The sequence below is a fragment of the Elaeis guineensis genome, chromosome 12 (assembly GCF_000442705.2).
Source record: "Elaeis guineensis isolate ETL-2024a chromosome 12, EG11, whole genome shotgun sequence".
Classification (NCBI taxonomy): domain Eukaryota; kingdom Viridiplantae; phylum Streptophyta; class Magnoliopsida; order Arecales; family Arecaceae; genus Elaeis; species Elaeis guineensis.
The window spans coordinates 465,049-526,890 of NC_026004.2; the positions used below are offsets into that span (position 1 = coordinate 465,049).

Consider the following 61,842-nt stretch of genomic DNA (forward strand, 5'->3'; position numbering starts at 1 on the left):
GTAAAAAGAAAACGAAGCTGGAATGCATGGAAGCAGTTATTCATGTTATCCTGAAAATGCAAAAATAAAAAGGGATATCTATTGGTTTTTTGGTTGTGTTAGAAAGACCACATGGTACAGTGATTTAATTTATAACAAAAGGATTAGAATATCATTTATAAGAAGGAATACTGGTACGAGCTTAACATGATTGCTGTCATTCTGTGGCAGCAGGACATGCTTCACTTGAACCTCGCACTCCTAGATTGCATAAGGACTGTGATGGTTTATTGTTTAGATTGTTAGGCAATATGGAGGGTTTAACCAAACCAGGTGAATGTAGTAAAAAGGAGAATGTTGAAATGAATGTTCAGTGATAGTATGAATAGTAAAGCAAGGAATTAGCATAAAGAGGAGGTGCAAGTGTTAGTTCAATTGAGGGCATGGTGAAGGAGAACAAATTTAGAGGGTATAGTATGTGCATTGAAAATCTGTAGAGGGTTTAGTGAGAACAGGTGCTTGAATTTATATTTAAAAGGTGGAGATCATTTATTTAGCATGGACCAAAGTTGTGACTGAGAAATAATGTGAACTCACACTAACAATGGCATTAGTCTTTAATAGGAATAACTGGTGAAGCAAGATTGGGAAGACCAGCTTCAAGTACTAGGGATAAAGCTTGTTTGTATGGTTATAGTTACTGAAAGATGTTTGATATGAGCTTAGAATCATTAGGAACTAGATTTTAAATATAAATGCCGAACTCCATACTGATTTTCCTTCTGAATAGTATGGTATTGGTCCAGTACTGGTTTCAATTATACGCATTGAAATTGAAGGCATTCAAATGATTGAAAATCCATGGTACTGTCCACTACAGTCCGTACGTATCATTGGTATGCATCGGCATGGCCAGTACATTACCAATACAGATGATCTCAGCATCCTGACAGTACTGCACCGGTTTTGTGTCAGAATGGTATGGTAGAAATGTTACCATAGCAATCCATGGGTTTTTTGAATCCATGATTAGGAACAAATGTTGAATGAGAGATTAGAGTAGGTGCATCACCCAAGATAAATATTTTGGCTACTTTGTGTGTGATGCACTTTGACGTGAACACTGCCATGTTATTCTTCACCATAGTTGCAACTTTGTTATATAGGGATTCTTCAACAGAGTGGGATGATTCTGTATCAGTGAAAATGTAGAAACTGCCGTAAGAAATCCAGTAGCATTAAAAATAAAAAAGAACTAGATAAATAATCTAAAATATTGGTATATTCCTTTATACTTGCATCATGAACAAGTATTATGGAGAAGAGGAAGAAAAGCAGCAATGATAGCTAAAAATAGCATCAACTGTCATAGAATCCAAGAGCTTTACTACTTGAATGGTCCTGACATTTGAAATGTTTCAAGGTATATGCTGACCAAAGAATAATCTTTTGATCAATTGGTGCTTCTTTTAATAACTCAGAGAATGTCAGCAGATTGGATTCTTTATTTCCAAAATTTAGGCCTCATATGCTTCAATTTTCTTCTTCTTCTTCTGTTATTTTTGGTTTGGGAATTTGTACTTTAATGTATATGACTATACCATTGAGAGTCTAGACTGATAAACTTAATTTGTTTCTGTCTAGCAAACCAAATTGCAGGCTGATGGTTACTCATGATGACTATAGTTTGATGTCCAAACTGCCCAAGGACAGAACCTCAGTGGTAACAATTCTAAGAAGTCCAATTGATCGTGTATTTAGTACATACGAATTCTCTGTGGAAGTTGCAGCAAGGTTTCTTGTGCATCCAAATTTAACTTCAGCAACACAAATGTCTGGACGATTACGCCCTAAAACTCGTGGTGTAAGCACGTTGGATATATGGCCTTGGAAGTACTTGGTTCCTTGGATGAGGGAGGACTTATTTATCCGGGTATGTCTATATTTTATATTGGATTTTTTCCCCATTGCTGGTAACATTCTCATGGAGGGTGAGTCTGCTTGCTTGATTTTGATAATGTGCGAAATGGTGCTTAGGAAATGTCTCTGACCAAAAATTCAATTATTCTTTTGTTTGTGTGGTGATCTCATCTGTTCTTCCAATTCCCTATTTTCTTCTTCATCTTCTCTTATCTTGCTAATCGTTCAGGTCTTCTCATCTTCGTATTTTTCCTTTTAATCTTTTTTAAATATATTTAGAAGATATCTGATCAATATTACACACAACTTGGTTGAAAATCTGGTTCCAGTAATTTGATATAACTTGATTTCTCTTGTTCTGCTAATCCATAGATTTTGTGGAATTTAGTATTGGGCCACACTTGTGCCAAATTACGTGGTAACTACAGCTGGACTACCTGAAGAAATTGGATTTGCATAATTAATATATGAAATATAATTGTTATAGCCATCATTTTTCTGATCCCAAAATAGATGTCATGAGGTTTTTAGTTTCTCTTTTACTATCAACTAATTTTTTTTTTAAATAACCTAGAGGGATGCTAGGAAACTTGTGAAGCATAGAGAGCTTAGTGAAACCCATGATCCGTACAATATGGAAGACATGGTTATGCCTTTGCACAAGTTCATCAATGATCCTGTAGCTCATGAGATCATTCACAATGGAGCCACCTTCCAGGTATGATAGCTTTGCATATGTTAAGAGTTTTCCAATAATTAGCTGCTCTTTTTTGTTTAATGTCGTGCCTTCTTATAGAGTCTACACCTGTATCTCATGTGAAATTGAAATTTTCATAAATTATCCTATCATATTAGTCCCAATTGGGTGTGGTGCCTTTTTCCCCTCCACACGCACACACGCATGTATTTGTGCACTTTTTATACCAATGAAGTACTCATGTGATCATACTAGCTTTACTTATTGCTTCGTTCATTAGTAGCATTTCACATTCACGTTATTGTCTAAAAAAGGTGTTTTTTTCAATAGTGATGAAATGCCCGAGGAGTGAATGTTGATCAAGTCAGATCAATTTCTAAGTCCCTGTTCTGTCACACCTCTGTTTTTGCATTATGCATTCTACACTTGGAAATACTTCCAGCCTTTTTTCACTTATGAGATTGTATTTTGCAAAATACAAACAGAATAAGTTAGATGGTGATGGGAATATTCACATGAGATGGTGATAAGAATAATCACACTGAACACTAGAATTTTAATATGATTTAGCTTCTGCAGTGCTGCTGTTGGTCTCTTAAGTTTCGGCCTTAGAACACAGTATGTTCATGAAGTATAAGTTGGTGCATAAATGGTTAAAATCCTTAACGTTCCTATAAGCCCTGACTTCAATGAAGGCACAAAACTAAATTTATATGATTCATCTTGTTGTTCTTAGAGGTGAATTGATGGCTTGTATCCTGAAGTTTACAAACTTTGTTGGTTGAGACCTTTATTTGTTCTTCTTTTTCCTTTTCCCAACTTGTTTGCTGGTTATATTAATGTTATTTTTATCGATATATTTTCTATTTATCTAAATACATACTCCATTCTGTGTGATGACTCTTTTTTGACTCAAAAGCTTTCTAATATAGTTTATTAGTATCATATGACTTTAAATGTTGCTACTATTTGTTCTCGAAGATGGTATGTGTCTTTCAATAATCATCCAGGCTAAATGCATAGGAAATCACAATGCCCCAGTGAATGTAGGACCTTGTCTCATATTTTATTTGTTAGTTTTACAAATTTTGTCTTTCAAAAGAAACACCACTACGTTTCATAAATGTATGTTTTGTTTGCTGTATATACTTTTTCCTTTACATCAACAGGTAGCAGGGCTGACAAACAACTCTTGTTTAGTGGAATCACATGAGGTGCGTCATTGTGTGAGGAAGCACCCAGTACTGGGCCATTTTGTACTTGAGGTTGCTAAGGTACATAAAAATAAACAATGCTTTACATAGTACACTCCAATCTCTGTTGATCAAGGAGCAAGTTACCATCTTATGAATCCAACAGAGTAGATTGGATCATATGTTGTATATTGGCCTTACTGAAGATCACAAGAAATCTGCTACAATGTTTGCCAAAATGGTTGGTGCTCAAGTGCTTTCCCAATCAGAAGCCTTAAACTCTAACATGGAGTCGGAGGTGTCCAATACTACTGGTATGTTTGCTTCCAGAGTTACATTGCTAGTTCTTTCTTCATGCCTGCATTATAATTGTATATAGATTTACATATGACATGCAACAATTATAAAAGCAGTAACAATGGTATCTATGCTATTCTCTCTCTCTCTCTCTCTCTCTCTCTCTCTCTCTCTCTCACGCGTGTGCGCGATGCAAATATTTCAGACATGCATTCACATGCACAGCTGCAAGTTAAAAGTGATCGCTGGATTTTATTTTATTTTCAATCTTGTAAGGCTTTGATGTTAGTTTTATGTTGTGGTTTTCTGTTCAGGGTGTTCTTTTATCATAAAGCTGGAATTGGGTGACCTACTTTTAATTTTGGGGGTCTAGATTAATTTTAGGATGGCAAGTTAAAAGTGGCATCTTAGCATTCTTTTCACTTGGGGTCTCATTGCTGAGCTGGATAATAGAGCATAGGGAAGAACGTGAGAGAATGGCAGATGGATGCTTAAGCCCCTCATGTGTCTGCTCCCTCATTCTCACTGTCCTCTCTTCTTATCCCCTAGTTGCTTCGAGGTTGGTCACTCACGGAGGCACTCTAAGTTTTTTTTTTTTCCTTATATTTTGTTAGTTTATATTTATATGCTGTCCAAGATTGGGGGTAAAAAAGTGGCGTAATTTGGAGAATAAAAGAATACTATTTGTCCTCTTGGAGCAACATTTGTGCAGATTTACCTCGTCTGCTAAATCTTCTTATTTCTCGGTGTGTTCCTTCATTTTCTAACTATTTCATTTCTTTGAGAATTTGCTGTAATTACTTCTGTAAATTAATCTCAGACCAACTTTGAAATAGATTCAGCAATGGAACAATTTAAATAATCTCATTCGCACCGGGCTACATCAATATCTTTTGGTTCGATATTTACCTAGTATCCTTTCAATTTATGAACTCAAAAGGACATGTAGGAATATCTTTAGTTTAGACAGGGGCCTGTATATATGGATCAGAGACAGGTGGATCTTGAACCTAGAAGTCTTTTGGTGATGGTTGAATGGTTCAATGACTCCATTCTAGGAGATGGATATGGGTGTGCAATGATCATTTTATTTAGTGAATAAGCATGCAATATTCTGTACATTAGCATTGAAGCAAAGAATTGAAAGGTAAACATAATTTTTACTTTATATGCGTGTTTTTTTCTTTGCAGAATTGAGCTCTGCCTTTCCAGATCCTGATACTGATGGATCAAATCAGGTTCAGGTAATCCTAGATGGATTCATTTTGTTCAATAACATGATCATGCCATGGAGTAATTCTCAATAATTGTTTCTCACACCCTTTGTTTTCATGATAGCATAGCACCAACAGCCAACAAGCAGGCAAGGTTCCTTCTCCATCGGATGTTGAACCTGCAAAAGAAAATGTAATAGAAGTTTTGGTGTTCATTTTATATGATCGTAGTAGGGACCTGATATCTATTGATATTTCTTTAATTAAAAGAACAACCTTATTGTTTTTTCTCATCTTTATTTATGTGTAGTCTCTTTCCTCTTTAGCTGATATTTGAATCTGATCTACATCAGATGACAGTTGGAAAGCTGATGGAAGCTTATGAAGCATGCACTTCTACTTTGCGAAAATCTCAAGCAAATCGGCGTACTATGTCTTTGAAAAGAATTGCTCCTGCGAATTTTTCAAAGGAGGTAAGGTGCTGAAGGCAGTCCGTAGGAGATTTGGGACTTGGAATTATATACATGTAGTTTATTTTGGTTCTTCTTTTTAGACAATACATTACATTAGTGTGCATTGGTGTGAAGTAATGGTAATTTGCAAGCTCTCTGAAAACCACTCCCCCAAACATGACAGAAATGTTCTGTTTTACATGTTTTATTTGATCAGCAAATTGGGGTATAGTCCACTGGTTGCACCACTCCATACAGGTGGAGGTTCTGGGCTTGAATCTCAGTGGTGCTCAATTCCAAGTGGTTGACACACACATGCACACACGGGGAGGGAGGGGGGGAGGGTGGTGGGTTCTGCTGGAAACCCCCCCTAATGGTATCCTGATGACTTATTTTGTCATTCTGACTGCAATATGTTCACAACATATTCTGGAATTGCCATTGATGTGAGCGTGCTAAATATTGGAGATGCCTTGCACAATGGGAACTTTTTCAGATGGTATTACATGCACATCAAGACTTAATTTTTCTACCATTCATATGCATAGATAAATGCTTGGGTGCATGCATTTGTGCCCATGCTACTCTTTCTTTATGCAACATTATTTCAAATAAGAGCATGTTGTGCCTGTGGTCTAATGGTCAGCATATTGGCATTTGTATAAACTTGATTGTTAAATTTGGAGGTAAACGGGCGATTGCTTTTACAATTATTAATGCAGATTGCTCTAAGGCAATTTTAATAGGAATTGGCATTTTATTGCTATATTTTGCAAGGAGTCTGATATTTGTTCACTTGGTTTAGAAATGGTTGCATTTTTTGTGCAATTCAATGTGGAAATTGGATTTTGCAGGCACGTCTCCTTGTTCCTGGAACAGTTCTTCAGCAGATTTTATCACTCAACAGTCTCGATGTGGAACTCTATAAGCATGCCCAGGAGATCTTCATGCAGCAGCAGAAACATCTGACACAAAATGCTCAAGACAATTTCATGCAGCATCAAGGACAGCTGATGGCTGAAGGGGTCAGTCCTACTTCATACTAGAATTCATATTTATGCCTTGTTCCTTTTATATTAGCTCACTCAGAATTTTATAGAAGCAGCCTCAAGTTTGCTAAACAAACTGGGGCAGTATTCATTGGCTCGGTTCTCTCTTATTTTGCAGTAGATGTGCTATCTTGTAATTTAGAAAAGCTGCTGAACTGTAGAAGTAACCTTGATTTCCAATGTGTGTTGGATAGTCTTCTGAAATATGCTGTAGTGTCTATAAAGAAAAAGGATTAAGTCAAAAATTTACACAAGAAGAAGCTTGCTGTAATGCTTCTATGTTTTGTGTAATACGGATCGATTTAAGGTAGTAGAATTAGTAGTTGTGATACCCATTGTAATTGAATTTGCCAACTATTCATCAGCTGTTTAAACGATTCTCAATATATCCCAAGTAAATTATTTTTCAGATTTTTACAAACTTTCAGCTACATGAATTTATATTTACTACTTTTTTGTGTTTTTTACTTAGTATTTTAATTTTTGTTTTTCTCATTGTTGATCCTCTTTCCTGCATTTGTTTTCTGCATGTACCGCTTTGGCACCAATGCAAGAAATAGTAATACTCTGAATACACTTAGAACTTCTATTTTTTCAATTGTTCCTTGTTCTTCCTGAACTGTTGGTGAATTCTGCTTTTTCTGAACATGACTTCTATTGTTTTGATTCTCCTCAGTTCTTCCTGTATTATTGATTAACTATATGTTTTCTGATTCTTCAATTTTTGAGCAACAGTAATCCCAAAGGTTACATATCGTATTATGACATAACTGTGTTGACAATTTTCTGATGGATCTAGTATGTTAGTTTTACCTGTCACATTGTTCAAGGACTTGGTCTATAAAGAGAAGCCTAGAACAAAATGAGAAATTCAACAATCCTCATGCTCAATATTCTTTTGTGTGCGTTCTCTCTCCTTTTTCTCCACGTTGTTGCAGGAACAGCAGAAGAATATGCATGGCATTTTATATGGATGTTCGCCCTGGAAGATCGTTTTGTTAGCTGTAGCAGTCCTCTTAGTCCTCGTTCTTGTTTTACTGGTTGTATCTACAGGAAGAAGGACGTCTAAACTGAAGGTATGAAAAATGATATATCGACTTTTCTGGGGGAAAAAAAAAGGAGAATGACATTTTGACAGCTGCCAGGGGTAAATTTTGTTGTATATGAAATAGACGTTGAGGCAAATGGGAAGCTTTACCTCTTGGTTCTCGGACAGCCGTTTATTTTGTTGGCAGACAAGCATAGAGTTGCGATCTGGGTGTCGGAATCATTGTCATATCTTGGGTTTTATTCTGTTAATCCTTTTTTTATACTATACAGAGGAGAAAAAAAAAAAAGGAAAATCCTGCAATCATTTGCTATGATCTGTCGACTTAGGTTTTCTCTGGATGCCGGAACATATTTGACTTCCGACAAGATGTGCTCGCATCATATACTCACGAAACGAGGCCGCTGGGCTATTCTGATGCTGGAATCAGATACCGATGGTTTGTGAATTTTACTATTGAGGGAAGGGGGCGGGGGTTGTTGAGAGAGGGAGTTGTGATTCGGAAAGTTTCAACTTCAGATTTGTTTGGATAAGTTGAATCACCTTTTAACTAGTTTATCTATAAAATCCAGGATTAGCATTTACTCTATTGCTTGACAAACCCATTTTCCATACGATGATCTGACCTCCCCTTAATCCAAACATCTCCATTGTAGCCCTTGTAATCTTAATTGGTAACAGCAAACATTCGGATCACCAATGGTCGGAACCTGGTGGCAAGTTTTTCTTGCGGCAGGAGGGGGAACATTATTAGATCACTCCAGAAGGAAACTTCGTGCGAGCATTCTCTCTCAAACTCAAATGAGGCAAAGTAAAAGTTAGCTTGAGTTTAGAACTTGAAAGCGTATTTTCGGCAGTTTGATCAACTGACATGAGCGAACATGTTGTACCACAAACAATGTGTTGGCGTCTAAAATGACGATCTTTTTATATAGCTTCTGACCTTCAGAGACACTGGGGAAACACCATCTGGCTTTCAGAGACAAACATATGTAACTTTTTGAAAGCATCAATGTTGTTTTCCAATCTTGCTGACCTTAGTCTAGTTTCTTCGCAATAATTTTGGGAGAGACAGGAGTGGGAAAGAATATGATATCAAGTATTAATTTCTAAACTAATCCATTAAAGGACCTATTAAGCTTTAGCTTGACCCATCAAGCCACCCACTTGGTTTTATGATAATTGCAAGTGAAAATTAGAGATACATCTCTTCAAGTTTGAGACATCTACATTTAGATGCAAATGATTCAAAAAGTATCAAAACTTTAAATTTATTATAATAGTCTAATCGTCTATTTTCGTTATAAAATATTTTTACATGATGATCATATAAAAATTAATTTTTTTTGTAAAATTATGGAATTATCCTTCCTACTAACTTACAAGAGGCTCTTGTTTTGGCTTGAATTGAATTAGTGTTGAGATATATGCAAGCTGATGGGGGACAAGATTGAGTGCTCCAAGATCTATGCAGGCAAATGGGTGATTCAAAATGGATTGCTTTTGAGATCTACACAGATGAGAGAATGTAAAGGATAGAGTGCTTTGAAATTTGTGTAGATGGATAAACGAAAAGGAATGAAGTGTTTTTAAATTTATGCAAATGGATAGATAATAGATGATAGTGTTTAAAAATCTATGCAAGTGGATGAACGGCAGAGGATTGAGTGCTTTAGATGGATAAATGACGAAGGATAGAATGCTTTATGATTTATACAAATAAATGAATGTCAAATAATTGAGCACTTGGAGATCTACACAAGGGGATGGATGATAGAGGATGGAGCCATGGAGTACTTTTAGACATGCATAGATGGATGGATGATAATGATTGGAGTATTGTGAGATTAGTGTAGATAGATAGATGATAGAGGATGGAGTATCTTGAAATATGTATAAATGAATGAATAATAGAAGATAGAGTATTTTGATATCTTTAAATGGATGAATGAAAGAGCATTGCAAGCCAATGAATAATGGAGGATAAAGTACTTTAAGATCTATGCAAATAGATAAATGATAGAGAATTGAGTATTTTGAGATCTACGCATATGAATGGACAACGGAGTACTTTAAGATATATATAGATAGATAAATAATAAAAAATTACGTACTTTGAGATCTGTACAGATAAATAATAGATTGCTTTAAAATCTATATAATTGAAGAGAGGATAAAAAATGAAATACTTTAAGATATATATAATGGATGAATAACAGAGCATTCAGAGCTTTGAAATCATGTAAAAGTCACGACCTGTCCTCCTTGAATCAAGGATATACATTTTTTTTCTCATTCCATTAACTGCATTAAGATTGGACAAGGAATTTAAAATTTTCATGGCTAATTAATATTTGTAAATTTTTATGATCTAAAAATAAATGTTCCAAATCTGGAGGGATGTTTTTATAATTCTTTTAAATTGCAATTCCGAAGAGTCTCTTGATGAAATAATTAATTTGTTCCCATGGGTGAAAGTTTGATGCCGTGGCATTGGGGCAAGTGGCTTAATGTACATATAGGGCCAAACCCATTTGATGCGACGTGCGGAGGAGGAATAAATTCAGCAATCAGCAAATGGCCAGCGGCCTCCCAGCGATGGTGGAACAACGAAAACCAGGACCGCATGGCTGACCACAAAAAGTTTTTAACGATCATCGGCGGCAGCCATAGAAAAATCTGAATGCCATCAAAGTATCCCCGATTCTTCTTGATTTTAATCAAGGGTGCCCGTTTTTTGTGCATTTATGTTTCTAAGCTCACAGCAGTCCATAGTGAAGTGTTAATTTCTACCTGCAACAATGTTTCCCCCAATCCGGTTCTTAAATTTTGGTTATTGCTGATCTCAGAAGATAAGAGATAACTCATTCATTTGAGATCGGGGGATTTCATATGAATATTACCCAAATAATAGGAATACAAGATTAATATATGATCACAGTAAAATCAGCTACACCATGTCACCATAATGACAAACATCCGAAGTAATGATTATTTATAGGAAACGATATCATTTGACAAACATGATAAGTTGCTGATATCTATGAGAAAAGATTAACTATATCTCAGATCTTCAAATGAGAGGAAAGATTAAGAACAGTGTTTTCACAAAGTAACACTGCTCATATTTTTTGAGAAACAGTCCAAAATTGTTACACTTATCATAATTATCCTACAAAAGCCTTGCAAGCCACTGATAGGTAATTCTTCAAAACCTCAGTAAAATGTTACAAAGGTTGAGAGTCTGATGTTTTTCTAATCGAACAACTGCTCTGAAAAGCTATAAGATGACACTTCTATCTTCTGAGATTAGAATTATGATTTTCTAATTGATAGATCAATGTGCAAGTAAACAATGCAAGCAATGAAAAACAGGAAAACTGCAGATACCAACATCAAGGGCTCAGCAAGCATGAATATTGGACTGAAGTCATAGTAGACCTGCAGCGAAACAAAAACATAAACAGAATATAATAAAATGAAGGCAAATAGAATGAAGCAAAGAGAGCACCAATATGTTGTCTAAAAATGAGAATTAGTTTCCAGTGGTGGAGTTGGCTATCTCACCCGTCAAGCCAACTAAAAGATAAGTGATTGAGTTATTGATGATGAAAACAATCTAAAAGGATATTCAGGAATTCAAATGATAAAGAACAGGGCACCATTAATACAAATCATGCACAAGAAACAGCCAGCTATATGTAACAATGACAGAAGGTATGAAAAGAACATTTTGCTGTCAAATTGAGTCATCCGTGTAAAACATATGCATGGATTCCCCCACAGTTCTTTCTTTAATACTCTATTTTTGGAGGGGTGAGGCGGAGGTTGAAGGGGTTTAGAATTTGAGCATTTCATGGCATTGTGCATTAGTGGACAAAATAAAATCAACCATTTTGAACTATAAGGAATCAAACTTCAGCTTTAGCACTTGCCCAAATACTCAAAATTTTTTTTTTCATATATGAATAAATGGACTTTCCCATTGGCTTCATCAAGCTGGGGCAAAAAAAAAAAAGAAAGAAGAAAAAGACAGAAATGGTTGTCCTTAACCAAATAGAATCTATAAATCTCAGTTTACATGAAATGTGCTGGAGAATTACCTGGAAAGGGATATTGTGCTCTGGTACTAAATTTCTCTTTTTGAGAACCACTGTAGTTCTCCCAACAACATCAAGATATGCATAAGTTGTCTGCAATAGTTACACAAATAATGAAATCTGTCTGATCAGGAGAAAGGTGCAGCTTGGAAAGCATGCAATACTGACAATGTTGTAAAGAAACAACAACTATGAAAAATATGTAACAAAGAAATTTTATTAATGTTTTCTGGTTTCAGATATCTAAATTTTCTATACGATGCTAGTATTTGGCACAGATGCAACAACATGAGACAAATTCAAGAGAAAGGAGAACTAAATATTTGTGATTGCATGTTTGTGCATGAGTTATTTTCTAAACAAGCAAAAATTATTTGCAATGGAGTATAAAATTAATTCTGGATAGAAGGTAGAGAAATTTTTTGATTGATGATTGTGGTCACATCCACTGAAATGCATGTCACTAATTCAAGTGGAAGGAGTATCTAATGAGTTGCTGTAATTTCATCACTGAAAGAAATGTTCTTGATAAGTTTATTTTCTCCATAAGATAATAATTTATGTGGAAAAAACCAACTTGAATGGCGATATTGAAAAAATGATCCGTCTTTAAAGCCACTGTTAAAGTGGCCACATTGTTGTGACTGCAAAGTCAGTCTGAGATCAGAGGTGGCAATTTTAGCCGACCCATTAGATGTCCAACCCGACTTGACCTGAATGGGGCAGATTTTACCAAACCCATTTAAATTTAGGGGCGGATATGGATTTTAGATGAAAAATCCAAAATGGATTCGGATCGGATATAGGTAACAGTATGCTCTGCCCCAAACCCGATTAGATATATAAAATAAAACCTCCACCCCACCCCCACACCTCCTCCCCTCTTTGCCCTAGATGCATCCTCCGCTCCTCCCCATCTCCCATCCATCCGATGCTGCGATGCCCCCATCCCTCTCCGGTCACTCCACACCTCCCACCCGATTGAGACTTGAGGATGGAAAAAGCAGAGGAAAAATCAGGGGAAAACATAGGAAAAATCGGAGAGAACATAGGAAAAATCAAAGAAAACAAAGGAAAGATGGAAAAAAATAAAAGGTAAGACCTTTTCCCACTTAGATTGATCCTTTTTTTTTTTTTGTTTCTAGATCTGTGGGGAAGGAGAGCACTTAAGGGAGATGGAGGGTTTTCTTGGGTTTTGGTTTGATTATTTTCTCAAGCATATGGGACTCCTAACGATGGAATAAACAGAGCAAGAATAGGGGAAAACATAGGAAAAAATCAAAAGAAACAATGGAAAAATTAAGAGGTAAGACCTTTTCCCACTTAGATTGATTCTTTTTTTTTTATTATTTTCACTTCTCTTTTTTGGAGATCTGTGCGGAAGGAGAGGAGATGGAGAGGTATCTTGGGTTCCAATTTGGTTTTTTTCTCAAGCAAATGGGATTTTGTGCGAGTTGTGGTGCGAGTTGTCCCTTGAGGCTTTGAGAGCTTAATCTTGATAGAAGCATAATATTTTGTGAGTTTTGGGAAATTTTCAATTTATGGAGTTTTGTTCTCATATGAATATGAGATACCAAATCCATGGTGTGAGATCCATTCTCACTTTATTCAACTTCATTTCATTCTCTCTTTCAAAGATCTGTGGAGAAGGAGAGCATCTGAGGGAGATCTATGAGACCTGACCCGACATGATCCAATCTAAACCTAGACAAGGCAGGTATTCCCGACCCGATGTAACCCACATCCTCTATTTTATCCGACCCAAGACGGATACAGGGTGAGTATGGGTATGAATTTTTTCATGAGAGGGGGGTATAGGTATTGGTTGACCGACCCATACTCGACCCGTTGTCATCTCTATCCGAGACCAAGAGCGAATGCAATCACGTTGCCACTAATTAAGAATCACCAAAATATTCAACTAGTACTTATAGAAGGGAAAAATAGACACAGATCAATGAAAAATAAATCAGTAACTGTATTTCTCTTTATCAATTAATGGTGACATTTTCAATCAAGAGCCCCTGCTTGTATGATAGCCCCAAAAATCAAGCATTAGCATCCTGAAAGAACCTTTTCATTGCTCGGTTGTGTGTGATTCTTTCAATCTCCAGCTCGTAATCATTGTCAAAGAACAATACAGACATCTCAACTCAGCTATTAATTTGGAAATAAATTACATGCAATTACCTCAAGCTGTTGATTTACTGGAAACGGAACCACAGATGATGGATTTTTGGATCCCTCGGGAAGCACCACCTGAAGCAACAATCTTACAGTCAATAGTTTCAGAAGGCAGTCCAGTCAACTATGTACACATGCATCACTAACAATCACCAATTTGTTCCTTTACACACCTGCTGATCACTAGTCTACTTTGAAATTCTTTTCATTATAAATGGCCCTGTCCATGTGGACCCAAGACTTTTTGAGACATTTTCCCCCTTCTCTCATTTCATAAGAACTCTTCCTAAATGTTGCATTATTGCATTTCTCGCTCAAGCAACAATTAAAAACTAGGAAATTTCTGGATATTGGTCATAGTATATGGAACAATACACCACTAAGAAAGTGAGTATTTATTGGAAAAGGCTCCAAATAATAACATGTGCTCAGCATAGAGATATACAAGAATGAAAAGTACAAGATTCTACAGATAAGAACAAGACTCTAATTCATTTTTTTGCCAATATCTGGCATTGATCTCCAGCTTCATCATCAGGACTAATGGTATATAAAGGACAAAATTGTTTCAGGAACTGCTAAAATAAAAACTTTATTATATAGCTTTTTAATCCTTGAAGAAATAGATGGTTATCTCACCTGTAGTGGCTATTTGTGAATTTGGATAATAATATTTCGAGTTCAACTCATCCCTATGAAATAATTTCCATCTCTAGTGTTTTTTAATAAACCGTCTCTCATAATCAGGGGAGACATTGGAAGAAAAGTTTTTAACCACTAGTTTTAATAGAGGATGCAATCCTTAAGCAACAGAGAGAATGATCCTGTAAAAACAGTTAGTATAAAGTAGTGTGTGGTTGAGGTTACGCTTCCATGACAGAAATTTATTACATTTTTTAGTCAAAAGATAACACAATCAATCTTTTGAGAGCTATATTATTGCCACAATTACACATCCAACAAACCATAAATGTTACGAATCTTCATAATAGAAAACTATGGAGAACCAGAGCATGATAATACATCCCTGAGCTTAAACAGTTAAACCTGTGGAACTTACTTTTATGGTTAGCTCATCAACCACAGTCTCAAGAAGAGGGCATCCGAAACTGAAGTTCAGGTAATGCTTGCCATCAGGTGATTCAAAAAGGAAATCTTGCAATGGTAGCCCATAACCAATGACAAAAGTGGCCTTCCAACCTCCAAATAATGGATATCGGGGTTCTATTTCCAGTTCTGACTGCAAATCAACACATGATGAGAAAATAATTTATTGGCACCACAGTATTAAAAACTTGTCAGTTGTCACAAAAGCACATTCATAGAAACTTCCGTACTCTTTACAGCACCAAGTGCATTCTCAAAATACTTTATAGATCGATTTTTCCCGTATACATATAAATAAATAAATATATGTACATATATTACATGGTACACATATATGTATGCTCATACATACATATATTTAGATATGTATGTATATACGTATCCAAACAGTTCTTAGGGAAATATAATAACTGTAAATAAGCGTATGCATGTGTGAGAGAGAGATTACATAAACAGTCTTGCGATAAGTTACACAAACAGTCTTGCGATAAGTTACATAAAGCAGACATTTAATTTTCTGTACCTTCTGAGAACCAATACGCAAATGCGATGATGAGATATTACCAATCTCATCACGATAATAAACTGAGTGAACTCGAGGGGGAAGCCTTGCAAGGAGATGTTTAAATGAAGAGACACCACTAATAGATGGCCTTGATTGATATTCAACCCTGCCAATGATGTTAAGCACATAAATGATAAGATAGCTACATGTGCAGTAACTACATGAATAAACCTCCAGACAACATGCATGCTTAAGATGCCACCCTATCAGATATACATAGGCATGGATTTGATTAGTTGCATAAGATCCATTTCTAATTGAAATAAACAATGATTCTCATTTAAATCATATGGGTTGATGCAACATCAAGCAACATGTCAAACAGCAATAAAAGTTCTTGTCATATTGATTTAAATATAAGTCACTAAACAAAGGCAATGAATTATATCTAATGCAGAGGAACAATCCTATCAAGCAATATTGCTTAACTCAGAAAGTCCATGGGAAAATAAACCTCGTATCTTTCAAAGTAGTTGAACTTAGGTTGGTTGGGAATCTAATTTCAGTCAATGTTTAGGGAGTTTGATCAATACTAAGTTGGTGGGCAGTCCTCAAATTTGCATTTGTTTTGGATATTTCAGAATCTTGGATAATTGTAGTTTGGCTAAATTATGTTGAATTCATTAGGTAAATGCAGTAAAACATCTGTTCCTTGCAGTAAAGTCCATGTTTCCTTTAGTTACCTTATTTGTGTTTATTTTCACAGACTGGGTTCACAAATCACTAGCTTTCAGAAAAAAACAGATATGAAAACAATGAATGCAAGAAATGAAAGTTTCATGACAAGGTGACACTGATAAAAACCACATCAATAAAGATAGCAATGTTGTCATGTTTTCTTGACCGATCTGCTTCCCAGAACTTTGACATTATCTGCAGAAGATGAGGATCTAGAGACCTACTTCACGGAAAGAACACCCCATGTGTGTGAGTCAGAACAGTGATGAACCTTCCAGAAGTGAAAGTACAGCACCACCTCTTGCTTGTGCTTAAAAATAATCAGTTTGATCCTATGATTTATGTCTCTACGTCTCAACTGTATAATAAAAGGGGTCTTGGTTTCCTTTACCAACCATGAGGCATGGGAGTTAAATATCCAACAAATTAAACTAACAAATGTATCATAATGCTTCAGTAGAAAGATTGTATTCCATGATCTTTCTAGACTGGAAATTGGAACTATACTGGGGAAATTCGGTTTTATCAATCAAATTGGGCCAAAAAAATTCTTAATCTTGGAAGACCCTGGATTAGTTTCTCTGTCTCTCCATGCATCCTAAAAGAAAACAACTTTATATACCGTCATGCCACACTTGGATAATGTGGCAGTGCAGCAATATCATACCGGAAGGCAAAATAATATGACTTCATCTGTTCAATTTACAAGAATTGATTGCTAGAAGCAGGGTGTTCTCAAGAATATCATATTAGGTTAAGAAAAGGTCAGTGTCATGGTGCAGGTTTATATATTTCACTGGATACATGACATGTCTGAATCCAGCTCATTCAATATCACTAGCTTTGTGACTTAAGTTAGTCTTTATCTTGGACACGATGAATAATGCTTGGTTGGTGCCAACCTGAACAAATGCTGACATTTGTTGCTAACAGTTAATGTCAAAAGTCAGCACCTACGGTGCATTTTGTACCAGCCTGGATCATTTGTGCTTCTGAACCTTAAATGGCCTTCCTAGGAAGATATTGAGCAACATAAGAAGATTGTCAGGTAACCATAGGCTAACAGTTACAAGTGTAACAGGAACACGAACAGAAGAGATGGATCAACAAGATCCTTACAAACAAAGCAGTGGAAGTTAAGAGAAATGAATGTAATAATAGTGGATGGACTTGGGAAGCCAAGAACCCAACCAACTAGCACCTGGCATCAGAGAAATAATTTTGGATCAAGATCACTTACGTTGGTCAATCACTGGGCAAACCTAGACTCGCATAATTTTATGATGACATTGCATATGTTTCCCGAACTAACCTTGAAAAGATGCCTTTGTGCCGTGCACCAGCATGCTTGAGTTTGTAATGATCCCTGACCTGAAGATTTCCCCAATGAGAAATTTCCACCTCACGCACGAGTTCTTCAACAACTGCAAATGGATTGTTGTTCTCGAAATGTACAATTATCGGAGAATATGAATATGGTGGAAGATCATGATAGAGGCCATATCTTAACTCTGTCCCAGCACGGTTAGTAGGATCTACCCTTGTGTAAGATTCCACCTTGTTATTTGGTGTTTTGATATATGTAATCTGCTCCATAACATGATAAGGTGATAGGAGTGTTGCACTGTCATGATAGTAAACAAACTGAGTCTCTGACTGGCTGATCTCCACCGGGAATGGCTCTAGACAGTGTGTTACTATGTAGAGCACCTCCAACACTGCTGCCTCACCAGTCTTTAATGGATTACGCAGAGATATAGAGAACAGATGAGCGCCATTTGGTGTATCAGGTAACTCAGTTGGATTCACAGAAAGAGGTACATATATTTTCTTTTTGCGTTTTCCTTCAGTTGTGGATGCTTTTACCATTGCCAGGTGTTCAGCTTCAGTAGGTGGGAAAGCAAGGAGAACATCTGAAGCTTGAGATGCCCCGGTATTTTCCACCTGAGTGAGTTTCATGAAAACCAGATGTAAATACTAAACAGGAGAAAAGCAATCAAGGGTGACAGCAGAAAATAGGTTCGAGATATGTATAGCCTACTCCAAACTAAGAACTATAATCAGTGCCCCCCCATTTTTGATAAAATTTGAGGAGACCTCCATCTATCTATGCCGAATGCTGTAAAGAAGATTTGATATGCAAAATTTTTTTGCTCCATTTAATATCATTTCAAGAGGTACAAAATAATAGATGCTTCTTCACCAAAATAAAACTTTATGCAGATTCTGATAAACAAGTGCATAAGTTCCTATTATCAGTTCAATGCAAAGAATTAAGCAGCACTTAGCAGGTGTGTTTGAAAATGTACCTTCAGAGTCAGAAAAACCCTTACAATGGACGAAGTCAGATCAATCTGCATCAGCATCAAATGCAAGATTAGTTGAAGTCATTAAATTAGGAATTGGGCATCTTCTCATTACCCTTGCAATGGACGAAGTCATTTTGCCTAACAATCCCCCCACCCCACCACCACACACACACACACACACACCAAAAATGGAGGAGGAAGAAGAAGAAGAGAGACTCACAGACACAAAAGGCGAAAAAAAGAAAAAAGAAAAAAAAGAGAGAAAAAAACATATCAGTATCCATACTTGCCAACACAACAGTCCTGCAGCGAAGTCAACGCTTCATGTAATTTGAAGAAAATGGCTGTGCACAAACATAAAACTTCTAAAGTTTTTTTTTTAAAAAAAAAATTGGATCGATAAAAGGGGCTTCACTTCCATCCCAATAAAAGATACGTTCCATCGATATTGCTATTTAAAGAGGAAGAAGTTTAGAATGTGGGATGCCTTGGTCACTGTTGGACCTATAAAAAAAGGTCTCCAAGAATTGATTAGCCAAATGCTATAAACCAAATGGGAAAGGAGAAAAACTGAAAAAAAGAAACCTCTTTCCAAGAGAATATATTGCCTGGAAAAAGCAGCGGGATGTTAAAGACCTGTAAAACCTCTTTCCAAGGGCTAACAAGAGAAGGTACCATCACTCAGGAAACGACTGATGAAGCACAAAATCCGACCAAAGAAAAGCGCCGCAACGTTTCAAAAGCAAAACAAAGAGGATCGAAAACGAGGAAAGAAACAAATGAAAAAGCTGAAGATATTTAGATTCATCCGCGCATATCATACGATTCTGAATCAAACGAGTGTAATACTGAAACAAGAAAACAGATCTGATAAACCATGCCTCGGAATATCACAGGCGCAAGCCATAATTCGAATACGTGGCTGTTTTAAGGGGGAAGAAAATCCGGGGGGACATGGGAGGGATTGGGGAGCTTACCCGTCTCTCTGCGGAGAGAACTCGAATGTCCGGCGTGGAGGAAGAGGATGAACCCAAGGAGGAGGAGGAGACGAGGAGAAGAAAGAGGAGGACTAGGGTTCGGCGATCCATGTTCCTTCCCCACGATCACAAAGACAGAGAAGCAGCTCCGCCCGACCCAGACAGAGTCAATGCCGTTTCTGTTCTTCCCCCGTGGCGTATCCAAGCAGGGCCTAAGACGAGCCGCGTTGGTGTTGCATCAGGGTTCAGCCGCACGCCGTTTTGCAACGCCCTCTTGATTCGTCAGAATAAGGTTGGCTGGCATGAATAGAGGTGGTAATTTTTGACACGGTCCGTAAACCCGCACGACCTCTACGTGCAATTAAATGATTTCGATCGGATCGGAAATGGATCGATCTGATTACAATCCGCACAATTTCATATCATTCGTGGGTCGACCCACGAGCTTAAATACGATCCATATAATTCATTTAATATTTTTATAAATTTATTAAAAAATAAAATTATTTTTTTTTTAAAATTCATAATAATTTTAAACCCTAACAACACCTATCTAATCTCAATCTAATCCCCCGCCTCAGAAACTCGCAGCCGCAACCCACTCTCTGCCTCTTCTGTTCTCAATTTTTCTTTGTAGTCTCTCTCCCTTTCATGCCATCTTTTCTTAGTGACAGTCAGTTCTCACGTGATTCCTCTCTCTCAGTTCTCATCAGGTTCCTCTTTAGCCTTTCTCCTCAATTTCTCTCACGCCATCTCTGTTGTTGCTGATTTTGGGCTGTTAACTTGTTATCTTTCCTTTTTAATTTTATCTGTCTCATATATTGAAGGCCCAAAAGGGACTATCTACGTCAAAGGGATCTTTCACATCCGGATTCAAATACCTGGAAGGTCTCCCCCATTGACTCACAGCTCCTACGTTACATTCTTTGTGTTTGTGTTCTTTTTTTCGGTGTTTTTGGCTCTTGTAGTGATTTTTTGGATGGGGTTTCTTTAATTGTTATATTAGGTACCCACTTCAGCCTCCAAGTGGATCAAGTGTGCCAATTGCCACTCCCATTTACCATCCTAACATCAACAACGGATGTAAAAAAAAACTATAATTAATAATAATAGCTATAAATTTAAGATCCTGCACACCTATGCAAATAACTATTATGAGCTTACTCTTCGAGCAATTTTTTTTTAATTTGTTGCTATTTTTTTAAAACCATTGCCATTTAATATTTATTATATTTATACTTAATACAATGTAAAAATCATCTTTGTTTATAGGCGTTTGTGTAGGATGTGTTCCATTGCTAGATTGATGGAAAACTTTTTTTGACTACAATATCATTTTTTTTTTGTTTCTCATATTTTGGATTAGAAGAGTTTAATCTCCATTTAGTTTTTCTATCACTGCTGCATATAGAACATATATATATATATATATATAATCCTTTGTATTCAAGTCTTTCAATTGAACTCTCCTAGTTCTTATAAAATAAAATCCATATATTGTTAAGGAGATATTGTTAAAAAAAAGTAGATTTGATTTTGAAAATCTAACTAGGATTTTACATTTTTTTTGTTTTGTAAACAAAAATAAAACTATATTTTTTTCTTCTAATTATTTGGGTCTTACTTGTCTTGTAAATCAAATTAAATAGGAATTGCTTACAATATTTAGATTGTAAATCTAACCTAGATGTTGTCTAACGTAGATGGCTGAAAGAGTAGGAGAGTCTTTAAATATCATTGAGAGAAATGAAAGCATTATGGGAGAAGAGGACCACATTGAGACTAAAGATGAGAAAGAAGAAGATATTGTTCAACTGGCAGAATCAATTAAAATAAAAGATAAAAAAACTGCAAAAAGGAGGTAAAAGCAAACTTCGGATGTGTGAATGCTCTTTGACGTGTTGCCAATTACAGAAGATGGAATCAAAAGAAGCAAGTACAATATTGTGGTGTTGTTTATAAATGCAGCAGCAGCTATGGAGCAGGTAATATGAAACGACACATTTCAAATTATATTAGGAGAGATACAAGAGATGTTGGGCAATTATTGATTTCTCATAGTAGTGCTGCTAACTTAGTTAATGCTTCCTCTAAAATCAATCCGGAAAAGTTGAGAGAGTTGTTGGTATCTTGTATGGTTATCCATGATTTGCCATTTTCATTTGTTGAGTGGGATGGGCTTAGAGTTGTTTTTTAATACTTAAGGCCAGAGTTGAAGATGATAAGTAGGAACACTTGCAAAGCTAATTGCATTAAAATGTTCAAGAGAAAGAGGATTAAGATAGAAAATATACTAACTTCTGTATCTGATAGAGTGAGTTTGACATTAGACTCGTAGACTTCAATAACCACTGATTGATATATTTGCTTAACAGCTCATTTCATTGATGAGGATTGGCATTTGCAAAAATGAATACTTAACTTTCCTTTTATGCCTCCTCCTCATAATGGAATATCATTGGCGGAGAAGGCTCACACTTTTTTAAGTAATTAGGGCATTGATACCAAAGTGTTTTCAATTACTTTAGATAATGCATCATCAAATGATGTTTCGGTTGATATGTTAAGAACTCAGTTGAACTTGAGAGAAGGGTTGGTATGTGATGGAGAATTTCTTCATCTTCATTGTTGTGCTCACATTCTTAATTTGATTGTTCAAGATGAATTAAAAGAGATTGATGAATCTATCTAAAAGATTCATCAGAGCATCAAGTATCTTAAAGGTTTTCAAATTAGGAAACAAAAATTTTTGGAGTATGTTTCTCATAGTTCTCTTAATTCTAAGTGAGGTTTGAGGTAAGATATGCCAACTAAATGGAACTTTACATTCATTATGCTTGATAGTGCACTCTACTTTTCTTGAGACGGATGATATTTTGAAGGTATATTAATGTACTTACTTCTAATTTATATCTTAGTAGCTTTTATTAATTTAGTTTCTATGAGTTATGGATTTCTTTTAGGTAGTGATTGTGAGTTGTCTATGCATGCATTACTTATATTTTATACTTGCTAGTTGCTATTCGTATTGGTTTTTGTAGGAGTTTGATGATTTTGAGAACCATGAATTCGGTCCACAAAAAAATCAGCTTGAGCTTTACTTAGATGAACCCAAGGTGAGTAGAAATGCCAAGCTAGATATGTTTGCTTATTAGAAAGCAAATCAATTCCGATATCTTGAAATAGTTGTAATGGCAAGAGACATTCTTACCATTCCTGTTTCAACCGTTGCTTCAGAGAGTGCATTTAGTATTGGTGGAAGAGTACTTGGTCAATTTTGAAATGCCTTGAAACCTGAGAATGTAGAAGCAATTGTATGTCTTAGAGATTGGTTGTATGGAGAGAGATATAATAAATTAACAATTGTGAATTTGTTATTTAATGCAATTGTCTTTTTTTCATTTTATGAGTTTCTTCATATTTCTTAAATTTTTGTTTTTTATGATTTTTGTAGATAATGCATTGGTGACACATGAAGAGATGACAAATGATTTATTGAGCATGAAAATTGAGGATGATGATAAAAAGGAGGAAGATGTTCTTGAGTGCACAAATTCTATGAAGACTTAATGTTTATTATGTATGAACTATGGATTATGAAGCGTATTTTGAAGTGAGTCTTGATAGTTTTAACTTTTAAGAAAGAGACTTAGCTTGCGAACTTTTATTATATTGTGTTGGAACTTGGATGGCTATATTATTATGTATTTTGTAGATTATTGGTTGTTATTTGGTGTTAAAATTTTGTTGATTTGTGGAATTTAAATATGGATATGTTTGTGGTATAATTTAATTACTTTTACATTGAAATAGGTTTTCATTCATGATTGATGCTAGTCTTTATATATATTTTTAGTAGGTTTGTTGTATCACCACTATTATGGGTTTTTATTGGGTTTTGTTTGATTTTTTTATGGATTTTATTTTTTTTCAAAATTTATATATTAATTTATTAATTGTGTCATAAATAGGTTACATGGGTAGTCCGTTTAAAAAGTTATCCATGTATGGATTGTGAATCTCAACTTATTTAATAAATGTGCCAGGTTAGAATTTATGTTATATGGGTTGGGTCGTAAATGGATTAACCCGTGTTTATGGCCCATCAACCTATTTTGCCACCCATAGATGATGTGTGCGGCGTGGACAGCAACGAAATGGGGCCGCAGTGGGTGCCTCACAAGGAGAGAGGGAGGTGACCATGGCGACAGGCGAAATGAGCTTGGAGCTCGAGAGGGACTATGCGGAGGAGCGGCAGCCAAATGGAGGTGCCGCAGGTGGTGCGGCAGAGGGGGGTGGGTGTGGGTTAGCCGTAGATAGAGGAAGATAGAGGATCGACGGGGGGGGGAGGAGAGGGGAGGTGGGAGGAAGGGAAGGGAGAAACGAAAATAAAAAATAAAAAATAAAAAAATTAATAATAAATTATTATTATTTGATTAATAATAAATTATTATTATTTGAGTAATAATAAAATATTATTTTAAAATATATTTATCACTAAAAATTAATAAATATATTTCACTAAAAATCAATAAATATATTTATCACTAAAATAAAAATTTATATAATAATAAAATATATATTATTTTTAAAATAATTATATAATAAATAAAAATATTATTTTAAAATATAAGAGAATGGAGAATAAAAATTTTATTTGAATCAAAAATTTTATTTGAAGATAAAAAATGTAAGAAAACTACCTTTTGTACATCAGGGGTGGATCCATGAATCTTAGGGGGCAACCCCTGGATCGTCTTCTTTTGAAAAAAAAGACATTGGCATGCCTTTTTGGACTGACATGCAAAAAAGAATGATCCACAGGATGACCCTTGTGTCAGGAGATGACACATGGGTCAACCCCTTTTGCACTGCCAGCCAAAGCAGAGAGATCATTATATTCCAATAAAATTTCTATTTTCTATAGCCACCCCCCTCCGGCATCATCTATAGCTCCTCCACCTATTCGTCGCTACTCAATGCCCCCTTCGATGCTGTATTGTATTATTATTATTATTACTAGCATATTATTACTCACACGATGCATGGGATTCTTTTTTGTTGAGTAAATATATCATTTTAAAATAATATTTTTATTTATTATATAATTATTTTAAAAATAATATATATATTTTATTATTTTATAAAGTTTTTATTTTAGTGATAAATATATTTATTACTTTTTAATGAAACATATTTATTGATTTTTAGTGATAAATATATTTTAAAATAATATTATTAATCAAATAATAATAATAATATATTATTAATCAAATAATAATAATTTATTATTAATCAAATAATAATAATTTATTATTATTTAAATAATAATATTTTATTATTCATCAAATAATAATTTGTTATTATTAATCAAAAAATAATATTTTATTATTAATCTTTTTTTTTCTTTTTCTTTCTTTTTTTTCTCGTTTCTCCCTTCCCTTCCTTCTCCCATCCTCTGCCTTCCTCTACCGGCAGCTGATCCACACCCTCCCCCTCCAGTGCGCCACATGCGGTACTTTTGCCCGATCACCACTCCTCTGTGCCATCTCCTTGAGCCCCATGCCCGTTCCTCCCTGCTGCCATGGCCGTCTCCCTCTCTCCTCGTGAGGCTTAGGCTGTGGCCTTCTACGCTGCACCCGTTGTGGCTCCATCTTGCCACCGTTTGCGCCATCCACCCTGTGCTCCATGCGACCACCATCCCACCCTCTCTCCCCGTTGGGCCCTAGTGAACCTGCACGCCGCGCGGCCACCAACCCCTTCTCCCCCCCTCTCGAGCTTCGACGAACCCACGCCCCATGCGACCACCATCCTCCTTCCCCCTAGCCCGTGCCCCCTCCATTCTCTGTTCGTGCCTCCTCCGTCCTCCGTCTGCACCCCTCTGTGCAAGAAAGCGAAAAGAAATCGAAAGAGAAAAAAAAAATAAAAAGAGAAATCACATGTTGAAAATATGATTTCATCGTAAACTTATATTTTTAATATGCGGTTTTATTTTTTTAATTTATATTTCAAAATATAGATCGTGGGGTGCCATCTCAGTTTGAAATCGCACGTTGAATAGGTAACAAAATAAGGTAGAAAGAAGGGTAGATTTGAAAATAAATATTAAAAAAAAAAAATTTAAAAAAAAAATCCCACGCAAGGCAACAGTGAAGAGTGGAAGAGGAGGTTAGGTAGCGAGCACGGAATGACGACTCGAGCGCGAAAGTTTGATGCCTCCCGGAATAATATATATAACCGACGTCGATTCATATTGCTTATATCTTCTTCAAGCCGATAGTCACGGAGTATCGTTCCAAAGAAAGGATTAAGCATAACATAATTTTTCTGCTCAACACGAGCACGGTTATGACATCGTGGTGTCACCTCAAACTAATGCTCATTTTTTTGCAGGAACATGTACGTGCCTAGAGTCATGGATTTATGCGGCTTCACAGGAGGATCTACATCTATGGCTCAAGAACAAGCAAAAAAAAGGAACAGCTTGCTTGAGGGACATTGTGAACATGTGACTAAATGGTTCTCTTCTGCATATCGGGCAGTTACTAATTCTATCTTTAAATTGAGCCTGGGTATGGTTTTAAGCCGACTGAGGTCGCATTTCCTACTGTGTTCAAATGTCAAGAATCAAATCATCATATCATCACATATGCAATCACTCTTTTTGGATGCCACTATGAGGTTCACTCTGAAAGGTTTCAACACATTATCTCTATGGGAAGATAATTGCTGTATTAAAGATCTGATGGCTTATCCTTATATGCTTTATCCATATGTCATCATCTGGTTTCAAGATTCAAGGGATCAAATCTTATTGCAGGCTTTGTCCATACTTCTTCTGGGTTTCAATTGGAAGGCAGGACTAATTCTTATACTGTATATGCCTACAGCATGTATGAAAAACACCTGTACTACAGTGAACCAGAATACAAATATGTGTAAAGAAAGGTTCAGTCAACTGAAGAGGTTGAAAAACAAAACAACAAAAAAAGAAGAAGAAAAAAGAAAAGGAAGAAAGAAAAAAGGAAAGAGAAGAAGAAAAAAGAAAAATAAGAAAAAAGGGATAGGAGGAAAAAAAAAAGGAAAAGACATCAAAAAACAGAAAGAGCATGGAAGGTTTTATCCTAACATTCTTTGCATTCGTTTTTGCAGGCTTCAATAGTGTTATGAACAGGAGCAATCTATTGGTACAATTTGGATCATCATGTATCTTATGTTGTCTTCAATGGAAGGTTGTAGAGCAGCTCAAATGTGCATACATGGTTATATTAGGACGATGTTATCGTTCTAATCAACAAGAATTGCAACATCTACCATACTGTTGGGTTAATAAAGGATCTTATTAAATTCTTACATCCAAGAAGATCCCAGATCCAATGGTACATTGCTTCCATCAACGTTGGGGATTACCTATTGTACAACTATACGGTTGGTGGAGTTATGCTACACATAGTTCGACCCAGAGGATAAATTATAGAATTTGCTACCTCGGGTTTAAAGGACATACTTTATTCACACTTATATTGTTTCTCGGCAACATTTGTATTGCAGACATTTTTGTACAGCTGCTAAATATGGCTTGGCTAACAGGTCTTTATGATACTCCATCTAACAAACATTTGCAAAAAAAGAAAAAGGCAAAAGAGAATACAAAAAAAGTATATAGAAAAAAAAAAAGAAAGAAAAGGAAAAAAAGAAAAAAGGAAAAAAAAATGAAGAAAAAAGAAAAGAAGAGAGGAAAAAAGAAGAAGGAAAAGAAGTTCAGGATAATAGAAATGATTATTACTAACTATGGTTTGTTTTGGTTGCAGGTCTCTCTGTCAAGTCAACTGGGCATACATTTCTTATTGTACAAACTTCCTATTGATGTCTCAAATTGCATCAAGGAATGCAATGTGATGGCCTGTTGGAATTCCTGGAAGGCTCGTGGGAAAAAGTTTTTTGGATCCAATTGTGGTCTTATGTCTATATATGTTGCCGGGTTTGTCACAAAGTTATTTTGCTGGATGGTGTGCAGTTGCAGGAGTAAAAACGCACAGCATTTAAAGAGGCAGTCTTTGCTGATGTATCATAAGTATGGAGTACTTGGGACGGAGCTACAAGGTATAATATTTGGCTACCACATATCTTACCTCTTCTGTTTGGTTGTAGTGGCTGAGATCTATTTGCATGCGGGCTGGTTCTGGGCCTCCTTACGGAGGATTCATTTCTTGTTAACTGATAGTTCACGTTCTCAGAAGAAGTTTTTAATGATTATCTTCAATTGGAACTGCATCAAGGCTGTTGCGGCCAATCCCCTCGTCGCCTGATCGCCGGAAACGAGCGCCTGCAAAAAAGAAAGTCCACACTAACCGGAGGCGGCTCCGGCGGGGACCCTCCGACGGTCAAGTCAGAGAGGTGACGGGACAACAGTGAAATGAAGACAGAGAGCTCAATCAAGGGAGAGAGAGAGAGAGGTGCGAGCCTGTGTTTTTGGAGTCGAGAAGTGGGGGGAGCGGATCCCTTGTACTGTTGCCTTCCCCGATTTATATAGTAGAGCACGGTATGGCGCCGTCATTAATGGCGCAGACAAGTGAGGAATTGTCAACTCACTGTAGACTGTCAGAGTCGCCGTGAAAGTGTCATGTCACCGTGGGGCTGTCAAATCGCTAGGGTTGACAATGCCCTCGGCGGGACAATGTCCCTAGATGACCGTGCCGCATGCGGCTGTCAGGACTGACAAGCTCTGGCGGCTGTACGGCGATCGGAAGAGTCGACCGACCCTAGGTCGGTGGCCAGCTGAGTGGCGTCGGGGCCCTCCGTTGGTCGGGAAAGGTACGCCCGACATATCGTCAGTCGGTGATGGGCCGCTAATTGGCCGGTGATGACGTCTGTCAGTCGGTTGGTCGGTCCCTCCGGCCGTCAGTCGGTCGGTCGGAAGGTCGGTCCGGCCGTCGGTCGGTCGGTCGGAAGGTCCCTCCGGCCGTCAGTCGGTCGGTCGGTCCCTCCGGCCGTCCGTCGGTCGGTCGGTGGGTATTCCCCAATAGTTGCCCCCCTCCACTCCTGAGTCGGATGGTGAGCTGGCCGATGCTTTTATTTGGGCAGCAACCCTGGGCGATCAGGAGTGGATTCGTCGTATGCCAGATTCCGACCGTACCGCGGGTTGATCCGATGTCAGGCGTCTCATGAATGCCAAGCGATTCGCTGGCGTCAGACGTCTAGTCGGTGTCAGATGTCACGTCGGCGTCAGATGTCAGACGTCGCATCTTGTCATCGTCAGACGTCACATCGGTGTCAGCAGGTCGGGTGCCGGACGATGCGGTGTCAGATGACCGGATATCCGACGCCGATTCTGGGAGCGCGGGGCTCCGTCAGGCGTCCCGTCGGGAACGCGAATCGGCGCGGGCGCATTAATGCAGAACCGCGGCCCCGTTTGCCGCGTGTCGAAGGTGGTTGGCCGGCGCCCCCCGCATTTAATATGGGCGGTGCGGCCGTCCTGGGATGGGGCGCGCCGAATCCTCAGGCCACCCGGAAGCCGCCACGTGTCGCACATCCGTGAGGCTTCGGTCGGCGCGGAGACATCTCGGCCGTCGGACGGCCCTATATATATAGGACCACCTGGACCCAAGACCTCACTATCGCCATTTTGCTGCCGAAACTCTGTCCGGGTGATTTCTCGGTCGTCGCGGGCAGAGCTTTTCTGCTTCCAGAAGGGTTTCTTCCGGTTCGTGGTCTTCCTTTCCTCCTCCTCTTCTTCTTCTTCGCTTCTTCTTCTTTCCCTTCGCTTCTTCTTCTTCTCGTTCGGTTCCGGTGTAATGGCCGAAAATCCGACTCGGGGAGCTCGGTCGGAAAATCCGACTGACGACTCCCGGTCGACTCCGGAAGTTGAGGTTTCCTCGCTTTCGGGGCCGAATGTTGATCGGCTTCGGGAGCAGTATTGCATCCCGGAGCAGTTTCAACTCTCTGCCCCAGGGGCCGGCGGTCGGGTTAACAGCCCTCCGCCCGGCCATCTGGCGTTGTATGTCGAAGACCTTCGCACAGATCTTCGGCTCCCGATTCCGGAGTTCGTCCGGAATTTGTTGAACTATTACGGACTCTGTCCGACGCAACTAGCGCCGAACTCCGTCCGTCTCATCATTACTTTTGCGCTGTTGTGTCAGCTCTTGCCGACCAACCCTCGTATTTCGCTCTTCCGGGCTTTCTTTGTGCTCCGACCCCACCCTAAAGCCCGAAGGTGGTGGCTCTTCAACCTCCGGAAGGGCCTTTCCTTCATCACCGATCTTCCATCGTCTATCCATAGGTGGAAGAACCAGTTTTTCTTTGTTTCTTCTCCATCTTCTTGGGGCTTTCCTTCCCACTGGGGCGTGCCCCGAATTGAAGCCAATGACAACAGCCGGGTGGAGGCGGACGACCGGGAGGACTTCCACCGACTAAAAGATATGTCGGTTCCGAAGCAGAGGGAGCTTGTTACCGAACAAGCTCTCTATGACGCCGGCTTAAGCTTGGTCCTCCGACTAGGTATCGGCCGATCCCCCGGTCCTCTTTTTCATTCGGCCCTTGGTCCGGTTCTTTGATTAACACCTTTGTCGGTATCGCAGGGACACCTCCGAGAATGCGGCCGACAGACGCCGAGATTCGGCAATTTGCGACAAGGAAGAGGCCAGCGTCGGGGGCCGGACCTTCGCGCCCTCCGAAGAGGCCCGCTCCAGCGGCGCCGATCGTCGAAGCATCGGTGACCGACCAATCGGAGCCCGTCATAGCGCTCGCGGCTCCGGCAGCGTGTGCGGAGGAGAGGCCGGTGGAAGAAGCGATCGAAGGAACATCGGCTGCCTCGCCGGCAGCGGTGGAGCCGGATGACGTTCGGGAAACCGAACATCATCCGGCGGCGTCTGTGGCCGCAACGGGGGGTGCTGGTTCTACTTCGAGCATCCCCTCGCTGCCGGTTCCGTCGGTCGGGGCGGCCGATCGAGGGAAAGCCCTGATGGACCCCGCGGACGAAACAAGGTCGGGGAGCCGCTCTGTGCCGCCCAGCGCACAGTTCCCCGAAGGGGCGTCGGCATTGGCCGACCACAACCTGGCGAGGAGGTTGTGCCAGGGGATCCTCCTCCCGGCCGACGTGGAGTCGTTGAGGTCTCGGCAAGTGACCGAGATGCTGTCCAAGTTCTACCCGACCATGGTCGAGGTAAGCTTTGTTTCGCCTTCTTTCTCCTTAGAATTTTTCTCACCATGTGTTCCTGACGAAGCGCTTGCATCGACAGCTGATCTACACGATGTCGGAGCTCGAAGCCGGATACCGGAGGTTCGGGAACGTCCGGGCGGCTTGGAAGGAGAGGTCGGCGGCGGCCGAAGCCGAGAAGGCAATGCTGGTTGACCACTTAAAGCAGTCGGCCGACCGGGAGGCTAAGTTGGTAGACGAAGTCTCCCGGCTCGGGTCTGAGCTAAGGTCGGCCAAGAAGGAGGCCAGACATAAGGGTCGGGCCGTGCGTCGTCTGCGGCACGAGCGGGATGGCGTTGCCGCCGAACTCCAAAGCGAGCGCGAATAGCTTCGGGTCAGCTTGGAGAAGCTTGCCAAAGCTGAGGAGGACTTGTCGGTCGCCCAGGCCGACGCCGACATAGCGATGGCGGAGGCAGAGTCGGCGAAGGACGCGCTCGGTCGGGCGGAGGAGGAAGCAAGGTCGGCGAAGGAGTCGGCCAGTCGAGCGGTGGAGGACTTCCGGGCCTCCGACCAGTATCGGGAGGAGATGCTCGAGTCGGGCTTCGCCTCGTATTGGGTGGGGTACGAGGACGGTCGGGATACGGTCCGGGCCTTGTACCCGGAGCTGGACCTCAGCAGCATCGTCCCACCGGGGGCCGAGGAGGAAGCCACCGAAGAGATGGCCGACCAGCCATCGGGAGGCGTCGTCGTGGTGGAGGAAGCCGTCCCGGAGCAGGTGGCACCGACTGCCAGTCCCCCACCGACCGAAGGTCCAGCTTCAGCCGTCGACCCAGTGCCGACCGTGGCCGACACACCGATCATCCCCGATCTTCCGTCGGTCGAGGAGATCGACTCAGAAGGATGATCGGGCCTTGCCGACCTTCTTTTGTCTTTTCTGTTTTTTGGAACACTTGTAATCGGGCTTTGACCCGACTTTGTAAATCTTACCTTTAACTTTGAATGAAAACTTCTTTCACTTTTTCTTTCGTCTCTTTCTTTCACGTGTATTGCTGAATGTCTTCGTGAGTCGCTAACTTATATAAGTCTCTAACCCGTATAGGTCGGTTAGGACGTTCGGCAACTCGTGCCGCCACGAAGGTAGAGTAGGTCCCGACTTTGGATCGGCCTTCGATAGTCAAGGTCGTCAGTCGGGCGCGTCTGTTGAGTCGGGACCCGACCGAACGGTGGCAAAGGTTCGGTAGTCGGGTCTCCACTGACGCGTTCAGTCGAATGTCGTTCGGCGCATTCAGTCGGAGAGACGACGACAAGTCGGATCCCGATGCCCTTGCGTCGGGTATTCATGCTGCGCCTTTTGATATACGGTGGTAAGCCGAATATCGTCCGGCCGGTCGTGGCTCGGTCGGTAAGTCGTGGATGCGACTAAGGTCGCGTTGTGCGATAGACGGTGGTAAGCCGAATATCCTTCGACCGGCCGTAGCATGGTCGGGAGTCGCGACGTCGGTCGCGTAGGCATTTCGCCTCTCTTTGGTCGGGGCCCGATCGGCTTGTTAGCCGATGGTTTGGCCCGAAAGTTCGACCATAGAAGGAGTGTCAACTCCCGTTCATATGGGTGCACCGGTCCTTGTAAGGGTCCGATGTACCGTCGACCGTCGAAGGAGTGTCAACTCCCGTTCATATGGGTGCACCGGTCCTTGTAAGGGTCCGATGCATTACCGACGATAAGGCCGTCGGTTTCAGGCAGATACCAAGTCCAAGTCGGTATGTCGGGGCTTGGACTTGGTGAGCTCCGTTCGTTAGTCGAAGAGCTAAAACTCCGAGATTTCAAACCAAGCTCGTATTCCGATCGAACAATTACAAAGTTCATTGGTAATACAACTTCAAGTTGTCGGCGTTCCAAGTTCGGGGAATGGGTTTCCCTTCAAGGATCTCCAGTCGGTAGGCTCTCGGACCATAAGTGTCTGCTACCTTGTAGGGCCCTTCCCAATTTGGAGCCAACTTCCCTTGATCCAGAGGCTTTGAGACCTCAGCCTTCCTCAGGACTAAGTCACCAGGCCTGAAAAGCTTTGGTCTGACCTTGGCGTTGTAATACCGAGCGACCTTCTGTCGGTACGAAGCCATGCGAATTTGAGCCTCGTCTCGTAGCTCGGGGAGGAGGTCTAGGTCGGCCCTCCGACACTCGGAGTTGTCCGGCTCTTGATACCGCTCGACTCTTGAAGATGGCAATCCAATCTCGAGCGGGATCATTGCTTCCGTCCCGTAGGCCAAGCTGAAAGGCGACTCTCCGGTCGGAACGCGGGGGGTCGTTCGGTAAGCCCACAGAACGGAGCCTAGCTCGTCGACCCAGAGGCCTTTGGCTTCGTTTAATCGGGTCTTGAGTTCATGGAGCAAGGTCCGATTGGTCACCTCGACTTCGCCGTTGGACTGGGGGTGCCCGACTGAAGTCAGTCGGTGCGTGATCTGGAACCTGGCGCAGAAGTCCTTGAAGTCTTGGTTGTCGAATTGCCGTCCATTGTCGGTGATGATCGTATGCGGCAACCCGAACCTGAAGATGATGGACTTTTGGATGAAGTCCTCCATCTTTCGCTCGGTGATCTGCGCCAGGGGCTCGGCCTCCACCCATTTGGTGAAGTAGTCGATGGCGACGACTATGAACCTTCTTTGACCCGACGCTGGGGGAAAAGGGCCGAGAATATCGACCCCCCACTGAGCGAAGGGCCATGGAGCGACAATGGGAGCAATTTGACTGGCCGGTTGGTGTTGAATGTTGGCGTACTTTTGACAAGGTTCGCACCTTCGGACCAACTCGACCGCGTCCTTCCTCATGGTAGGCCAGTAGTAGCCCTGTCGCAGGACTTTGTAGGCCAGGGACTTGCCCCCCAAGTGATTCCCGCAAATTCCTTCGTGATCCTCTCGGAGAGCGTAGTCGGCCGGTCCCAAGCACCTAAGCAAGGGGAGGGAGAACGACCTCTTGTAGAGTCGGCCGTCCATGATTACATATTGTGAGGCCGACCATCGGAGTCGCTTGGCCTCCGCGGGATCCTCGGGGCCGATCCCGTCAGTCAGATATCGAACGATCGGGTCCATCCAGCTTGGTTCGGCCGTCAGCTGCTGTACTTCTTCGACCCGATCGATGCTCGGCTGCTCGAGGGTCTCCACGAACGTCCGACCCAAAGAATCGGAGGCCGAAGTCGCCAGTCTGGAGAGTGCATCGGCACGGGCGTTCTCCGATCTAGGGATGTGGGAAATTTCAAAATACCTGAGGTGTGCCACGAGGACCTTTACTTTCTGAAGGTATTTGACCATGGTCGGATCTCGCGCCTTGAATTTGCCCTTGACCTGCCCCACGATCAGCTGAGAGTCGGAGAATGCCCGGAGGCTGTCGACGTCCAGTTCCCTCGCCATCCTCAAGCAAGCGAGGAGTGCCTCGTACTCGGCTTGGTTGTTGGAGGCCTTGAAGTTGAATCGGAGGGCGTACTCGGTGACCACCCCATTCGAATTCGTGAGCAGGAGCCCAGCCCCGCTCCCCTGAGCGTTTGAAGCTCCGTCGATGTGCAGTACCCAGGTGGAGATCGGGTCTGGCTCGGAGATCGCATCTCGTCCCGGGTCTTCAGCTCCCGACCCTTGGTCGGTTGTCGGGCACTCGGCGAGGAAGTCGGCCAAGACCTGAGCCTTCAAGGCAGGCCGCGGTCGGTACTGAATGTCGAACTTGCTGAGCTTCATCGCCCACTTTGCCAGTCGTCCAGATGTGTTCGGTCGGCGCAATATCGCCCTCAGGGGTTGGTCGGTGAGCACCACTATGGCATGAGTCTGGAAGTATGGACGGAGTCGTTGTGCGGAGACGGTCAGGGTGAAGATCATCTTTTCCGTCTCCGAATATCTGGCTTCGGCACCGTGAAGCACCTTGCTGATGTAGTAGATAGGCTGATGGGTTCGGTTCTCATTTTCTCGGACAAGGACCGAACTGATCGCCTCGGAAGATGTGGCCAAATAGAGATACAAGGTTTCCCCGACCTGCGGCTTTATGAGCAGCGGTGGGGAAGTCAAGTACTTCTTCAGGTCTTCGAAGGCCCGTTGGCATTCATCCGACCAAGAAAAACCATTTGCGTGGCGCAAAGTTTTGAAAAACGGGAGGCACCTTTCAGCTGATCGGAAAATGAATCGGCTGAGAGCGATGATTTTTCCGTTCAGCTGTTGGACCTCCTTCTTGGTGTTCGGATGATGCATGTCGAGGATTGCCTTTATTTTCTCAGGGTTGGCCTCAATCCCTCTCTGAGAAACGAGGAATCCGAGGAACTTTCCTGAGGTCACCCCAAAAGCGCATTTGGTCGGGTTGAGCTTCATTCGGTGTCGTCGTAGAGTGCGGAAGGTCTCCTCGAGATCCCGAACATGATCCGGGACCTGCGCACTCTTCACCAGCATGTCGTCCACGTACACCTCCATGTTGTGCCCGATCTGGGCTTTAAAGACCTTATTGACAAGTCGCTGGTAGGTGGCGCCGGTGTTCTTCAGTCCGAAGGGCATCACCCGGTAACAGTAGAGGCCCTTGGGAGTCACGAAGGCGGTATGCTCCTCGTCCTCAGGCGCCATCCGGATCTGGTTGTATCCGGCGAAGGCGTCCATGAAGCTGAGCAGTCGAAATCCGGACGTCGCGTCCACCAGCTGGTCGATCTTTGGAAGTGGAAAGCTGTCTTTTGGGCAGGCTCGGTTCAGGTCGGTATAGTCGATGCAAATCCTCTACTTCCCGTTGGCTTTTTTGACCATGACAACATTGGCGAGCCAATCGGGATACGTGGATTCTCGGATGAAGCCCGCTTCGAGTAGCTTGTCCACTTCTTCGTCGATGGCCCTCTGCCTCTCTGGAGCGAAAGACCTTTTCTTCTGCCTCACCGGCCTCATCGTCGGGTCGATGTTGAGTCGGTGGGTTATTGTTTCTGGAGGGATGCCCGACATATCTGCTGCCGACCAAGCAAATATGTCGGCATTGGCCTTCAACAGCTCCGTCAGTCATCGTCGTTCGGGGTCGGACAGTTGAGACCCGACCCAAACTCTCAAATCCGGATTTTTCGCTATTTGGATCGCCACGAGCTGCTCGGCCGGCGAACCTCGCTCTTCCTCCTCCCGCGGATGTCCCCGGGCCCAGCCGCTTGGAGATCATGTTGATGACTCCGGCTGTCGGCTGATTAGTCGCCGCTTCCTCAGTCGGCTTGGGTCGTCGATCGGCAACTGGTTGAGTCGGCGGGCCCTTCCGAAATTTACTGAAATACCCCCGGCGGATGAGAGCTTCGATCTCATCCTTGAGCTGGATGCACTGCTCGGTGTTGTGGCCGTGGCCTCGGTGAAATCGACAGTACTTCCGACGGTCGAGGCCCTTTGCCTTCAGAGGCGGAGGTCATCGCAGGTATTCCTCCCCCTCGATCTCCATTAGAATCTGCGCACGAGGAGCGGAGAGAGGAGTGTAGGAGTCATACCTGGGGCGTGCCGGCCTTGGAGTCTGTTGCCGGGGTGATTTTTGGATTCGTCGGGGTGGCGAGACCCGACTATCGGTCGGGGGCCTGCTGGGTTCGGCGGGTTCCCGACCCTTCCTCCGCTTCTCCTTCGGGCCTCTGGGCTCGGCCAAGCGTCGGTCGGAAGCTCCTTCATCCGCGCGCATGTACTTGTATGCGCACTCCAGTAGCTCGGCGTACGTCTGGGGGAGGGTCTTGTCCAGAGAATAGGTGAATCGGGACGCCTTCAGCCCCCGTTTCATGGCTGAGATAGCCATGTCTTCATTGAGGTCTCGGACCTCAAGCGTGGCCGTATTGAATCGCGCCATGAAGTGTCGGAGCGTCTCATTTTTCCCCTGTTTGAGGGAGAAAAGGCTGTCCGACGTTCGCGGTGGCTTCCGGCTGGTGCTGAAGTGGGCCACGAACGAGTGCTCGAGCTATCCGAAGGAGTGGATACTTCCCGATCGGAGATCGGAGTACCAGGCCCGGGCAGCCTTGCGGAGTGTGGCGGGGAAGCCGATGCAAAAGAGAGCGTCGGTTGCCCCTTGGATCGTCATGAGAGCTTTGTAGCTCTCAAGATGGTCGATCGGGTCGGTGGAGCCGTCGTATGGCTCCACGTGCGGCATCTTGAACCGACTGGGAATCGGTTCGTCGAGAACTAGTCGGGAGAGAGGTTGGGCGGTCTGAAAGTCGACGTCGTTTGAAGACTTCTGGCCGTCCACCTGCAACTGCGCGAGCCGGCAGTCGATCTCCTCGAATCGGCGCTCGTAGTCGTCCGTCCGTCGGTGCTGGGAGACCCCAGGAGTGGAGTCTCCAGAGGATTCCGAAGGGGAGGCGGACGGCGTTCGCTTCTCCTTCCTCGCCCGTTCCAGCAGAGAAGGAGAGGGCTGGTGGGACCGTCGGTCATCGCGCCATGGCCGTCCCTCCTCTTCGTGGGATCGCTGTTGAGGGCGCTCGCGCGGAGGCGACGGGGACCGGCGCGGTCGTCGGCGGCTGCTACTGGAAGGCATCGGATGGGCCGCCGGCTGTTGCTGGAGGCTCTTGACTGCGTCCGTCAGTACGGTCATCTGCCGTACGATGGCCGCGATCTGCGCCTCCATGGTCACTGCGGGGCGTGGAGAGCTAGGCTCCGCCGCCGACGGTGGCGGGGAGGCCTCTTCCCGACGGGAAGAGCGCCTTGCCGACCCGGTGATCCTCGATCGTTGGGCTCTTTTCTTCATCATCGTCCCCCCCTTCCTGGCGCGCCAATCTGTTGCGGCCAATCCCCTCGTCGCCTGGTCGCCGGGAACTAGCGCCTGCAAAAAAGGAAGTCCACACTGACCGGAGGCGGCTCCGGCGGGGACCCTCCGACGGTCAAGTCAGAGAGGTGACTGGGCAATAGTGAAATGAAGACAGAGAGCTCAATCGAGGGAGAGAGGGAGAGAGGTGCGAGCCTGTGTTTTTGGAGTCGAGAAGTGGGGGGAGCGGATCCCTTGTACTGTTGCCTTCCCCGATTTATATAGTGGAGCATGGTATGGCGCCGTCATTAATGGCGCAGACAAGTGAGGAATTGTCAACTCACTGTAGACTGTCAGAGTCGTCGTGAAAGTGTCATGTTGCCGTGGGGCTGTCAAATCGCTAGGGTTGACAATGCCCTCGGCGGGACAATGTCCCTAGATGGCCGTGCCGCATGCGGCTGTCAGGACTGACAAGCTCTGGCGGCTGTACGTCGATCGGAAGAGTCGACCGACCCTAGGTCGGTGGCCAGCTGAGTGGCGTCGGGGCCCTCCGTTGGTCGGGAAAGGTACGCCCGACATATCGCCAGTCGGTGATGGGCCGCTAATTGGCCGGTGATGACGTCTGTCAGTCGGTTGGTCGGTCCCTCCGGCCGTCAGTCGGTCGGTTGGAAGGTCGGTCCGGCCGTCAGTCGGTCGGTCGGTCCCTCCGGCCGTCCGTCGGTCGGTCGGTGGGTATTCCCCAACAAAGACTAGATTATTACATGCTGTTACTTACATTTCTCACTGTGAAGGTTTCCAAGTTCTACATTTTTTATATTTTGTCAACCCCTATGCTGCGTTACAGCGCCACAACTCATCAAGGCTCTCAAGCTTTGGTCTTCAAGTGGTAATGTTCCAATACAGGGCATCTTCTCAGGTTTCAACATTGCTGAATATTCCACTCCACTTTGGTTTGCCATACAGATTCTGTTGATGCTTTATATCTTGGTCCATGACATGTTGCTGCTAGTCGTTTTTCATTACATTTTGAGTTTCCTTGCTCTGAAGCTATACTGTACATGGGTGCTACTCATGTATAGGCATTTCTCTTTTTGGTCTACTTTCTACTACTCCTTTTTTCTAACAGACGTATGCTGTAATTACTTGTACCGTTTAATTTGGTTTGGATGAATGAAGTTATACTTTCTACCAAAAAAAAAAAAAACCACTAGAACAATTCCGTCGAAAATCCAAAATTTGACACAAAAAGATTCTGACGACGGGGGATGCATTATCTTGGTCGACTCGATCCTGCTTTTAGTCTTCATGCATTTGTCAAATTGGTTGCATGACTCCAGTTTTATGTATATACGAACCCAAAACAAAAGAAAAGGAAAAAAATCATTCAAAAGGGTACACACCTCAGTTTTTATTTTTTTAAATAATTTTTTAATAGCTTGAGGAATATCTTGCAGCATCTTTCTCTGCTTCTATTTTTCTGATAGAAAATGAAGATATTTTATCCAACTTAATCAAAATTGGTATCTCACGGCATCTCAATCTCCTCTTTCACTAGATCACTTAATCCCTTAGGATGCATTTGGTTAGTCATTAAAAAAAATATTTTTTTTATTTTTTAATTTTTAAAAAATAAAAATCAAAAAGCAATGTTTGGTAACATCATGAAAAATAAAAAATAAAAATCAAAATAATTACTTTATATGCAAAGCAAAAAATTTTTGCTTTTCAAAACTTGTTTTTCTATTTTTTTTGACTTCCTCATATGTAAAACACCCAATAAAAAAAATAAAGAACCCGAATTCTTCTCTTTCGTTGAGCTCTTCACCTCTCCACCTTTTTCTCCTTCCCCACCTCCTTCTCCTTTCTTTCTCGAACTCTTCACCTCCCCACCCCCTTCTCCTTCCCCACCTCCTCCTCCTTCCCTTCTCCAACTCTTCTTCCTCATCGAGTTCTTCATCTGTCATCTCCAAACGTTGCTTTTTGCTTTATAGCAACATAGTTACTAAACATATTTTTTATTTTTATTTTTACTCAATAACAAAAATAAAAAAAAAATTTTTTTTTTAAAAATTAAAAATAAAAAAATATAATCAAATACATTCTTAATTATCAACTGTATAAGTTGTGGGAGCCAAATATCTATGTCCGCATAAACAGAAATAAGAAAAGAAACCCGCTAGGAAATGTATAGCTGGCAAACATTATATATACACACACATGCATACGCGCACGATCCACCTACTAGTGGTAGTCTACTACTTGGGAGAGACCCATATGCTTGTGCTTCCTCTCACATTAACACAGACGTTTTATTTTTCTTTTTCCTCTTTCTCTCAATTTTTGTTTCTCCTCTCCTTGGTCCCTACTTTCTCCCACGCAGAGACAAGGAGCCCTTAATTCACCAGCTTCGTTGCGGTAACAGTCAGCCGGGCAAAGCCGGCTTCGAGCCGTCGCTGCTGCTCTCGGCTCCCCTGGCCAGCGGGAAATTGAGAAGAGCGCGCGAGCCGCGCATCTTGTAAGCTGCTCGATCGTACGCCAGCGCCGCCTCCTCGGCCGTCTCGAAGGTCCCGAGCCAGACCCTGGCGCCGCGGCGCGCCGAGTCCCGGATCTCCGCCGCGAACTTCCCCCACGGCCTCTCCCTCACCCCGCGGTAGTGCCTCCTCTTCCTTTCCCCAACCACCGGCGGCTCCAGCGTCTCCCTCAAGATCCCGTACAGCACCATGTCGTCGGAGTCGTTCTCGTCCAGCGGCAGACGGGGGCTCGACCCGCCGTCCGATATAACGGGTTCTTTTAACGGTCTACCGGACGAGAGAGCGTCGACGCTACGCCCGTCAGCAGAATCGGAGCCGTCGGATCGGCGGCGCTTGGCCGGGGCGTCCGTGAGGGTGGAGGAGTTGGGCGGGCACGGATGGGACGGCTGGGATCGGTTCTCGGGGAGGAGATGGAGGCGGATCGGGTCCAGCGCCGGTTCCATTGGTGTTTCTTTTTTATCCTCTCTTTTTTTCTTTTTCTTTTCCTTTAAAACGTTGGGCGGCATCTTATAGGCCAGGAACGACGCCCATCGCGGAGCTTTCGGTTGGGTTTTATATCTCCGGTTGTCAAACCTCGTGCTTGGCTCCATTATGGTAGCGTCCGGGAGTGTCTGGCGTGGATGGAAGTTCCCTCGGCCGTCTCTATTATTCTAGTATCTCCAAAATGACATATAAGCCCCTCAAAACCAATCATCGTTGGCACTGCTACCAAGTGGGTTGTTCCGTCGCACCTCTCTCGATCCATCTCGTTTTTTAATTGTATTGGCAGCCTCACCCGAGTCACGACGTGGAAGGAAACTGATTTTTACTTTTTATTTTTTATTTAAAAAAAAAATAGCCGTTAGCACACGCCACTAAAGATTCTAACAAAGGAGTATATTACTGTCTTCCGCTAATCAGAGAGGGAGCGGTCGGTCATTTTGCCGCTGTTGTGTTGTGGAACAACATCAAGAACGCCACGCTTACGTCGGCCGAGCGCTGGGAGCGATGTCATCGAGCTAGTCAGGATTTTTTTTTTAAAAAATAATATATTTTTAATAAAATATTTTAAAAATATCATGGTTCAAAAATTATTTATCAAACTACCGTTGTAGAAAAACGTAGGATAGATTCGTGGGTTCAACTCACGAATTAACTACACATGTGGATAATTTGTGGATTGAACCTACGAATTCTCGGGTCCAGCTGGCTATATTGCACGAATTTTGAAATTTGAATTCGTGGGTTGGAGCCATGAATTAACCAAATAAATTCGTAGATTTAACCCACAAATTCAGTTTTTCGTATGTCCAACCCATGTATCCTCAATAAATTTTTTTTTGAAATTTGAACAAAATTCATGGGTTGAACCCACGAATTCAAGCATTCATGGGTTGAACCCATGAATTGATTTGAAATTTGGAATGAATTCGTGGGTTCAACACACGAATTCATTCGAAATTTGGACTGTTGCATGAATTCGTGGGTTGAACCCACTAATTCTTGAATTCATGGGTTCAATTGACGAATTCATTTCCTTTAAATCAACAATGACCCTCCCTACTCCTTATTTAGGTTTTTAGAAATTTCTTCCACCCTCCCTACTCCTTATTCAGGTTTTTAGAAATTTCCTTGCATTAGTCCATAAATTCTTATCCCCCTTCTTAAAATCGATTATGGCTTCAAAAAAAAAAGTGAAGTTTTGTCGAAAAGAAAGAAGACTCGAGTAGAGAAAGAAAATCAACCATCTCGTAGGTACGAAGAGTCCTTGTTTCTAAATAGTAAGTGTAGTAAAAAATTTCAATCAAATTTTTCTGAAAGAAAAGTTGTAGGAGGTAGAATAATCGATTTAAATAGTTTTAGTGATTTTCATATTAAATTTTTGTTTGAAAAGATGGGTTGGCTATCTATGATTACGCTCAACAAGCCAACGTATCCTACTCTGGTTCACTATTTTTATAGTAATTTTAGTTTTAATAGTAAGTCTTGTTTAATTTCATTGTATGTTAAAGGATAATTGATCGAATTTGACTGAGAAGTTTTAGGTCAAATTTTGGATATTCCATCAGATGGTGATAGATTTTTCAATAGTAGTACAGTTTAGAATCATCCAATATTAGACTATGCTTCCTGTGTTAGAACTGTTTTTGACGACTATATAAGTACGACCGCTAAACCTAATACAAATCTATTACCACTTGAAACTAGGTTAATCCATCATATTTTTATGTTTAATTCTCTGCCTAGAGGAGGTCATAGAGAATACGTATCATATTTAGATGTTTATCTCCTCAGAATAGTTCTTTCAGGTGATAGGGTTAATTTGCTCTATTTAATGATGTTTTATATGAATGAATGTTTTCAAAGTTCAAAAACCATTTTGTCATATGGAGCTGTTCTGACTGCTATATTTGAGGCATTTGATGTCCACATCACTGTTGATGATGAAGTTGTCAAAGTTAAACATAGTGATATTTAATATCATGCATCTCTGAGGTGTATGGAATATACATTTCATGATGGGATATGGATGCGTACGTCTACAGTAGATGAAGAAGAACATGGTGGTGAAGGAGGTGGTCAGCCTACCGACAGAGAACAGCCTACACATGCTATACAGTTCGATCAGCAGTCATCCGATCAGCATGCATTATCTGCTCGCATAGATGCATTGGAGATATCTGTTAGCGAGAGATTTGCATATATGGATTCTCGACTGGATGAGAGATTTGGACAGATGGGTGTCTGATTGGATGAGAGATTTGGACGATTTGATCAGTTCGTACAGTATTTTTATTGTCAATTTTCTCCACCACCACAAGACCCTATTCTGGATAATTAAACTGCAACGATTAGTAGCAATACGTGAGGCTTCACCCAAAGATCTATCATCTTTTTCATTTATTTTTAGATAAATATACTTTGATTTGATGTAAGCATATGTACTTTTCTTTTGTTGCTATCATTTTAGATGAGAAATCTTGTAATCTGACTAAAATTATGTAAAATTTAAGATATGATTTTGATAATAAATTAGTGTCTAATCAATAATTATAAAAAAATTAAAAAATTATAATTTAAGAAATATATTGAAAATTGGCCAAATCGATCGATTGCTTGAGAATTTCGACCGACCGTGGCAAATCGAGTCGACCGATCGAGTCCGGAACATCAGGCCAGTCGATCACTTGGCACTAAGCCATGCCAAACCGATCGATCGCCTGAGAAATTCGATCGACCATGGCAAATCGAGCTGATCGGTTGAGTTCAGAACCTCAGGCCGGTCGACCACATGGCATGCAAGCCATGCTGAATTGATCGATCGCCTGAGAATTCCGATCGATCGTGGCCCATCGAGTTGACCGATCAACCGAATTTCTCAGGCGATCGATCGGTTTGAGCAATTTGGTGCCAAGTGGTCGATCGGTCTGATGTTTCGGACTCGATCGATCGGCTCAGTTTGTCGCGGTCAATCGAAATTCTCAGACGGTCGATCGATTCGGCACGACTTGCGTGCCACATGGTCGACCGATTTGAGGTTTCAGACTCGATCGATCGGCTCGATTTACCACGATCGATCGAATTTCTTAGGCGATCGATCGGTTTGAACAATTTGGTGCCAAATGGTCCACCGACTTGATGTTTCGGACTCGATCGATCGGCTCGGTTTGCCGCGATCGATCGAAATTCTAAGGCGATCAATCGATTCGACACGACTTGCGTGCCATAGTTTAATTTTTTAAATTTTTTTAATTTTTTTATTAAATTATTAGGACCATAAATTGTTAAGACCATAAATTGGATTAGACTTTTTACTTTTTATTAAATTGTTAAGATCATAATTTTTTTTTGTTTTCATATAAAGTTGAACAGACTACCCAAGCATGCTGGTTGTAAATTGATGGTCTGATTAAAATGACATGCAATTTAAAAATTTAATTAAAAATTTAATGCAATTTAATCTAATGAAAGATTTTCATTACTTCGATGTAATCTAATGAAATATCTCATGACTTTCATATCCATACGTCCTACAATCATGAAAAAACAAAAATATATACATCATGTTCCACAAGACGGTTTTCGCTTCTTCCTTGCAGGTTGCACTCGATGACCCATAAGTGGAGCCTTGCTCGATCCTTCAGTACATTACTCGTCTAGACCCTCGGTCGGACTGTCGTGCTCCTTGGTACGATGCTCGCCCGAATCTTGGGTCGCACCATCGTGCAACTCCATACGATACTCCATCGGACCCTCACTCGGTCCCTCATACTCGATCGCTGCATACTCAAAATGTGCTGCAGTCTTCTCTGTGAACTGAAACTGGGTCATATCGTCATGCATATACACGGACGAGGGCATATATGAACTGAATGATGGAAGATCCAGAATCAAAAATAATGATGAACAATATCATCTAGTACCTCTTCTATGCAATGCAGGTGCTCCTGATGATGAGGGATGCATGAAAGGTGAAGGAGTGGACTCTGCAGTGCCATAGCCATGATCATGGATATCGATGGAGATACGAGTATGCTGTCAGACAGCGTGGAGGTCTGAAGTACAAATATCCTGGATGAGCTGCTCGGATGTGGCTAATGAGTCTGGATGAGCCAAACGATGAATCATCGCCAGACTATCACTCTGACACAAACAAAGGATGAGCAGTAGGCAAATAAACCTATGTTAGTCATAGAAAATTAAAAATAAAATATGAAACCTTACCAGATAGTCAATTATCGCTCCACCACGATAAATGAATCGATGCGTAATGTGACAATACCACTCCATGTAGTCATCATAATAGTCCATCATACCATCGGCCGCTGGATCATCTACAATATAATCCTGCTGACTCTGCCAAATTGCAACCCACTGCTGATGAATTCTTCTCCAGTCATAATCGGTGCACCCTTGAAGGTCGGTATGATGAAGTCTGGAATCTGTATCACAAACCTCTGGAATAGTCTGTCATAATTCGAACTGGTGCATCACTCCATCTGGATAGTGCCACTCGATGATAAAAAAGCATAGAAGTATCACCTGACACCACCATATATACTGTCCACTAAAATAATAATCTGGTAGACCAACTAGGACCAGAGGAGTATGTGGCTGTCATACGATCTTTTCATCCACAGGATTAAGTATAAATAATATGAACATAGTCGTTCCAAGAGATTATCTAAATAATGTAAATCAGTTATGTTTATACCTGCTCAAATCCGAGACGATCAAGATGAAGCTGATAACTCAATAAAACATAGGTAGAAACCTCCATCACCTCAAAAGTATCTCTCCACCTACCTAATAAAATTATAATGGTACATACAAGTGTATTTCAAATATAAAAACTTGAAATTTGAAGATTATAATGGCACATACAATTATATACCTTATAGCTAGAGGACCGGCTGGTAATGCATCTCCATCTATCGAATCCATAATAGGATTTATAGGAGGTTGAAGTAACCAACGAGGAGCTATAGATGGAAATCTATCCCAGGCCCATAACTAGAGTAAAATTAAAGATCCCGTAATATCATGTGCATCTATCCTATTTGCCTTACAAAACTCTCTATACAATCATGCTAAACCTGCACTACCCCAGCTGTAGTGTCCTGCAGCCTCAAAATCGATAAGTAGTGGCAAAAATATTATATGCGTCATGTTATTTAATTTATCTACATATAAACACCCCCCCATCAGCTGCAGAATGTATACTATAGCATAACGCTGTATGGCTATAATGTCTGCATCTAGTGGTAGGTCGAAAAACTGCTGTTTCAACTATGCAAGATTCAATCGGCAACCCTTGAGTTGATCAGCAGGTGGGACAATACCTAGCAAATCAAATCATACCTGATGCCAGTCCTGATGTGTGCTACCTATCACTAGAAGATCATCAATTGATAAACCCAATTGAATGTTGACGTCCTCTAGTGTGATAGTGCACTCACCGGATGGCAGATGAAATGTATGAGTTTTTGGATGCCACCGCTCTACGAATGCGATGATCAAATGCCAATCTAGCGAGATGAATCCCACACGGCTAAGCCTGTAAAAATTTGTCTGCTGTAAAAGTGGAACTATTCGTATATCCAGTGGGGTCGAGCAAGTAAAGGCTAGCTCTCGTCGTCGACATCGAAGAAAGGAATGCTCCTGTAAACATGAAAAGAAGTTATTTCAGATCTCTGAATCTTTAAATATATCTAATATAAATACATACCTATCCATCTCAAATGGTGGAAGACTGATGAGACGCCTGAGCATATAATATCATCTGATCTATCGGCTTTGGCTCCATGTGCACAATACTATAGAAGATATTTTTAAAAAGAAATTTTGGTTACTGGATCAAATAAACACATATTTGATACTCCATCAAGAAATACATATTTGAAACAAATTGAAATAAAAGTAGTACCACATTACAACTGATAATAATACAAAGTTTTTTTCTAGTAATAATACAAGTTAGAATAAAAATATTCATTCTCTGGTTCTCGGACATGTCCGTCTGCTGTGTCAAACTTCACCATAATTTTGGTACCTAGTTTTGTTCCTGATTTTTGTCCAATCCATTTCATTCCTCAGTCTAGAGGATCATGGCCTTCTCTTTTGTCGTAATCGTTCTTTCTGTGGTATAATGGTGATGTCACTTGTTTATTGTGCCTAATTAAATTGATGACTGTAACTACGATGATTCTCCTCTAGTGTGTAACATCGATCAACATATCACCAAAAATCAATTAACACATGTGCACAGACAGCCATTACATGAGAACATGGTAAATAATAATACTGCCATTTTTGATATGTACATGTACGCTCAGATAACCATACTATCTGCAAGCATATTAGCTTATTAGATCAAAAAATTATTTTTTATTTATAATACGTAACAACTTAAATATATTGATTCTACTAAAATCTACCATCACTTGAGTATTGTTGCTTTTATTGTTATACGGCTCACGGAATGCTGTTTGGACTTGAAATACTCCACTTGCTCTATCAAACTTTGTGACATTATAAGATGTTGCTTTTGATTGGTTGGCAATCACACAAGTTGTAGCAAATGAAATAAATCTTTCACCTTTAGTTAATGCTTCATCTGCCTGGGCACGTCGACTATCAAAATATGATACAAGTTAAAAAAATGTCAGTTGGACCAATAAAATTACTGGTAGAAAACGTGCATTTTTCAGTATATGATTAAAATATTCAGATAAGTTAGTAGTCATCGTTCCAAATCTTCGACCACCATCATATGCACGAGACCATTTCTCCATGAAAATTTCATTCAACCATTGAATAGCTTCCGAATTCACCTTTTCAATTTTTATCAAACATTTATTAAACTTTTTAAGTTGTGTTTGTATTTCGGTTATTTTCATCAAATCTCTAAGTCTGGAGTCCTGAAATCGAGTATTGAAGTTACTTGCTATGTGGCATAAACAATAAACATGACGTGCATCTGGAGGATGCCAGCCAAGATGTTCATTCTGCAAAGCCGACGATATACCTGAATATCGATCTGAAATAAGACATATACCACTACGTGATGTAATACAACATCTAAGACAAGCCAAGAACCAGCCCCATATATCAGTAGACTCCTCATCTACTATAGCAAAGGCAAGTGAAAAAATTTGATTATTGCCATCAACAGCTGTTGCAATCATCAGCTTCTCTTGATATTTTCTGTACATAAATGTAGCATCGATACTGATAACCGGTCTACAATGTTTGAAGCCTTCAATTGATGGTGTAAATACCCAAAAAGCACGATCAAATGTAGCCAATGGAGGATAACCGGTGGAAGTATTGATGAACTTCACCCAAGAGCCGGGATTAAATTTCTGTACAGCATGCAACCATTTTGGCAATAGGTCATAAGATTTATCCCAGTCTCTATATATCAATGCCGTTGCTTTTTGCTTTGCCTCCCATAATTTTCTATAGCTGGTTGTATAGTTGAATCTATTTTTAATAATTACATCGAAACCGACAATAAAAATTATAGGTATTTCTTTTACAACATCTCGAATTTCATTGACAATAAAATTCGAATCAAGATCAGAATGATCTTGAAAAAGTATAGCTGAAACACATGTATGTGGACTGATATACTTTGTGATTTCAAAGTAATCATATCACTTAATAGCTCGAAGCATCCAATGACATCCCGACTCTCTATTTTTGCATTTTACCACCCAAAGCTTTAGATCGGACTCGACAACTCTAAATTCATAATATCTTTCAATATGATACTATTTTACTGCAGTTTGCAGTTCTATCTTATCTGCAAAATGAAGTCTTTTTGACAACTCGACACCTCTTTCCCAGCTGGTGCACCGTGCCTTCAATCCAGAATACATTGATACATTAGCTGCCGTCTGATCATTTGATTTAAATGTTCCAGAAGGAGCTTCAAATACCCCTAAACTTGGGTGCTCTTCCATAGGTCCGCACTCTATATTAGTAAAAGTACCAGCTTTCTGAGGATGGAAGTCCATCTCATCTCCACTTCGTATGTCATCTTCCTCAAATAGCCGATTATCTATGTGCATCATATCATTGGTAAGTGTATAAATTGATGATTCTTTGATAGTGACACCTACCACATCAGGATCTGCTACAGGAAATTGATCCTCTGTATGTCTGGAACTTTGAGTCTCTGGTACATGGTCAGTGCTCTGAGTTATTCTAGATAGATCGATCTGTTCAGTGTCCTGAGTTATTCTAGATAGATCGATCTGTTCAATGCCTTGAGTTATTTTTATATCTCTATCGGCTATATCTCTATCGGCTACTTCATAATCATCCTATTTAGCTTCAATAGGCTGCACTTCTAGATACAACTCTGCATCCGATAAACATGGGTGCGAACTAACCGTTAAAAAAATTATTTCAATATCTTCATCTTCATTAATCGAAACAGGTTCATACTTTAATAATGTCGGCTGCACAATCTGTGGATATCTATATATTATCGTGAGTCTATTCTTGTTTTTATCTACATGAAAGACTCTGCATAATTTATACTCTGACTCCTTAAATCTAATTTCAGGTTTAATTCTAATTATCCTTTGAGGATGACCAATATATTCAATGCCATTTGGTCCATAAATTATAGAACTATTTATGTAGCATAAGGCTATGATATTTTCTTCCATCACTACATACATAATAAATACAGTAATTTTAGCATGCTCTACATAAAATCATCAATTAAATATAAAATAAAATAAACTACGTAGCTCAAAGTCAATAATTAAAATAAATTTTTTTAATAATAATTCACTTGAACAAATTATGTGACTCAATAATTTTTTATAATATTATAAAATTTTACATACTTAAATAAATTTTTATAATTATTAATTTTATTTTCACTTATAACAATTTAAATTTTTAACAATATTATAAAATTTTACATACTTAAAAACTTTTTATAATTATAATTTTATTTTTTGTACTTATAACAATTCAAAAAAATATAATATTATAAAATTTTACATACTTAAAAAATATTTATAATTATTAATTTTATTTTTTTCACTTATAACAATTCAAAAAATTATAATATTATAAAATTTTACATACTTATGAAAATTTTATAATTATTAATTTTATTTTTTTCACTTATAATAATTCAAAAAATTATAATATTATAAAATTTTACATACTTAAAAAATTTATAATTATTAATTTTACTTTTTTCCACTTATAACAATTCAAATTTTTTATAATATTATAAAATTTTACATACTTAAAAAATTTTTATAACTATTAATTTTATTTTTTTACTTATAATAATTCAAAAAATTATAATATTATAAAATTTTACATACTTAAATAAATTTTATAATTATTAATTTTATTTTTTTTCACTTATAACAATTCAAAAAATTATAATATTATAAAATTTTACATAATTTTTTTTATAATTATTAATTTTATTTTTTTCACTTATAACAATTCAAAAAATTATAATATTATAAAATTTTTCATATTTAAAAAAATTATAATTATTAATTTATTTTTTTTTACTTATAACAAATCAAAAAATTAAATAATGACATAAAAAAAATTATACCTGGGCAGCCGGTGGGGGGAGAGGAGGCCTGGGCATCGCAACCAGAGAATGAACGGCAGCCGGAGGGGAAGGAGGCGACTATGGAGGGGGGTGGCGGTCGGGGGGTACCATGGAGGGGGATGGCAGCCAGGGGGGGACCGTGGAGGGGGGTGGCGGCCGGGGGGGATCGTGGAAGGGGGAAGGGGCCCAGAGAAACCCATTGTTGTCCGAGGGGACAGGAGGGGAGCATCGGGGGGCAAGGGAGGGGGGTCCGATAGTCGCGATCCGAGGCGACACTGCTGTCGGAGGGAGGGGAGCAACACGATCGGAGGGGCCAGGGAGGTGGGGATCGACGGTTTGGGGCCAGGGAGGATGGGAGAATGTGACCCCAGCTCACAATTTAAAAAAAAAATGAATTCATGGGTTGAAGGCACGAATTAAGCCGAATTCATGTCTTCAACACACGAATTCAAACTTTAATTTTCATGCATTATCGCCACGTGGAGCCTCAAGGTGTGTGCATGGGGGCCACATGGACAACAGAATTCGTGGGTTCAACCCACAAATTTTCTACATGGACAGTGAATTCGTGGGTTAAACCCACGAATTTATCCCACATGGCCCTCCCACGGTAGTTTGGTAAATAGTTTTTCAGCCACTGTATTTTCAATTTTTTTTAAAAATACATTATTTCAAAAAAAAAATCTAGCTGGTCGGGCATCCGGGACCCTCAGTGGATGCGCAGAAAAAGCTGGAGCAGCAAATAGCATTTCTAACAAATCAATCAGAGACTCTAGCTCCTCAATTGGTGGTCGTACACGTGCGGACCCTAGCGGATAGAGGTGGCAACAGATAGGATTTAAGTCAGATATTGTACTATTCATCTCCAAATCCGAACTTAATACCCTATACCCAAATCCTATCCGATATCCGATCGGATAAGAAAAGAGATATCCATACCCATACCTAATGGATTCGAGGATACCCACGGATAATCTATTTCTCCATATCCAACCTATATTCATCCCAATACCCACTCTATATCCAAAAAAAATAAACAACTAAAATAATTTTATGCATATTATCAACCAAAATAGAATTATCAATTCAATATAGAACATAATTTATAAGTCCAGATTTTTAGAAATCAAACATAGAAATAGAATTACAATTCAACGTATAACATCTAAATAACCAAAATAATTTTAGGCATATTATCAACAAAAATAGAATTACCAAAATAAAATTATAAATATATATATATTCGGATATGGGTTCGGATATTATTCATACCCGTAGGTTCAGGTCGGGGTCAGATTCGGGTTCGGATAGAAAACAGCACTATCCATAACCTACCCATATTCATGCTACAGTTTTTGGGTTTTACCCAAATTCGAACTCAAATCCGATCAAATACTATTTTTCGGGTTTGATTGGGTTTGGATAGGATGCATATCCATCGGGTTGGATCGATTTTACCACCTCTATTGGTAGATGTGATTCATGTACACGTTTTGTTGTCCCATTTTCAGGCTTGGAAGGCTGCGCGCTGCATCTTCGAGACGGCTGAACGATTACTAAGCGCAGATCCTCGGAGGTTAAAGGTGAGAGGAACGGGAACATATATAGCATCGCTCTCTCTTGGAATAGTCGTCGAATGAAATTTTGCCGTCGATATTTACGAATTGCACGAGCTGCATTGTTAAGCAAGCTGGAATGGATGGCTCATATCTATCTAATGAATAATAGCATATGGTCAAATTTTATCCCCAGGTAAAACCAACAGAATGATCCATAATATAGGATGCTACCTAATCTGTTTTACCGTTCACATTATGGTAGACGTGCAGACAAACATCTTGAACAGAGCCCATATAATCATATGTAAGAGATGGCTATACAATGCTTCGTCCTGTCTCGATATTCAATTAATCATGGCCGTTGAGTCATCTTCGAGGAGAATGCGGTTGGACCTAAGAATGAGCTTTTTGCATACTTTGAGTCCTTCTAATGCTCCTCTCAATTTCGCCTCTGGAGCAGTGATATTAAACAGCTAATTAGTGTCAGCCAGCAATCACTAATCTAAGATCGGATCCTTTAATTACAGAACCTGCACCTTCCTCACCTCCACCATCAATCGCACTATCATCAACATTAACTTGGAGAAAGCTCGAAGTTAGAGGCTCTTTAATGATATAAATCATCTGAAACATAGCAACTACTTGGGAGGAATTCCAGATATCCATAACTGTCAATGTCTCGTTGATAGTGAGCTGATTGATGACTTCTGTAGCTCGCATAAGTCACAAATCTTGGGGATAAAATATTCTTGTCAAAGATAGTGTTTTTTCTCGCGAGCCAAATACGTAAAGGGCGCATCCTGGTCGCTCAGGGGTACACATTAGGGCCCACACCTTTCTCATGTATCATGGACGAGCAGGGTTGTGCAATCATGTGGACTACATGGATCAAGATTTTTTTTTTTCTTTTTCTTTTTTTGAGATGGCGCTCTCTACTGGCTTGGTAAACGATTTGCGCTCTCGAAGTGCATCCTTTGGACCCTCGGTTCTCAGTACCTTGTTTCTACAAGCGTTAGGCTTAGTTTGGCCGAGCACCTGGATTCTCGTCTGAGCGAAGGATGGGTGTAGATACAAAGTAGGGTGTAGAGTTAGAAACCTCACTGTTCTTTTCTTCTTCACCCCCTTTTCTTTCGGGGGGGGGGAAAAAAAAAAAAGCCAAAACCCAACAAAAAATAAGTAGAAATGGAGCACAAATGATTTATTGAAGTTATTATTTAACAAAGAATTCAGTTCATGTACAAACACTGGTCAAATCAAGTTGTAAGAGAAACTAATAGTGATTTTAGAAAATAAAATCAAACTGACAACATAATTAGATTAAATGGCAAAGCTTTTCTCCCTTTTGTTTTTTTTAAAAAAAAAATCATGTTAAGTGAAAGAATTATATCAGATGATTTAGATTGTTTATTGTACACTGTATACAATAATATACGAACACCTAGCTCTACATCAAACTAAAAGAATCCAGACCATAGCTTGCAGATGAAGTTCGTTCATCCAGTCGTGCAAATGCAACAGATTCATGTAGCCAAAGGAGGTTTCAAAGCATATATACATTGGAAGGCTATAAAGCTGCGCATTGGATTGCTACCTATATAACGGATCCTTTAGGAAAGATCTTGTGGACAAAGCTGAAGGATGTTCAACGTCCTTTGTGAGATATTTTATTTTATGACCTTAGTTTTTTCTTTGGATGTATTCGTATTCAGCGGATACGATTTTCCCACTTTATCCAAAAAAAAGAAAAAAAGCAGTGTTAATGCAAGCGGCCACCGGCAAAGTTGAAAGAGCCAGTGTAGCACCAAGGTCGGGCACCGAAATTAAATCAGAATCTGCAAGCAAGAAATCAATAATCATGGCAGAGTTTACTTATAAAAATGCCGGGCAAAACCATATCACATAAAAAATCTTGGACCTTGACCGGCAGTGGGCTTCAGGTTTGCACCACACATATCTGAAACACTCGGCATGGTCACCGGTTGGCTGCATGCGTTAGTTCAAAAGCCAATCAGCAATCGTTAGTTTTGAGTATTATCCTTGTGCAGATTTAAAAACAAAATATCCTAACATGCATTGCATGACAGATTAAGAGGACGACAAACATTGATCATGTTGCGGCCAATCCCCTCGTCGCCTGGTCGCCGGGAATGAGCGCCTGCAAAAGAAGTCCGCACTGACCGGAGGTGTCTTCGACGGGGACCCTCCGACGGTCAAGTCAGAGAGGAGACTAGGCAACAGTAGAAAAGAACCAAGGAGCTCAGCGAGAGAGAGAGTGAGAGCTAGGGGTTCTTGGAATGGACCTCCTCAGCACTGTTGCCTTCCCCGTTTTATAGTAGGGCGCGGCATGGCGCCGTCATTAATGGCGCCGACAATAGGAGAATTATAAAATCGTCGAGGACTGTCAAATTGCCGTGGGACTGTCAAATCACCACAGTTGACCCGTACCTTAGGTGGGATAACGCCCTAGGGCGGCTAAGGCGCACGCCGCTGTCAGGACGGACAACCTCTAATAGTCGTACGGCGTTTGAAGGAGTCGACCGACTGTATGTCGGTGCCTGGTTGAGGAATGTCGGGCGAACCCTCAGGGACCCCCTGATGGTCAGTCGGGCACCTTGCGAGAGTCGGATATCGGGCTCTACAGTTCGGCCAGTCGAGAGCGGAGAGGGTCCGCCCGACCGACGTATACTCGGTCGGTGTCGATCAATCATCAGTCGGCAGAGTCGGATGCTGGTCAGGCGGGGCCGACGGTGGGTCGACGTGAGAGGGACCAGTCGGCATATCCCAACAGTTGCCCCCCTCCACTCCTGAGTCGGATGGTGTGCTGGCCAGCATCTTGGCGTCGGCGGCAGCATCAGGAGAAAGGAGTGGGTACCCATCGTATTAAATTTTCACTCTGATGATCGTACCATTGGTTGGTCCGGTGTCAGGCATCATGCAAGTGTCAGATGCCTCATCCCGTCAGGATCGGACGCCCCGTCCCATTGGTGTCAGATGTCCCGTCCCGTCGGTGTTAGACGTCCCGTCCCGTCGGCGTCAGACGTCCCGTCCCGTCGGTGTCAGACATCTTATCCCATCGGGAATGAAAACCGTCGTTCCGCCGTCTCTTCGGGGATGCGAAACGCCACGGCCCTTCTGCCGCGTGGCAGGCGGCCATTGGGCCGGGTCCGATCGAGCGGATGGGGGTGACGTGGCCCGATCTGAGGACGGATGAGTTGAACCGTCGGGCTGAAGGAGGACCCAGATGTCGCTACGTGCCGCGATCTGGGGGATCCTCGTTGGTCGTGCTTTCATCTCGACCGTCGGGAGGCGCTATATATACAGGGTCGCCTGCATCCGGATTTTCACTTTCCCCATTTGCTGTCGAAATTCTGCCCTTGCGGTCCCCCGCTCCAGGTAACTGTCTCCGTTTCTCCCCTCTTTGGAAGTCCTTTTTCCTCTAGGGGTCTGCCTCCATTGTCCGTCTTCTTCCTTGCTTCCTCGCGGTTCTCTTCCCCCTTCTTCTCATTTTCTGCCCTCTGTTCTGGTTCATGGCTAGAACATCCCCAAGAGGAGGTCGGTCGGGGGACCCGACTGACGATCCTCGGTCGACCCCGAAAGTGGAGGTCTCTTCACTTTCGGGGCCGAACGTCGATCGGCTCCGGGAGCAGTATTGCATCCCGGAGCAATTTCGGTTGTTCGCCCCTGGAGCCAACGGTCGGGTCAACAGCCCGTCTGAGGGCCAGGTGGCCTTTTACGTCGAGGACCTCCGAGCTGGTCTTCGCTTCCCGGTTTCGGAGTTCGTCCGGAACGTTCTGGACTATTACGAGCTATGTCCGGTGCAACTTGCGCCAAACTCGGTTCGGCTAATAGTCAGCTTTGTCTTATTGTGTCAGCTTTTGCCGACCATCCCTCGGATTTCATTCTTCTGAGCTTTTTTTGTTCTCCAACCCCACCCTAAAGCCCGAAGGTGGTGGTACTTCAACCTTCGGAAGGGACTCTCCTTCATTACTGATCTTCCATCATCGATTCATGGATGGAAGAATCAGTTTTTCTTCGTCTCTTCTTCCATTCCTTGGGGGTTTCCTGTCCGTTGGGGGAACTCCCGAACCCAACCGAACGAGAACAGTCGGGTGGAAGCCGGGGATCGGGAAGACTTCCACCGCCTGAAAGATATCTCAGTGCCGAAGCAGAGGGAGCTCATCACCGAGCAGGCCCTGTACGACGTCGGTCTCAGCTCGGTCCCTCGCTTAGGTTCGTTTTCCATCTCCTTCCTTCTTTCTTCTTTCCTTTCTTTTTTGGTGCTGATCATCTGTCGCCGTTTGCAGATATGCCACCGAGGGCGAGATTGACGACGGCCGACGTCCGGCAATACGCTGTGCGGAAGAGGCCGGCGCAAGGGGTCGGACCATCGCAGCCTCCCAAGAGGCCTCAAGTAGCTCCACCGAGCGAGCCGGCTGGGGCAGAGGTGGAGCCTGTCATCGCACTGTCGGCGCCGACGGTGCCTATCGAAGTCCCGTCCGAGGGACCATTGGCCGAGGGAGCAGCCTCGCCCGAGAGACGGGCGGTCGAGGAATCGGTTGAGGACGCGCCGGCTGCTCAGCCGGCAGAAGAGGTTCGGGAAGAGGCGCGCTAGCCCAAGCAACCCGCGTCTGCTGCTGTCGCGCCTTCGGGAGGGACTCGGTCGGGCTCAAGCGTGCCCTCCTTCTCCGACATCAGGGCCTGGGTATCCGCACGAGGGAAGGCCCCGATGGCATCCGACGACGAAGGAAGGTCGGCCGGTGGTGGGGCGTCGACCGACTCTCCACTGCCCGACGGAGCGTCAGCCCTGGCCAACCATGACTTGGCCAGGAGGCTATGCCAGGCGCTCCTTCTCCCAGTCGACGTCGAGGCCATAAAGAATCAACGTGTCTCTGACATGTTGTCTTCGTTCTACCCGACTATGATCCGGGTAAGTCTTCTTTCTTTTCGTTCTCACTACCGTTTGTTGTAAGTTCGATCTTCTGACGGTCAGCTTTGTTTTATGCAGCTGATTTATAACATATCCGAGCTAAAGACTGGATATCGAAGATTCGACGACATGCGTGCGGCCTGAAAGGACAAGGCCGCGGCCGCCGAAGCCGATAAGGTCATACTGGTCGACCAGCTGCAGCAGTCGATCAACCGGGAGGCCCAGCTTGAGAGGGAGATCTCTCGTCTTACTGAGGAGGTCTCCCGACTCACAGGCGCCCTGGCCGCTTCAGGGATCGAGATGCAGTCGGTTCGGGAAGATGCTAAGCGAAAATCTCGAACCATCCGTCGGCTGCGTCACGAGAGGGACAGCTTCGCCAAGAAGCTCAAGGCCGAACGCGAGCAGCTCCGAGCAAGCCTCGGGAACCTCGCTAAGGCCGAAGAAAGTCTGTCCATCGCTCATAGAACGGAATTCAACTCCTCGACCCAGAGGCCTTTGGCTTCATTCAGTCGGGTTTTAAGTCCATGCAGAATGGTCCGGTTGGTCACCTCGACTTTACCGTTGGACTGTGGGTGCCCGACCGAGATCAGCCGGTGCGTGATATGAAACCTCGCACAGAAGTCTCTGAAGTCCTGGTTGTCGAATTGTCGTCCATTGTCGGTAATAATGGTGTGTGGCAATCCGAACCTGAAGATGATAGACTTCTGGATGAAGTCCTCCATCTTTCGCTCAGTGATTTGTGCCAGAGGCTCGGCTTCCACCCACTTAGTGAAGTAGTCGATGGCGATGACTATGAACTTTCTTTGGCCAGATGCCGGAGGGAAGGGGCCGAGTATGTCGATCCCCCATTGGGCGAAAGGCCACGGGGCGACAATCGGGGTAATTTGGCTGGCTGGTCGGTGCTGAACGTTGGTGTACCTCTGGCATGGCTCACACTTCCGAACCAACTCAGCCGCGTCCTTCCTCATGGTAGGCCAGTAGTAACCCTGCCGTAGGACTTTGTATGCCAAGGATTTGCCCCCCCAAGTGGTTTTCGCAGATCCCTTCGTGTACTTCTCTGAGTGCGTAGTCCGCGTTAGTCGGTCCCAAGCATCTAAGCAAGGGGAGGGAGAACGACCTTTTGTAGAGTCGGCCATCCATCATCACGTACTGGGAGGCCGACCATCAGAGCTGTCTGGCCTCCACGGGGTCTTCAAGACTAGTTCCATCGGTCAGGTACTGGATGATCGGATCCATCCAGCTTGGCTCGGTCGCTAGATGTAGCACCTCCTCGGGCCTGTCGATGCTCGGCTGCTCAAGACTCTCCATGAACGTCCGACCCAAGGCGTCATAAGCTGAAGTCGCAAGCCTTGAAAGTACATCGGCCCGAGCGTTCTCCGACATAGGGATGTGGGAGATCTCGAAATATCCGAAGCGTGCCATGAGATCTTTCGCCTTCAGGAGATACTTCGCCATAGTCGGATCCCGTGCCTCGAATTCGCCCTTGATCTGCCCCACAATCAGCTGAGAATCGGAGAAGACTCGGAGGCTGTCGATCCTGAGCTCTTTCGCCATCTTTAAGCCAGCGAGGAGTGCCTCATATTCAGCTTGATTATTGGAGGCCTTGAAGTCGAATCGAAGGGCGTACTCAGTGACTACCCTCTCCGAATTGGTGAGTAGGAACCCGGCCCCGCTCCCACAAGTATTGGAGGCTCCATCGATGTGCAGCACCTAGGTAGACCTGGGGTCAGGCTCCGAGATGGCAACTTCTCTGGAGCTCTCGTCCTCCGGTCCTTGGTCGGCTGTCGGGCATTCCGCGATAAAGTCGGCTAGGATCTGGGCCTTCAAGGCAGGCCGTGGTCGGTACTGGATGTCAAACTCGCTGAGCCTCATTGCCCACTTCGTCAATCATCCTGATGTGTCGGGGCAGCGCAATATTGCCCTCAGGGGTTGGTCGGTGAGGACCACAATGGCGTGCGCTTGAAAATATGGACGGAGTCATTGCGCGGACATAATTAGGATGAGTATCATCTTCTCCGTCTTTGAATACCGAGCTTCAGCACCATGGAGCACTTTGCTGGTGTAGTATATAGGTTGGTGGATTTGGTTCCCGTTCTCTCGGACGAGCACCGAGCTAACCACCTCAGGGGAAGTGGCCAGATAGAGGTACAATGTCTCTCCGACCTCTGGCTTTACAAGCAGCGGCGGAGAGGCCAGGTACCTCTTCAGGTCCTCAAAGACCTGCCGGTACTCATCCGACCATGAGAAGTCCTTCACCTATCTCAGAGTTTTGAAGAATGGGAGGCATCTTTCAGCCGACCGAGAGATGAATCGGTTGAGTGCGACAATCCTCCCATTGAGCTGCTGCACCTCTCTTTTGTTGTCGGGATGTCGCATGTCGACGATGGCTTTGATCTTCTCGGGATTGGCCTCGATTCCTCGTTGCAAAATGAGAAACCCGAGGAACTTCCCCGAAGTCACTCCGAAGGCGCATTTAGTTGGATTTAGCTTCATCCGATGTCGTCGTAGAGTACGGAAGGTTTCCTCGAGATCTTGCACATGATCTGAAATTTGCGCACTCTTTACCAGCATGTCGTCCACGTACACCTCCATGTTGCACCCGATTTGGTCTTTGAAGACCTTGTTGACAAGTCCTTGGTAGGTAGCCCCGACGTTCTTCAGACCGAAGGGCATTACTTTGTAGCAGTAAAGGCCCTTGACGGTCACGAAAGCCGTATGGTCTTCGTCTTCCGACGCCATCCGAATCTGGTTGTACCTGGCAAAGGCATCCATGAAGCTGAGCAGTCGATAACCGGACGTCGCATCTACCAACTGGTCGATCTTCGGAAGTGGGAAGCTGTCATTCGGACAGGCCCGATTCAAGTCGGTGTAGTCGATACAGATCCTCCACTTTCTGCTGGCTTTCTTCACCATAACGACGTTGGCGAGCCAATTGGGATACGTGGTCTCTCTGATGAAGCCCGCCTCGAGTAGCTTGTCCACTTCTTCGTCGATGGCCTTCTGCCTTTTGGGAGCAAAAGACCGCTTCTTCTGCCTCACCGGCCTCATTGCCGGGTCGATGTTGAGTCGGTGAGTCATCATCTTTGGGGGGATGCTCGACATATCCGCTACCGACCAAGCGAATACGTCGGCATTAGCCTCCAGCAGCTTCACTAGCTGCCGTCGCCAGGGGTCAGGTAATTGGGACCCGACCCATACCATTCGTTCGGGATTCTCCGATATCGGGATGGGGATAAGTCGATCTGCCAGCTCACCCCATTCTTCCACTTCCCGTTAGTCCAGCTTGTCGGCCGTCAGGGAGCCCTTCAATTCGTCGCTTCGAGCGGAGATCTGAAAGCATCGCCGAGCGAGCTGTTGATCCCCGCGCATCTCTCCGACTCCATTTTTGATCGGGAACCGAACTAGCAGATGATACGTCGAGACTATCGCCCTGAGGGCGTTTAGTCCGGGCCTTCCAAGTATGGCGTTGTAAGCCGAAGGTACTTGGATGATCGCAAAGGTCAGATGGACTGTGCTTTGTCATGGTTCGGTTCCAGCCGTCACGGGCAAGGTAACTTTCCCTTCCACTATGACCGCATCTCCAGCGAAGCCTATCAGGGGCGCAGGGACTCTCCTGAGCTGGTCAGTCGACAGTCGCATCCGGGAGAAGGTCGAGTAAAACAAAATATTCATCGAACTTTCATTATCTACAAAAATCTTTCTTACATCATAATTTGCTATTGTTGTCGAGACAACAACAGCGTCGTCATGAGGAGTTTGAACACCCCGAACATCTTCATCCGTAAAAGTAATTACATTGTCTTCGCGTAGCTTCTTCGTCGGCTCCCCTCCGCAGTCGCCTCCGGGTCCAGTCGCTTGGAGATCATGTTGATGACCCCGGCCGTTGGCTGGTTATTCGCAGCTTCCTCAGTCGGCTGGGGTCGTCGGTCGGTGACGGGACGAGTCGGCGGGTTCTTTCAAAATTTGCTGAGATACCCTTGGCGTATTGAGGCCTCGATTTCATCCTTAAGTTGGATACACTGCTCGGTGTTGTGGCCATGGCCCCAATGAAATCGGCAATACTTCCACCGGTCGAGGCCCTTTGCCTTCAGAGGTGGAGGCCGTCGCAGATATTCCTCCCCTTCGATCTCCATCAAAATCTGCGCACGAGGAGCAGAGAGAGGAGTATAGGAGTCATACCTGGGACGTGTCGGCCTCGGACTTCGTTGTCGAGGCGACCTCTGGTTCTGTCGCTGGGGCGAAACCGGTTTGTCGATCGGGGGCCTGCTAGGCTCGGCAGAGCCCCGACCTTTCCTTCGCTTCTCCTTCGGGCCCTTGGCCTCAGTCTGGTACCGATCGGAAGCTCCTTCGTCCGCGCGCATGTACTTGTACGCGCGCTCTAGCAATTCGGCGTATGTCCGGAGGAGGGTCTTGTCCAAAGAGTAGGTAAATCGGGATCCCCTTAACCCCCTCTTCATGGCTGAGATGGCCATGTCTTCGTTGAGGTCCCGGACCTCGAGTGTGGCCACGTTGAATCGCGTCACGAAATGTCGGAGCATCTCATTTTCTCTCTGTTTGAGAGAAAAAAGGCTATCCGAAGTTCGTGGCGGCTTCCGGCTGGTGCTGAAATGGGCCACAAAAGAATGCTCAAGCTGTCCGAAGGAGTGAACACTTCCTGGGCGAAGGCCGGAGTACCAGGCCTTTGCAGCTTTGCGGAATGTGGCGGGGAAGCCGATGCAAAGGAGGGCATCGGTCGCTCCTTGGATCATCATGAGAGCCTTGTAGCTCTCCAGGTGGTCAATTGGGTCGGTGGAGCCGTCGTAAGGCTCCACGTGGGGCATCTTGAACCGACTAGGAATCGGCTCGTCGAGGATGAGTCGGGAGAGAGGTTGGGCGGTTTGGAAGTCGACGTCATTTGAGGATTTCTGTCCGTCCACCTGCAACTGGGCAAGCCGACGGTCGATTTCTTCGAACCTGCGTTCGTAGTCATCGGCCCGTCGGTGCTGAGAGACCCCGGGAGTGAAGTCTCCTGATGACTCTGAGAGGGAGGTGGATGTCGTTCGCGGCCGCTTCTCCTTCCTTGTCCATTCCAGCCGGGAAGGAGTCGGTCGTCTAGACCGATGGGTATCAAGCCGCGGGCGCCTCTCCTCCCCTCGATG

At 42.7% G+C, this 61,842-nt stretch overlaps 3 protein-coding genes across 3 annotated transcripts in view; 1 reads left to right on the forward strand and 2 right to left on the reverse strand.

The window, feature by feature from the left end:
• Window positions 1-8,016, forward strand: part of LOC105055663 (protein-tyrosine sulfotransferase) — an 11,087-nt gene extending 3,071 nt beyond the window's left edge. The window contains 9 exon segments of the mRNA XM_010937572.4: window positions 1,624-1,912; window positions 2,474-2,617; window positions 3,766-3,870; window positions 3,956-4,103; window positions 5,278-5,330; window positions 5,425-5,493; window positions 5,654-5,773; window positions 6,607-6,777; window positions 7,740-8,016. Coding sequence (XP_010935874.2) covers window positions 1,624-1,912; window positions 2,474-2,617; window positions 3,766-3,870; window positions 3,956-4,103; window positions 5,278-5,330; window positions 5,425-5,493; window positions 5,654-5,773; window positions 6,607-6,777; window positions 7,740-7,883 — 1,243 coding nt within the window. The 3' untranslated portion in view covers window positions 7,884-8,016.
• Window positions 8,017-10,927: 2,911 nt separating this feature from the next.
• Window positions 10,928-19,990, reverse strand: LOC105055664 (dolichyl-diphosphooligosaccharide--protein glycosyltransferase subunit 1B). Its single transcript, XM_010937577.4, has 8 exons — window positions 19,770-19,990; window positions 18,793-18,837; window positions 17,796-18,427; window positions 15,764-15,911; window positions 15,194-15,373; window positions 14,140-14,208; window positions 11,953-12,042; window positions 10,928-11,290 (listed from the first exon to the last, which is right to left on the reverse strand). The coding sequence occupies exons 1-8, from the start codon at window positions 19,878-19,880 to the stop codon at window positions 11,165-11,167; spliced, it is 1,401 nt and encodes a 466-aa protein (XP_010935879.1). The 5' UTR covers window positions 19,881-19,990; the 3' UTR covers window positions 10,928-11,164.
• A 19,773-nt stretch (window positions 19,991-39,763) lies between these two features.
• On the reverse strand, window positions 39,764-40,739 carry LOC105055665 (uncharacterized). Its single transcript, XM_010937578.4, has one exon. The coding sequence runs from the start codon at window positions 40,722-40,724 to the stop codon at window positions 40,026-40,028; it is 699 nt and encodes a 232-aa protein (XP_010935880.2). The 5' UTR covers window positions 40,725-40,739; the 3' UTR covers window positions 39,764-40,025.
• Window positions 40,740-61,842: the final 21,103 nt, after the last annotated feature.

Excerpts from the sequence above, each read along its gene's own strand:
- LOC105055664 (XM_010937577.4), bottom strand. The coding sequence starts at position 19,880 with ATGGATCGCCGAACCCTAGTCCTCCTCTTTCTTCTCCTCGTCTCCTCC. Across the intron at positions 18,428-18,792 it reads GGGTTTTTCTGACTCTGAAG|GTGGAAAATACCGGGGCATC; the intron begins GTACATTTTCAA and ends AAACTCACTCAG. Across the intron at positions 15,912-17,795 it reads CACAAAGGCATCTTTTCAAG|GGTTGAATATCAATCAAGGC; the intron begins GTTAGTTCGGGA and ends CATCATTGGCAG.
- LOC105055665 (XM_010937578.4), bottom strand. The coding sequence starts at position 40,724 with ATGGAGCCAAGCACGAGGTTTGACAACCGGAGATATAAAACCCAACCG.